The sequence below is a fragment of the Megalops cyprinoides genome, chromosome 12, assembly GCF_013368585.1.
Source record: "Megalops cyprinoides isolate fMegCyp1 chromosome 12, fMegCyp1.pri, whole genome shotgun sequence".
In the NCBI taxonomy this organism is placed as follows: Eukaryota; Metazoa; Chordata; class Actinopteri; order Elopiformes; family Megalopidae; genus Megalops; species Megalops cyprinoides.
The window spans coordinates 25,550,839-25,622,927 of NC_050594.1; the positions used below are offsets into that span (position 1 = coordinate 25,550,839).

General features: G+C 38.6%; 1 protein-coding gene across 1 annotated transcript; it reads left to right on the plus strand.

Moving 5' to 3' along the window:
• The first annotated feature begins 3,613 nt into the window (after window positions 1-3,613).
• Window positions 3,614-40,824, plus strand: lrfn5a (leucine rich repeat and fibronectin type III domain containing 5a). Its single transcript, XM_036542154.1, has 3 exons — window positions 3,614-4,116; window positions 31,962-33,369; window positions 39,429-40,824. The coding sequence occupies exons 2-3, from the start codon at window positions 31,982-31,984 to the stop codon at window positions 40,372-40,374; spliced, it is 2,334 nt and encodes a 777-aa protein (XP_036398047.1). The 5' UTR covers window positions 3,614-4,116; window positions 31,962-31,981; the 3' UTR covers window positions 40,375-40,824.
• Window positions 40,825-72,089: the final 31,265 nt, after the last annotated feature.

The following is a 72,089-nucleotide window of genomic DNA, read 5'->3' on the forward strand; positions in this document are numbered from 1 at the left end:
CTGATCCTTCCTAACAAGGACAAAATGCATGTTTACTATGCAGAGCATTTCGAGTGTTGGAATGTTACATTTAGAGTGGCTTGACCATTGAACTGAGGTTTTTTTTTTTTTTTTTTTTTTTACTGTGACAGACCACAGAATCCTTATTTATAAAACTATGGAGCAAATGTTGATCATCATTGTATATTTTAGAATGATACTTTTCAACTGTGAAATTTGTCTTAATATGATACATAATAAGATGTATTGTATCAGTGCAAGTATTTTATTAAATCTGCAAAAGCTGAACAGACACCCCTACAAAGACTTCTGGGAAACCACTTGCATGTGCATTTAAAAAGGTAATCTGTCTTTTATTTCAAGCAAAAAAATTACAATAATACTCAAAATCAATTTCAGCAGTAGTTCAATGTTCACAACATAATATTTGTCACATAATATCTCATCATCTTTCTGTAGAGGACGAACAGCAAAACAATAATCATGGTAAATAATGAGTCAGATTGATTGTGACCACTGTGAAATCTACATGCATGTATGAGTAGTGCAGTGAAGGAAAAATGAAAGTTCCTCCAATTGGATTGGGGCACCATCAGACTGATGACTGAATAAATCATCAGCAATGATGAATAAATCTTCAATGAGATAGCAGAGGGTACGTGAGGTAAAAAGCAGTTTGGGAAGTAGCCAAAATGACTTTGTAAGAGTATACATCATAACTGCTGTGATGTGTTCACATATTTAGGAGGAAAGTACTATATGTGATCTATATGTAAAAGGTGAAATGTCAGGGGACATACTCAGCAGTATTTTTGGATGTACATATGAAAAACTATACAATATTGTATTATGCAAGTATATGATCGTGAACAAAGCCTTAACATTCACCTTGCTACCTCTTACAAGCATAATTCCAAAGGATATGATTTCTGATCATATTTAATAAAAAAAGATAATAAAAAGAGCTCCAAAGAACAGCATCATGGGTATGGTAACAAAATTTCCTTATCAATGGGACAAGACTATGGAAAGTTTAATGGAAATCCTAATTTGTTGGCTAATTTACATTCAATATAACAGGAAACAAAATATGTAAAGTGACTGTTAATTCACGCTTCCTCTCATTAAAAAATATTACAAATATACAGTATATTCCAAGGATGTGTACGCCCTACAGGGAGTGAAGGGCTGTGTAATCATACATCAGCCTGATTCTGACATGGGTAACATGAGGAGTGCTTATGTTTATATCAGCAGAAAAGTGCCTTGTGATTTGAAAGAGGAGCCTGCTGGGAGCTTGCAGGCTCATTTAAGGAATGCTGTTTATTCCATGAGAACATTATGGCCTGTATCCTTTATCCTTTTAATATGTACAGAGATGCATTTCTAATGAGATACAATGAGTTGTGTATCATAACATTGTATTCTGCAATCCAACAGCTCCCCCATCTTACAAGATTCATCAGTACACAGGAAGCTCTGTAGACTGAACAGTTTAATAATAGCAGTAATGAAACTTACTGGGTTAATGATATATGAATAAGCATATATAGATTAATGCCCAAGACAATCCCACCTTTTTGGTAGTCACATCTGTGCATATTACATCAGTTGAAAGTAATGTAAGCCTAGGCAAACTGAAATCAACCGTGTAAGATTATATGTGTACGCAACAAAGTGTTAGCTAATGATGAGTGCAGTGTAAAAATCGTGATCTTAATAAATAAATAAATATATACATAATCATAAATGAAAACCTCCCCCCTGAACGCGTTCCCTTTGGACCCGCGGCATCTGGGGGGGGCGAGGGATCGCTTCCTAGGCGTGCTTCCTTTGCTTCAGCTGTCCATGGTGCTGAACAGGACGATGTGCCATTAATAGGTTTACATAGCAGAAGCCATTTTAAAACTACGGATGTTTTCGAATTAAATGCTCTTTTAATGTGGACCGAGGTTTTTATTGATAGGGCTTTATAAGTCAGCTCTGGAGATAAAATGGGAAACATCTGAGCTTGTGGGACTTAAATAAATACGAAATATGATGATTACTAACAATTACATGTTGCATTGTATTCTTACAGACATGTCAGTTACGTGTCACAAGATTAGACAGATTGTTAACAGCAGCAGAAATAGATACAATACACTACAGTCTCATTACAACCACATCTGTCATGTATGTACACCACAAAGGATTTTAATTATATGAAATCAAGTAACAAACAATTATTTCCAATACTCGTGCGCAGAAGGCATACTGCTTGCTTCTTTGTGCCTCAGATCGCTCTTGATCGGTACAAGAAATATTTTGGGAGATGATTTCCGATTAATTGCTATCGTTAAACGGATATCATATGACTGGTCCACGGTCTACCTTCAGTGACAAACAGTTTGACAAAAAGCCGCTGAAAGTGTCATTCCAAGTTGTTTTCGTCTTCATTGCCATGCTTTCTTGTCACGTCACTGCATACTCTGTCGCGCTATATAGATTCTCGAATTGCAGCATAAACCACGGTAAGGCATGACCATTTGAAAAACGTGCAAAATGGAAGTAAATTAGTACTGACCCACTGACGGCAAACATTGCGCCACAGCGGCACAAGTATACAGACTTGAGATCAATTCAACCCAGAAATACAAAAGTGAATATTCAGCAACGTAAAACAAAAGCTTCGGAATCACCACGGGAACGGGCCCACACGCACACACACGTGTGTGTGTGTGTGTGTGTGCACGCGCGCGCGTGTGCAGATCTACAGTTTAATTCTATATATCTGTCTTAATTTACGTCCCTTGGTGTTATCCTTTTCAGTTCAGTTATTTTCCATGGAATAGTATTAGTTTTGGTTTCAAAAAGAATGTAAAAGTAGCCTACTCCAGTGACTTGTTATATTTCGCTGTAGTCAAAATACTTTATTGTGTCTTTGGTAACACTGGCAGAAGCTCGCGACAAAATTCCTTTGGATTCCTCTGCATGTGGGATTTGGTGAGAATTCCCTCTGCGTTACCCTTAATAACAGGACAGTCCAATTGAGAGGTGCTCTGTACCTTCTGTTCAGTATAGCGACGCAGGTATCCCGCTTTCCCTGTGAAAGCTTAGCTGACAGCACTTCTTAGTATGTCGCAAGGAGTTGGAAACATAGAATCGAGGAGAGTAAACGTCAGTTTGAACCAATCCGTGATGACTTCCCCCATATTTTCCATCCGAGAAGAGGAAAAAATAGCGTCCATCACAGATCGCGCTTGCTGTAATATATTTTAGTTTGTAAACGTCTCAAACGACGCTGACCAGGGTTGAACTGAAAGAGAGGAAAGGTTGTTCCCACAGGACACGTGTAATGTCTCGGGATATGTAAAAATATCGTGAGTATTTTTGTCTACTTTTAAACGGTTTTCTCACGTGTGGCGTTTACATAATTGGTAATAATCCCAGTACGGAACTGAAAAGGTGAACTAACTGCTGCGGAGGACAAGGGACCAGCCCTTTCGGAGTCTTGGATGGAGGGCAAGCATATGTGGCATTCAGTTACTTTGTGGATTAACTTGGCGTGGAGGCTGGACTGGGGGAAGTGCTGGTAGGTGCAGCGGTGCAAAGGTCTGCCTGCTGAGATCTGATCTGAGTTCCCCATCTCAGCCACTTGATCGCTCTCTCTGCAGAGACGTTTGCTCAGCTAAATAGAGCAAGCTGGTTTAATGCGGAGGAAAGCTTTCACAGTTGCTAGGCTTGCCTGCAAGAGGCGGAAGAATGGCTCGGTCTGCGGCGTTTAAAAGGGAGAATCAAGCACCCATTTTCCGCGAAGGGGTTCTGGAAATCTGCGTTGGAATTTGACTGTGTCCGTGTTGGTTGTCTGGGATTTTTATAAAGGGCATCGGTGGATTCGAAAGGCATTACCGAATACAAACCTATGGTTTTCGTGAGGCACAGAACGGGCGCGAGAGGGGAGATGGGCTGTACGGAGTTGTGCGCTATGAAAACCAGCACACCTTGTATTGAAAAAAATTAGCTAAAATCTGATGGAGCAAAACAAAATCGAAATATGGGAAAATATGAGAAGTGAGAAGACTCAATCCCCCTGACCCTTGGTATTGTGAGCAGGGCTGATGTTCCTTTCGCAAGGTAAACTTTTTATTTTTTATCGAATTGATTTTTCATACTGGATTTTCAGATGGGGCAACGTTAGCCGTTACAGAATCATCTGGAATAGAAATAGATAGTTTACTGATGTCTCGCCTGACCCTTTGCTTCGTAAGGTGGGTGTCTGAAATTGTTTCCGAAAGCAAGGGGTTCAGGGGTTTAACCTGATACTCAGGTACACTGCAAGGTCAAAATGCGTCTTGAATATTGGGGAAAGGGCTTCCATTGCAACTGGAGTTTCGAGTTCTCAGGATGCCATATCTCCATTTTCTACAATCCAAAGCTTTGTGTGTGAAACCATGATTTTTGGAGGGGGAATTAATTCATGTCTAAATGGCGGTGGATTTCAATGTTACGTTGAGGTTGAAGCGTGTCTAAGCGTTTCATAGGCTATTCACCTCATTTGGAAGGGTGGTGGTGGTCTGCGTGCGTGCGTGTGTGTGTGTGTGTGTGTGTGTGTGTGTGTGTGTGTGTGTGTGTGTGTGTGTTGGGGGGGGGTTGAACGCTTAAACATGGTACCCCTCAACTGCCTCTCCCTGTCAAGACTAGGGCTAGCTTTAAACCAGATAAACCATGTTTACACGCAATTAGGCATGCGTGCTGTGGAAGCTCCATGTACTGCTATCTAAATGTAGCACGATGTACACGATGTACATGTATTCGAAAAATGTAGACGATTCATGATGCAAGAACAGTAGTTCTCCAATTTGGCAGTAGTTCAAACGACGATAGAAGATTAGAGAATCTCCATGCCCTCAAAACCACCATTTAAAATACATAAGGGGCTTCCATGTCTTATATGTTACAGGGCAGAGATGTACATTCGTGTTAATAAAAGCGGAGAATATGTTTGTTTTTTGTGATTGCATCTAAAAGGATAATCCCTATACACGGGGAGCTTTTCGTATGCAGGGAACAAAACGTGCGGTAGGCGAAATATAATTATTTGTAAATAATATTACTAGACATCTGTAATGGAAAGCTAATGAGCATGAAATACGAAAATGACCACAAAGTACCCATCGCCCTGAAATCTAATCAGCAGGCATCACACGTTTATTATTATTACGTTAAATTATTAGTATGTTGTCCAGCTATGTAACATAAACGTTTCTGAACTGTTGAGTTCGTTTATTTTCTGTAGCTGCTAGGACACTACAATTCTTTTCTCAAAACTTCCCATGATCTTATGAGTGATATTATTGTCTACACTCAGAATGCAAGAATCGATGCCGTAGTTTAGGCTGAACGCGAATTAAACGTTTTTTAACACTGTTCATCTAATAATCACAAGAAGTATCGCTTTTAAGAAATGAATACATTGTCATGGAAGTAATTGATTCTTGACTATGTATATACAGTATGAAGGGCGCCATGAACAAGTAGGCTACACAATGCGATCTGTTCATACAAGGTCGATTTACTGTTACTATCCAGCGAAAACGCTCGATGTGAATGCAGAACAGCACTTAACAGAGTAAAGTCTATTCAAACCAGCATTATCGTTTCCACTAACATGTCGTTAAGAGTTAATAGACATGAAGATGCATTGTTTTCTATATTTGGGAGAAGAATTCTAAAGACCATTCCCGTGTGGCATATGACATCTTAAATGAACGCCCTTCAGAAATGCCTCAGACATGTGATACCTCAAATTAGGTTAACTAATTTAGCGTTGTTTTAGAGTAACGGTAAAACGCAGTCTCTTTTCACCCGAATACCAGATCTTAAATGACTATTTGAGATTTGGATCCACTGCCCGAGCTAACCAAACTGCAGCGCGGCTTTGACTGGCTGGTGGTGCTATAATTCAATTTATGCTCCATCCTGCAGCTTCAGTGTCGGGGTAGGGCTCTGACTGTCTTTGCAGATGAACGTTGGGAGCCGCAGCCACACCATGGGAGACAACACTATTAGGGCAGAAAGGAGGAGAATGCAGCGAGGGGGCGCACAGATCACTTTGCGCCTTATTTCGATCTGGACTGAAGGGACCCTTCTTGATCTAATGCCACCAATAAATCAAAATCAACACGGGACTCGATGTCCGCGCGTCGCAGGTGCGCATGATTGTTCAGAATTATTCCTACTGGGAAATAATGCAGCAAGATCGTCGCAGCGTACGGACTTGTGTAATCACACCGTTTACCTCTATATTCTTGCTAGTAACAGCCAAGGAATTAAAGAAATCGCTGCGAGTTTCCTACTGCTTTCGTATTCAAAACGGAATCTGACAGTATCGAGCAGTATGGTGAAAAAACGCGTTCAGGATTACCACACCCTGCTCAGAGAAACAAATAGTTTGCTGCGCCCTCTCTCCACTCAGTACCTATTGCAATGCAAAGCGCCTAAGTGTGATATGTGGAATGGCAGAATATATTCCTTTTGTCATTAGGAAGATAAACCTTCATTTACAACTATTTCTTGACCTGGATTGTCCAGTATGTTTGCTATGGGAAAAAGCAATTATTATGTAGAAGTATTATATTTTCATCCCCTTCATATTCTTGATTCGTGCTGGTGGCATTAAGTCATGTATATGGATGTATATTTCACACAACTAAAAAAAAAACTCATTAAAAAGGAAGCAGATACCATAATGCAGTTTCTTCTCTTGAGGCAAAACTCACCTCGAGACTCTCATAATGCCATCTCTCCCATAGTGCTATATGAGTTGCCATGGCACCAAGGATGTGTCTGCAAAGGTGACAGTTGACAGCTTCAGTTGGCAAACACTTATTGAATCTGACGTTTTGCACAAGCACTCAGGGATCAGATAACCCATGCTGAGTGCAATTTAATGTGCTGGTGTTTTTGGTCAGTAAGCATCGACATGTAAAGTTACCATGTACTGTATATCAGTCATTTCAACGTGGCGGTGTAATGGCATATGCACGCACTGTAATGTGATAAAATCAGCAGAGTAACCAACCTTATTGACAGCTTATTATTGACAGCAAGAGGATGTTCAGAGACATGGGTCAGACACAAAGGCTGAGAGATCTTTCTACATTGGGGCTGGTGTTTCAGTGCCATGGACAGCAGTGCTTGATTATAAAAAGAATGGAAGTGGAAGCATGAGCTTTGGCCTGCCCCTCCCAGAGTCCCAATGGAACAAAGTGAATAGAAATGTGCTCAGCAGTAGAACAGAAAATAACCTCCCACTGCTGTTAATGGAATGTCTAAGTGATGTGGCTGTTGATTTATATTTGTTCCCCATGATTCTAGAGCTAGGTTTCGATTCTAAGCGAGCATGGTTGTGCGTAGACCTGCAAAAGGCATGGAAGTGGTTAACAGTAAGAGATAATGATAGTGCCTAATGTGTTTAATCAATGATGAGGAATGACAGAATATTAGAATAGGAAGCACATTAAATACTTGCTGTATTATGTGCACAGTAAACACATTGTTGTATTATTTGAGTAACACTGTGCTCTTGGGCATTTATTAACTTCTTAATAATGTGGCAGAAATATGACTCTTCTCCTGTCCATTTGTTATGCTCTGATTATCACCCAACAGCATTTTCACATATAGGCTAGCCCATGATGATTTTTCAAAATTTTAAACCAGCTGTGCTCCATCGCCATCTATGCCCAGATGTCTACTTACATCATTAGAGTCTGCTTTTCAAAGATGACTTCATTGTTTTTGTCTTAGGTCAGTAATTTCGCCAGACCGACTGATGTAAGAGTTGACAGTATACAGAAGAGATATCAGGTCAGTTCAACTGATCTTTATATCTGATAGGGACATACATTGCACACTTTTGACAGATTATGTGTATTGTACACATACAGCCATAGATTGTCTCTCAAAACATACCTTGCAACATACCTGACACAGCCTTAAAAGCTGAAAAGAAAAACAATAAATGACAGCCTTTTGTTGTATTGAGAACGTATTCTGCCACGTGTCGATTTAGCATATTGTGTCTGTAAAGGTGATGTGTGGCAATGGCTGGACTTCTGGGGTGAGTGGATTAGGATAATATAGCCTCTTACTGTATTTAGCTTGAAATGTAACTCCAGGTGCTTTACATTCAGAACAACAATTGTTGTTTCCAGTGTAAGAGACAGCATTTAAAATATCCATACTCATACTAATTTATGTAAGCACATGACATTATTGTCCCTTGGCGAGATGGAGGTGCTACTGTATTGATGTGGATTAGGACTGGCACATAGTAAGAGCCAGTATGTTGGTGCGCTGTAATAGCATTAAACTCAAGACGCCAACTTTGACATTGCACTAATAAGTGATCTAATAAGGAAGTATGTGGCTGTAAGCCATGTGGCTTGCTGATAAACATCTCTGTGAGAAAACTGTGCAGGTGAGAGGCCAGGGGTTATTATCTGGTGGGTGCCATAGCCCATCAGTGGGTGCTGGACTGTCGACTGTTATGCAGCTGACTCAACACTCTAACCTTGTTTTTGGATCAATGGTTTTAAATACAGTACAAATTCATGAAACTGTATAGAATTTGGATCAGATGATTTAGGCTCAGTAAATTTGGTAAGATGTCCACAACTGTGAAAATAGTTGCAATCTGCTTGTTGCCAAGATGTAGTGAATTTCAAATATTTCATTTCAACCAACAGTAACATTGTGAGGTATTAAGTAATATTACCAAAATTCATGCACCATGCAGCATTTTCAGGGAAAGCATGTAAGGACTGACCATGGAAGAAAACAAACATTGTGTGAATATTCACATGCTTTGATCTTTGTTTGGTTTGTTCTTTGCAGAAAGCAGAAGAAATAGCTGCAAAAGCTAAACCAACTGTTTTTTAGGCAAAAACAAGTGGATATGCTGATCATATCTTGTATTGGACACCCAAGAGATGATACTGTAAATTTTTGTATTCCAAAATGATGGTGAGATAGAGACAATGTTGTCTCTTGTACAATATATTAATTCTATTCAGTTGTTCAGTATTAATTATAGACTAACCAGAGTATTTCCCATTTTATACCACAAACAGCAGGAAAATTTTGTCTTCCTCTCTTTGTGTGTGCTTCCATACTAAAGTTAAGATGTACACAGTGTAATTTAGCTAGTTATGTGTCATGCTATCTAAGTATAAGTCATTTGATATTGACACAGCTCGGTAAATTATTTAACCAGCATCTAAAATCGCTGGGAATTATAACTTGTTGCAAATATGGACATTATTTCTCAAATTAGCTAGATCTAGCTAGCTAACTGGTTTCACACCCTTCTAACTGGTTAACTCAACGGAAGGAATTGGAAATGGCCGAAGACTCACAAATTTAATCTTATTAGCAGGGAACAGCATCAAAAACCGCAGATGCTGGCACAATGGATAATACAAGGTTTTGAGTGTTAGCCATTGTCAGTGTCTAGAGATTATGGATTATGGAGTGTAGCAGGGCTCTGCAAAATCAGATTCACCAGTTTATGTTTTTATGCAGCCTGAGTTTGGCTTGCAATATCGTCTGAAAAGTGCAACTGATTTTTTAATATAAAAATACAAAAAAATAAACCATATTATATAGAGTATAATTACAGTACTTTCAGGTTTGTCTGAAGAGACAATATGATGCTCTTGTGTGGTTTTGTTGAAGGTCCTCTTCAAAAAACAAGGAAATTTTGCTGAATTAAGAAACCCGTGCATCTGTCTGAAACCGGCACATTTCTCTTTCGTACACTTGTCTAGAGACTTCTACTTTGTCTTGAAAATATCAATAACCATCTGTAGATAATCCCGTCCATCAAAGCTTTTCTTTACCAATCTACTTGACAGTACATATTTGTGCTATCCTTAAAGAAATAATCTATCCCCAGTGTTACTTCACCTTCAAAAATGGGAACCGGTTGTGTGTATGTGGCAAGTTGATAGATACATCTGAGCAATTTCAAAGCCCCAAGACCTTTTTCTTTGAAAAGCACATCCTCAGAACATTTTATGTATTTTTGAGTATTTTTTTAAAAAAAAATGAGTTGAAAATACAGTTTAAGGATGCATATATGTATTCTGGGTGGCTTTCAGATGGCAGAATATAATGGTGTTTGAGAAATGGCTCATACCAGATATAAGCCTGTAGTATGACAGTTGTGCTGAATACAAATGCCCCTTTTTCAGTTCAGTTGGAAATATTTTTGTTGTGGACATTTATCAAGACAGTCTCATTCAAATGCAACATTATTGTAAAAAATGTGTGCCTATGGTTTAGTGTCTTGTACAAAAATGAAAAAAACCTGTTAGATATTGAGAAATGTGTCATTTAGCCCAAAATATATTGCAAATACATTTAAAGTATGTTAATGCAAAGCAGAAATGTATTGCAAAATACTGAAATTGCAATAACTTACATATTTTCTTTATGTTGATTGAGATGAAAAACATATTCTTTAAAATGTATTCTTAAATGTTATTTTTTACAGTCTGGGAAATACTATGTACTGTATACAGTAAAAACAGGGAACAAAGAGATGGCAGAGGATTAAAATTTAGGAAAATATCTGGAGAAAGAAAAAGCAACTAAGGTAATATCTGAAGTACCCCTTGCAAGCAAAAGAAAAATATTTTTGGTCTACCATATATCATGGGTAATAAAACTTATGAACCCTGAAGAAAATTAACACCAAATAATTTATCAGTAATTACACAAAAAATTCAAGACTGCGAGAAAGAATCTCTTTCTGTTTGAATCAGGCCCTCCAATACAGTATTACTTATCTGATCTGCACCTGGTTTCCAACTCCAACATATTGTCTGACATACGGCATTACAACATTTAGAGGTACCCAGATCCCACTGGAGGCTGTTTGTCTGTCTCATGGACCCATCATTTCTCCCCAAAACTGAGCTGTTCAGGCAACCAGTGTGCATATCCAGAGGGGAGGAAGAAATGATGCCAATCATCATTTCGCATAATAAGAACTGTTTACCAAAGAGTGGGTTTGCCTATGACCAGAGCCTTCTGTCCCTTCTCATTACAGGAAATACACAGAGGCTTGCAAAAGTATTCAGACCCTTGACCAATTCTCACATTTTACTGAATTACAAGTGATACATTGAAATTTCATTCTTTGGGATATTTTATTTAAAAATATTGAAACTCAAAATTAATTATTTTAAGGTGACATTGGTTTTATGTTATGTGTGTTATGTGAAAAATGAAAAAACTGAAATATGCTGTTGGCATTAGTATTCAGCCTCAGTGCTCTGGAAGCTGTAAGTTTACACAGATGAAAAAATTGCCCTGACGGGGACAGAGTTGCCTTACCATTAGCCTCTATCTACGAATCTGTGTTTTTTTTATTTTTCTTAAATATATTTTACATAAAACCAATGTCACCTTAAAATAATTTTGATTTACACTGCATTTTTTAAGTGGATAATGCAAGGAAAGACATCTGGTTATTTGCTCACTTGGAGGCCTACCAAGAGCATGATGTCAGACTATGTTGACACCTTTCCGAACCACTGCTGAGGTAAATTGATGCTCTACTCCCATATTGCGAACTGCTAGAGGTCTGATTCCAGCTACAAACTCGTAGTGGCACAGGCTGTACACAGTTAAGGCTTAGTGACAGTGATGAGGGAGAAAAGGACAACTCCATTGCTACTCAGGAGAGGCCTTCCTTCTGCCATGCAAACATTAATGAGTATGCAAACGGTTGTTTCAGATCAGTTGCGTCACATCCCAGGCCTATGGATATCGTGTGGCTGGGCTCGTCTGTGCTCTGTGCTGAAATGATACCATCTCAAAGGCTGCAGTGAGGGGCAGCAGGAAACAAGTCAAACAATACATCCTTTTGTGGCTGCTGATTTGTCGGAATTGAGTATCAGTCACGGTACAGATTTGTCTGTCTGCAGCTGCCCAGCCATGCATTTCACAATTTACGAAACCGTTGCAGTAGTATATTTCCACTAGCTCATTAGATGATCATTAAGAAATACAAAGAGCCATGTGGGCAAAATGCAAATGTTTTGGAGTAAATAACCTTAGGACATGATGGAGCCAAGAAGCAATCTAATGGCACACTGCCTACCATCTTAAATTACTCTATGTTGTTTCATGCCATTGGAATTGCTTTGGAATATGACTGATTACACAGGCAGAAGGCCACACAATGTATGCATTGTTTAGAGCTCCAAATGGGCGCTTTCATCATCAGCATTCACTCTATTATCTAGCAAATGATGTTATTCATCCAGTCCTTAATTACCTCCCAGTGAGCAAAATAAAATCCATGCAAAACAAAGCCGGGAGCCAGTGGAGATTTTACATTAAATTATAAATAATACAGGCCACAAACACAAGCCCAGTTCGAGGCTGTCTTCTCCCTCAAGGTGTTTCTATCTCACACCAGGGGGAGGCTTTTCAGTGCTGTTAAGCCTTAATGACCCCCTAATTCTCCCTCTGCACATATTGGATAAGCCAGAAGTGCATTCACCTCCATTTGGTTCTCTGTTGCGTAGTGTTATCTCCATCCCCAATTATTTGCTGTCTGTTTGAACTTCCCAGGAAGGTAACCATTACAGTGCAGAAGTTTTATTGATCAAGCTGTTTTTCTTTTTTTTTTCTTTCTTGCCATATAGCTGCTTATTCAGATGTGGGTTCTGAATTTAATTTATGCATCACTGACTTACTAGCCATGTAGCACATGTGCAGTAAGTGATGACCAGGGATAAAAAGATTTATGACATGTTTAATGTAGAGCATCCACATTCATATCTGCCACGGAGCAGACATGGACTGCACACACAACATGTTTAATAACAGAAAGCCGTTCAACACATCCACTTCTCCTTTGGCTTGAGAGTGACATTTCACAACATAATAGCCTGGCACTTGGTTCTGACTTGGCTCTCTGCAGTTGGACCAGTAATTATAGGACTGGCATGACAGTGCATGAGAAATCATCTTCTGCATTGGAAAGACAGAGCGTTCAGAAATGCACAGCATGAAAAGTCACACTGACAAATTGGGAAGCGGAGTATATGGGGGCAAATAGCAGAATTGTATTTTTCTCAAAAATACACTGCTGTAATTTGTTTCAAGACTAATATGTTAGCCTGCAGTCACGTCAGCTCTGTGATGAACTGAACTTGAACTCTACCCAACTTTTTTTAAAAAATAGATTACGATGTTGCGGGTGCTTTGGTCGACAAGCAAGTCTAACATCTTTACAGGATTTAGTGTTTGTGAGTATTTTTCTTGTGATGTTTTCAGAGGGCATACAAGTGTAGAAAGTTGCAAAGCTGCTCTGTTGATAGAATTTCTCCTGCTCATGACAGCCTATTGCTATTTATACATATCCAGAGAAGACCCTGAAAAAAATTAGCATTGTACATCATAGATTAAATATATACATTTTGATATTATAGTAATTATCATAGTTTTTCAAATACATGGAGCACATCCATTTGTACGGAGTGTTATTTATTAGGCAGTTTATTGGGTAATGAAAATTCTAATGATGAAATGACCTTGTAGAACACATCTACCTTACCCAGGTTCCCTCCATCAGCATCCGGGATCAGCTGCCCCTCAGTTCACCGTTTGCCAGCTGTTAATATAGTACAGCAGTGGATGAGTTCAGTTGAAGTGAACTTTATCACACTCAAAAAATATTTTTTTGAGTTGCCTATGTGGATGCTAACTTGAAAACAATGGAAACATGGAAACTGAAAGAGAACATGTGATTATGCTACTACGCCTCAGCATGTTCTGTGAAGAAACTGGCTGATACATCTCACATAGAAAGATTTTTTTGTTTAAAAATAAAGGAGCTGAGATATCAAACATGCATGTGTTATTATAAATAAGTAGGGCAGGTGCTCCATCTTTATTGATTACTTTCACATTAGGTAGTTATTAGTAGATCATTCTAGTTGTTGGCAATTTCATATAAACAGCATTTGATTATAATAAAAAAAAAAAAACCTCATTGGAAATTAGTACGTCTTTGTGTGAGGAGATAATTGGCTTTGTATTCGGCAATTAACCACTTCAGTAGTCTACAGGAAGGTTTTCTCAACCATGTGAGAATGTGCACAGCTGCCGTTGAGCGGGTGTGCCTGCAACTCGGTTCTCCATTTGCACATCTCGCAGCAGTATTGCTGTTTTAGGTGATGCTAGTTGTACAATGCATTATTGTGTGCTCAGGGACAGGTCATATATAACAATAATATATCACGGCGTAATAAAATTAGCTGTTACACAAGGAATTTTATATACACTTTTCTCCATTCTTTGGAAAGGTTCTTGCAGTGCTGTACGTTAGCAATATACAAAGACCATTCTGGCAGCACTATTTATTTCTGAGAGGCATGTACTTCAGGGTAAAAATGAAAACTTCATGATTCCGCTTTTCACAAGTGAACAGTCAACATGCTTTCTTTCACACTGAATATCATAGCAGAAATTGAGCTGAGACAGACTAGTCTTTAACTGGAGGTTAAATAATTGCATCTGTGTTAAGGTGTATGAACCAAGACTGGTATAAACCTGCCATTAGTAAATAAGGGAGGCTGGAAAATGTAGTCAGTGTATTGGAGCACCCTGTCATGTTATGCATCATCAATCCTTCAGATTCATTGCTCATTCACTCAAGTCCTTCACCAGAGCTGTTTAATCTGTTAATAGAGAACAGAAATAGAAAAATAAAACAATCAAGCACTGAGTCTGCCTGTGGCATGTTTTATTAACGGAGCCATTTGGGAGGTTGATCCAAATGTCTTTATTTTACTATGTAGTTTGTGTGAAAAGAACTCAGGCCACTGCATACTAGGGTATTAATGGAGGTCATACCAAAGAACCAACTGTTCACTGGGGGGGGGTTCACAGTTGGTTGGAGCATTAGTGAAACAAGCATGTGAAACTGTGTCTAAATACAGTGCTAGATTATATTTAGCTTGTCAGATTTCTGTGATTTGTGTTCACTCTTTGGCTTCACCCCAGCTGTGTTCTCTTGCTTAAATTCTAAACTCTGATTCTTCGCTGTCCCAGATTTCAGCTGCTTTTCCATACCCAGTATCCAAGTCAATACTGGAAATAGCCCACTTTTGGATTATAGAACATAGTTCAGTTGTGTTCTGGAGCAAGAAGCGGCTCAAATCGGCGCATCGACGTTTTGAAAGCTACAAATACGGGTCTGTATTCTGAGAAAGATGACGGACACAAAGACAAGCGCACACTTGAGATCAAAGTGAGAGCCCAATCTGAAGATGACTGATCAGAGAAGACTCTTTGGAACTTGACCTCAGCCTCTCAGCAAAACTTTGTTGATGGGGAACTGGATTGGAAAAAAAAGTATTGAGCTGGAGATGTGAGACATAGCCCCTGGCTTCATGCTTGAAATTCAGGCTGGCAAGATGCCGGATCACACACACTTAGCGCATGCACTGCATCGGTGTAGCAAGCACCAACACCATCTTAAGGTTGCTTCCACAGCATCTTAAAGAACTGCAACATTTATGTAGGTCTTGCACAGAATCATTCTCATTGGTACAATGTAAGTTTAAAATAGGTAAACATATATGTATACCTGTGGGTGTGTTTAAAGAAAACACACAGAACGTATAATATCAAATCAATATATGCATGACTGTCATAAAATGTAATACCATCTCAGTGCATGTTTCAGCATAACCAAGTAAGAGCTACACAACAAACAATAGTGGCTATGCCCATGACAAAACAAAACATTGTGAATACAATTCATCAATAATTAAAATTTCTCAAACAATATCATAGGACTGATTTATCTTCTGGAACAGAAGATGGTAAATAGATGTATATTTAGTAAAGGTACTATTTGAAGTTATAGCTCATTAGGAGCTTTGTGTTAATCTCTCAAAGCAAAATCAATAATAGCATCACATGAGACATGCTTTGTTGCAGGTTGGCAGGGCTATAAAAGATAAATAATCACATTAGCACAGCAGAGACACAGTATGTATAAATAAAACATTATTGTCCACTGAGCAAAGGGACATATGAAAAAGGACTTGGATTGGCAGATACGTAGTCCAGATTCATATTTATCTCAGTCCTCATTGTTGATTCTGAAGCCAGGACAGCCTCTAACAGCTCAGGATAAGGTGCTTTTGTTGCTTGGTAACAAGGTGACAATCCCCAATGAAAGTGTTAGGAAACCTAGGATACCAGCATCACCCCTCAGGCCTGCTTTACGTATTGACTTCTGTGGGTATTGACTTTCTCATTTTCTCTTCAAAACACTGAAATCATGGAGAGACATTCAAAAGCACACAATTAAAATGAACCACTTTCTGGCACAAAGTCACAAGGGAAGAGTTAAAAAAGGAAACATCCCCACACAGAACATGTAAAACAGTCCCTCAGTTCAAGTGGCTCTGCTTTTTTGAAATGGGGAGTTTTACATCTGTGAACAATACATGGCTGTTGCTATGTAACTCCCACTTACAATGTGACCCACTGCCAGTGTTTTCTGTTGATAAAATGCATGGATATATTGACTTTTTTTTGAGTCAATACCTTTTCTGAAGTAAGGTATTTTCTTTTATACAGACATGAGAAATTAGGCAATGCAGTTTTTGTTTTTTCTTTGTTTTCTCTCCAAATTGGAGCTGTCCATCCGTCCCATAATTTGGAATTTGAGCGCGGACACCAAGGCACGGCTCATCCATCTGCTGCACTTTTTATTTTCATCCCGCCGCCATGCCTCTGATCTCCCGTAACAGCTGGTGTGTCTGACGGGACGCTGGACTCGTGGGCAGGAAAGCTCTAACAATGAGTACAAACAGCCAGATGGTCTCGGTGGATATGACGTGGGACATTTGGGGTTAATCTGAACTGTTATTCTCCAACCTCTAATCTAATACTCCCGCACTCCTACATGTGACTGTGGACTTTCCAGAGCAAATGTGCATGCCAAAGATGAGAGGATTTGGAGCTCTGCTTTAAAACAAACAAACAATGGGACTTCTTTTATGTAATCAGGAGGCATATCTATTGACCGCTTTGAGGGCTAAACTGGGCCGGCAATGGACTGCTTTCAACATTCTCTGTCAAAGCTGTAATGCTTTAAAGTATGCATTGTAATAGAATATACACGTGACATAATAAACATTTTGTCTGCTAATCAGTATGACATCAATACCAAAGTAATCCAGAGTTAATGGAGACTCTTAATTGCTTTGAGAAGGGCCTTTGGACAGAGCTCTGTGCATTTCCAGCTGCTTATTGGTACTGAAATTATTTATGTTTAATGTCTTCTTTCAATATACTATCTTGGCTTATTCCACAGCATGAATAATTTAGTAAAATGCCATCTTTTTTTTTTTTTTTAAATATTATATCTGGTGATGTATCGACACATTCACATTTATATTCCTGTACACTTTTCTGCCCTCATTAAGTGTGTATTTGGATGGTTTTGTTTGTGTGTGTAAGACTGCAATGTCACACTGGCTACTACATTGGCAGGTATGTCATCCACTAAATTCCAGTTAGCAGGCCATACCCCATACCTATATGGGGCAGCACAGACAATATTTCAGTCATTTGGTTTGGTACAATGTAATATACACTTTTAAATTGTAAATTAAACTACAAGTTGTCACCCAAGGTACACAAGTATAAGGAAACAGAATTTACAATACCGATGTAGAAATGCTTTCCATTTCCAAGACCTTCTTGGAATTTAGAAGAGATGAAACTGTTTCTCAGGAGTATTTGAATTTACAAAGAAGGAATTCTAGCTTCTGTAAAGTGGCAGGTGGTCACTGCAAATTCCATATCACTACAAAAAGCTATTCTAATTGGTTCAAACCTTTTTTCCTCAAATATTAACAGATTTTGCTGACAAACCAATAAAGACACAGGAATGAGTCCCAACCTTGAGGTCTCACATTCTGTTGGTTTCAGGTATAGTTTTGCTTTACAGGTCAAAATTGGACAGAGGAAATATTATTGCCATGATTCACATGGATCAGATGAAGTCACCCCTTTCCATAAAATACTAAATTTGGTGATTTTGGTTAAATGGAGTAAAGCCATTTGATATTACTGCATTTTAGAAGCCATTTATTTTGTTACTTGATTTTATTTTCAGAGTTAGCTCTGTATTTATCTTGCAACATAAAGCCATTCTGACCCCTTTTAGCAAGCATGCTAATAAGACTGAATAGTCTGTGTGAAGAAGCTGGCCGTAACATGTCCCATAAAAGGCTGGTTTTTGTTTAAACACAGGAATGGAAATATTCAAAAATTATTTATTATAAATAATGCAGGTTAAAGATAGAAAATAAGCAAGCATGAAGGGGTAAAGAGATTGATTAAAAAAAACAAGGAGAAAACCCCTCCCCATTTCTGTCTTTGCTTTTTTGTTTTTCTCTCCTCCTCCCCCTCACAACCCACCTCTCTTTTAACACTTAGTGGGTCTGGCTTCTCAGTTAGACAGCTACCCAGTTAGTGAACCAGATACAAGCACAGACATTCTCATGCTTTTACTTGTTTGAGGTGAACTGGTTGACAAAAAGTCATATCCATACACTTTCAATTAAAAAAAAAAAAAACAGGAAGGAAAAGAGCTCATAGTAAAGACTGCATGTTCAGTCTCAAGGAAGTTAGCTTATTTAAGGTTGACAGTGCATTTTGTTTTCACCAGTTAAATTAATTATGAACCATGGAACCATATAAACCATTTTTTATGTCAACTCAAAATAACTCCAGCAGGCTGTCACGTTCAATTAAAAAATCGGCCAGGGCAGTACTAATCCAACCATACATGACATATAGTGACAAAATAAACGACATCAGCACAACACTGCATGCCATTCCCCTACACTGTATTTGAAAAGTCCTGCGTTAAAGTGCCTTGTGCTAAATTGTGATAGATTTATACTGCTTTTCCATTCCTGTAAGGACAACAGTGTGGTATAGTGGGAAGGATCAGGGCCTTTAACATAAAGGCTCTGTTCCCTGAGGCACTGCTGGGAAAGGTAGTTAACCTGACTTGTTTCAGTAAATATATGGCTGTGTAAATCTATACCATGTAAATTTTGTAAGACATATAATTTGCTGTGGAGAAGAACACCTTCTAAGCTAATGTAACTGATATGTCATATGTCACAATTACACATATACCGCCACAAGAAAAAATATGACCCTGTAGAATAGATAAATATGATTGCTCGTACATTGCTTCATACTTGTACTGTCACATTATAACTTTGACAAGTACACTGACATTGCATGCAATAAAGACTTCACTGCTGAATAATAGCAATTTATAGACAGCAATTTATAGATATAAAGATTTGAGGTGCTACAAAAACATAAAAAACTCTGCTGGTCTCTTAGGCTACAGATGTCGATGATTCATAAAAATGGTCCTAATATGACTATATATTATTCTTCCCATATTGCTTATCATTAATTGTATTGACAGCGTTACAATGTGAAATTGAATTAGACTGATATCAGTAGTTTTAATTTTGCAGATTTATATTTGAAAGTGTCTACACTGACTTACACAATGTAAATACTTAGTATGTGTAACTTTTCTGTACGCTGCTTTATGCTGATGAGCAACATACACTGTATAAGGTCAACTCATGACTTCTGCCTTTAGGAAATGTGACACACCTCTAATATAAAACTTATATTGGGGGGGGGGGGTTGAGCATTCAGAACCACCATATTGATCCTGAGAGAGGCCTACTCACGTCATTCTGTTCAAGAATGTTAGCAAGCGTACAAAGTTTATTAATGAGAAATGGTCTCTTCAATTGTTGTCAATTGTTGTTTCAGCTTCAATGGCACAGTGTAAAAGAAACTATGTTGAATCAAATTAATTTGCCAACAATGAAACACGTAATTTTTACATAGTGTTAGCATATGAAAAAGTGAGGCTCTTCAACCCCCACTTGGACATCATAAACAAAAAAAAACTGAGATGGGGTGAAGGAGGCACACTGGAGGAATAACTGACAGGAAGAGAAAAGCTGGAAAATTAAAATGCTTGTAACCTTCTGTTATTTTGAGAGACCTGAACAGGTACTTCTTTCCAAATGAAAATACCATAAATGCTAACAGAGTGGAAAAAAAAAGTTTGTTGCCTGTCAGTACAGTTATTGTTTTACATGTCTCTGTCTAATAATTAAGAGGATATTTTTAGCACAGCTTTATTAATACTTAAAAATATCAGGAGGGTCATGTCATCGCAAATGTTAACTGTGACAATTTCAGACTGTAATAAGTTCTCTAGGGCTTATTAAATTTAAATGAGACAATGGTGTCACATACTTGTGTTGTATGTGTGGTGTCATACATTCCAGAATATGTAGTGAATCATCCATTAAGGTGTCTGCAAAATGTTCATTTTGCTAAACCCCTTTTTCTGCTTCTTCAAATATCAATGCAAATAGGGAAAAAAACACCTTTTCCAATACCACCGTTTTCAAATCAATTTGAAATCATTTTTAGGTTGCAGCACAATTTCTGTGAACTGTATCTCTGATACTTCGCCTTTTCTCTGGTGCTTTTTTTAATGACATACTATACAGTTCTGTAGGGCTCCAGAGGCTGTGTAAACTTCATGCATGAGGTCTCCCCTTCAGATCAGTGAGTAAATGCCTGCCCTTGCAGCCATCTTAGACTATAGCATTCTTCTTAAGCCTATTGATCTTCATACTGTGCCTTCAAGCCGCTCGGGTCAGTGTCAGATTCAAGTTTGATGATGTCCTCGGTTTGGTATTTGCTGGGTCGTGCTTCTTAAATTCTGTAGTTTCTGCCTCGATAAAGATGCCTTAAAGCAGATTTTAGATGACAAGGCAGTAATTTTTTTTCTTTGAAACAAGTGGATACATAGGTTTCAACTTGACAATTTATTTTTGTCTATGAAAAACAATTCAAGCATTTAAGCATGAGTCTTGACATGAAAATGTTTTTGAATGCATGTTGCCCGTTATCTTAATCAGGTGTGTTGACTGGTACTGTACATGTTAACTAAACTACTAAGCTTCAGAAGGTGTCTTGTTTGGTTTGAGGGATGGAAAATATAGCAAGTTAAAAAGCGGCAAGTATTTCTATATATGTTATTTAATCATCTAGCTAACTAGCTACATTTCTGTGTCTGATTGTTGCACCTTATTACAAGTGCAGTAAAACTGGGACTGCATCACCTAATGGACATGCGGCTAATGTATTATTTTTAAAGAGCCTGTTTAATCCTTTTTGTGTGTATCTTTAATCATATGTCAAGTTTCTGTGATAAATAGGATAAATCACTTTGAGTTGCATTGTTGTATCAAATAAACCGCTGTGGGGTTAAGGTTTAGAGGTTTAAGGTTTTTTTCATACGACAGCAGGAGTTTATTCCTCAGATTTGTTTTAGGTTGGTGATCCTGCCAATTATGAAATTACATGTGAATGAATTACTGTTTAATCACAAAAAGGTTGATTATGTTAAATAATGGAATGCATGCTTACAGTGCCAGCTGAAGTGCACTGAGACTAAGACATGCTCCAAGTGGCATTTACTGTGTAACCTGAGCAAGCATCTATATATTGCATTTCATGACGTTTTTGCCATTTCTGTCATGTCTATGGTTCCATTCTAACAGAACATGTTCATTTATGACCGGGACTTCATTCGGTACGGGGCTCAGTGAATTGCGACAGAAGAATGTAGTTGGACCTGTCAGCATTGTATGGTGGGTGAAACCTGGGAGTGGGTCCAGGAGAAGCTGTCAGAAACCCATTACAGGCCCATCAATGGGTCTGGATCTGTGGGTGCTGCACTGTACTAACTACCTGGCTTGGGCTGCTTGCAGCCGGGGTTTTGTCCCCAATTCAGAGTCCCCACCTGTTTTCATTCCATGTACACAATGCTTTCCAGTTTTTACAATGTGCATATGTTCAGAATAATGAATTTGTTTATCAGATTGTGTGAGGCTTTCCAATGACTATTTTTACATCTCACTTTATTCTTCACAGCAAAACACCCTTTACTGATACAGACCCTTTGGTGAAATATCAAACTATATGTACACAAGGGGGAAAACAACAACAAATGTTATCTCTGTTTGTTAAAATACAACAAGGAAACAATCCTGGTGTTAGTCCAAAAAAGAATGAAGAAATTTGATTTGAGCTTAAAAGAATTTAATGGGAAGACCAAGAAAAATACAATACAAACCCACAAGTTGCCATTATTGGAGAGTAGGGATGTAATGATACCAAAAATTCACGGTACGATAATACCACGATAAAAAGCCCATGATGCGATATTTATCACGATATTTTAAAAAAAAACTAAGAAAAATGATGACTTTATTAAATAATAAATCAGCATTTTTATTTGTATAAAATTAGTTTTGCCTTTTAACTTAAAGTGCTTCTGCTTTCCTTCTTTAATAAAATAAAATAAAAGTAGCCAGCCATGACCTAAGCATGTGCAAAAAACTGGCATGAATTGTCTTTGGCAATGAATGATTGAACTATGCATGTACAATTGCAAAACAAAAACAATCCAATTTTCGACAAGGAGAGATAGTAGAACGCAGCTATACTAGCGAAATAACCATGTAATATCCTGGTAGATTTTGTCACAGTCTCATGACGGCATCGAAACATTTTTTTTATTGCGATATCTCGAAATTAGACATATCGCTACATCCCTATTGGCGAGGGTTTGCATGGAAGATCTTTTGACTTTTTATTAACAGTTCCTTCCAAATAAACAAAATACCAAACAATCTTGACACTCAGTTGCTTGAGGTAATATGGCAGAAATAAGTCAAACATGTACACATATTTTGGCAGCGTATTGACGCGGTATTGTCACAGAACTCTTTGTAGGAAATCTTCAAAATATTCAACTCAAATAAAAGTGCAATTTCCAAACCATTCATGTCATGAGAAGCCTGTCACCACACTGCTGTTGAAATATTCTAATGGACCTCAGATTATACTTTGCTTCTTTAGAGGGTTCCTTTCCCAGGGCTGTTCAAAGCAGTGGCCATTGCAGGGTTGCAGCAGCTGTTCTCAGATACCCCCTTATTAAAGTCTGCCAGTGCCTCATTCGCTGCCTTCAATTTCACTTGAGCATCCTCCAAATAATGAATGGATTTGCTGACATGCTGCGCCTCACTTTTGGCTAGACCACATTCTTCAGCTCTTGGTGTTCTGTTGATTCCTTACACTTGGGCCCAAAAGCTGTGGGGTGCACAGCGTGCACCGCAGTGGGGTGCATACTCCCCTAGAAAGATGAAAGCCTTGCCGAGGAAGCCCCACCTGCTTGAGGGGTCTCAGTGGATGCAGTACTGGCCTCCACTGGTAGGGACTGTGTTAATAACATGCATATGTAACACATGCCTTCGCCTTACACAGTATGTTGGGTAGGGTGAAAGGAGCAGCATATTGGTTCAGTGGAGTTTACCACAGCAAACACTGATGGGATTTCACTGCCGGTGGCAGTATCTTCTCTGCCTGTCGCTCACATAACTTACCATTAGACCACACAGCTAATCAGAGTAACTCCAGAGCCGACTGCCCTTTTGCCCCTGCAACCACCATTTCACCTACCCACCAAAACTCAAAATAAAGTAGGCCAGCATTTTCTGCCATTTCAATTATGCTCAATCTGTTGCAACTGCAGTGGAGTATAACAAACTGACTGTTTGTGCTGATAGTATTGTTCTGTGAGCGTACACAATGGGGAAACCTGCTTTACTTCTGAACAGACAGAAAAAGGAAAAAATCCTATTGTTGTGGATGTTTGGTGCATCACAGTATTACGTGACCCTGTTAATCAGCAGGGAGCAGGGGGGTAAAGCCCAGATAAGAACTGCACAGTGCTATGAGCCTCATTCAGCCAATTAATATTCACCCAGTGATATGCAGCAGTGAATTAATTTTCTCATCCAGTCAAATTGCAGGGGTGTTCACATTCACTGCATGATCTGCTTTACTCATCTTTAACAGTAACAGTCCTCTCAAGGCCACAGACTCATGAAGAATTCCATATGGGCAATGTCTGATTGCAGAGAGTGAGGCATTTCTGGCTCAGAGCAGCTTTACAGAACGCACCATTGTCTCCATCTTGTGAGATTCTCCCTGGGAGCTGGGCTGAGCTGCTTCCCGAGGCTGGGCATTGAGAAAGAGACAAATACGCTTCCCGCAGCACAGAGAGGATCTGTCAGTTCTCCCAGGGAAACGCTTTGCAGAGATAGCCTGTGAGAAAGCCTTTTTACCACAGTCAAAACTCACCTATGTTCTCATTCAGTCCTTAAAAGCCCTTACTCTAAGGAATGTTGCCTGGCCCAGGGTGAGGTGATTCTGGTTGGCATTAGTGCTGTCTTAGTCACAGGGAATGAAGGGGAGGGATGACCTGTCCTTTACCTTAGCCAGAAACTCTTCACTCAGGACACAAGGTACTTGACAATTTGAAAAGAATGCCGAGCAATAGGATGGGCCCTGGACAATCTTTCTGCTTGGCAGGGATTTTGACCTGGACACTGACCACAGAGCACTTACAGTACCTGGATTAAGAGGATGAAGGATCACTCCTGTGTGACAAGATGGCACCTGGCCTTGCAGCCCTATCTGTTTAACATCCGCCACTAGTCTGGAGAGCTTAATGTGACTGCAGACTGCTTTTCATGATTGCCAAACATGGACAGTCTTCAAAAGAGGAAGTATAATGTGACAGAGCACTTGTGACCTATGCACCTGACACATACTTCACACAACAGCACTTGAAGTACACTTCAGAGTATACCATCACTGATACTGAAACGGTTTGTACTGTGTTTTCACATTTGCTTCCATGGGTGCACAAATGTGGTTTAAAATATTAGCTAATTTCAGGTAATGGACTCTACATGTCCATTCAAGTCTGTTTTAAGAATGTATGTAAAATAACTTTCTACATGTCTAAAGCATCTTGCTGTTGATACATACTGGCCTGTTTTAAGGTTTGCAGTGTGTACAACGTGGCTAGCTGAATACTGCCTGAGGGCTAGTTGGCACCTGGTACAGTCTCCATGGTTGTGAATGACCATTTAACTCGCTATGACTGCCTCTGGAGAATGTCAATAATGTATTATGTTGACGTGCCTAGTTCATTGAGAAGCTGTCTATTAGCGCTGTGTGTAACTGTCCCTTGATAAACTTTTGTAGGGTCTGGGGGGTGGGCCATTAGGTAGAATTAGCTTTTACCTGTGGATTAAGGAGGCCTGTACATTGAGGCACAGAAGAGGATGATCAGCTCAGCAATTTTTAGCTTTCTGGGGTGTAAGTAGTTGGTTTGATTTTTTTTGTTAGTTTTTTGTCCCATATATCCAGGGCTAGCATACATATTTCACTTTAAATATCAAGCACCACCTGGGACTTCTCTGTATATAAATATCCTTGCACTTGGCATAACACTGTGTGTTTGCCTTTCCTTTACCCCCTTTCTGAGATGTTTTGTTGTGCCTTGTGGCTATCATTACCCTAACCTAAAGATGGCCATAGCATTTCAGCTCATGTTCCACATTAGATGGTGGTTTATGTGAAAAAATGCTGCTGCCATTATTTAGTGCAGAAAAAAAGCAATTTCACCCTGATTGTTAACCAAGTTAGGCTCTAATCTTAGTTCTTCGACAATGAGTTAAGACAACACAGAGCTTGAGTAAAAACAGCCATTCCATGTATGTGCTCTTAAGACATCTAAATGTTAGTTTCAAGCAACCAAGATCAAACACCCCTCAAATAATGAGATAAATTCTAATGTTATCATTCTGAGGCAGAATGAATCTGCGTCTTCCTGTCCATCTATCTACATATACACAAATAGGCTAAATATATTCCACAAATGTCAGTGTATCCTATTTTCTGGAGTCAAGCTAGGATATTGAAATTAAGAGAGTGAGAAAAACAAATGCACAAGTGGAAGAAATAACAAAGTCATGCTGGTCGGTCAGGAAGGGGTAGATTGACTCTACCTCAGAATAATACCATTTTTACCAATTTACTTGATCATTTTGCATTATTAGTTTTTCCTAATTACCCATTATCTGGTAGAGAAAGTGTAGTGTAGAGGAAAAAAAATCACAATTTTCTTTTTTTTTAGCCATTTTAATCCCTCAGACTATTAACATTTTGAATGAATTGTTCCTGTTAAATATATTATTACCTTTAAATATTTTACTAATCATGACATTTACTAACCATGCTGTCTTCTTCCAATGAGTGTGGATGAAGTGTATATGTGCTCTCTGTTTGAAAACCATCAACTCACTTCATATCCTACTAGCTCAAAGAACTCGCTCTCACACTGGCCTGATCCTTTTATACTGTTGCAACTCACTTACTTGTGAAATGTAAATTCTAGCTGTACTGATCCTAGAATTTTTCTCTTTATCTGCAGACTTGCAGGGAGCACATTGTGCCTGGCCCAATATCCACTGCAGAGAGACTAAAGAAATCAATAGAGGATAGGCTGTAGTTCAATCCCAAAGCTCCTTGTTGCCTTAATCCTTTTAACACCTTCTTTCGATCAGGAAAAATAAACACCAGCTTGACAACGTTTCCATGCAGTTTATGTCTGTAAAGGCAACGTGCAGGCCATTGACTCGTCTCACAGGCAATATACCCTGGTTCGTATCAGTAGGTACAGGAATATGATGCAGAGTGTGAAGATCTGTACAATATTTAAAGGAAAAATAATTTCTGCTTTGATTGTCACTCTTCATGTACAGTACAGAGCCTTGGGGTCTGGCTCAAATAAATGTTTAAAATATTTTATATATTTTAAAATATATTTGAAATATTGTTACAAGTGTTTTGTGTTCTAGAAAGTGTTTTTTTTTAATGCATTAATGTATTTGAATGCATTAATGTATTTCAAATATATTTAGGGCTGTATTTAAAAATACACTGAAATACTTGTACACTGAAATATTTTAAACTGTTTGATGTAGCCTACAATATTTTCTGTTACAAGGCATTGTGATTAAATGTAATTGAAAGTACATTCTAATCCAAATATGTTTAGGCAATCAGACAAGGATGTACTGTATGCTTACAGAAAAGAACTTTTGGTCTATATTATATAAAAGGTAATTCAAAGCAATGCAAGACATGTAACATTTCAAAAGCATAGTGCTGCGTGAAAGCAACGTGAAATATTCACCACTTGTTTTGAACATGAAATTAAAACTACATTTAAAAAAAGACAGTACCCCTGAACTGTTAGAGGATATTTGCTGCCAAAAGTGCATGCAAGCTCAAAGGAGCTTTTGTCAATACTTTTCCAATACTTAAAGGAAATGTGTAAAAACAGCCAAGCCAATGTTTCAATGACTGTTTGGGTTTGTTTGTCTGTGGTTACACGGCGTGTGCTGTTAGCTTGCCCTGCATTGGTCCAATGACGTCACCATGGACCTGAATTCCCATCGAAATAATGAATTCAATTAAGCAATTGAGAAATGAGATGAAAAACCAGCAGACCCACACAACCCTTGAGAACTGGCATTATCATTAGTTTGTAATAGTGTTTTGAGTGAGATGGAAATATCTCCATTAAATGCAATAAAATATTCACATGTGCATTGTGCGTAAAAATGTATCAGTGTAAATTATGCAAGAGTGTTCATGTTTTGGTGGATAAATAATTTAGCCTCAGCATCTTCCTCGTGTCTGTGCTGTAATGCTCTGGTGTTAACTGCTGATACAGGACTGCGGTGTCACTCATCCATCTTTCATCAAGGAACTGTAAAGAAAGCTGGCTGTTCTAATCATGCCACTTTTGACATTATCCAAACACCAGTACCTTTAAAGGAAGGACATAAGAGCCAGGTTCAGTGATCTACACAATCTAATTCAAAAGGTCTTGATGAAGGTAGCGTGATTTGTGTAACATGTAATACATGCATTCATGCAGCAAAAATTGTTGTGTGCTCATTTTTATAAATATTTTGAACATTTTTCACTGTGTGAATGACGTTTACATTCAAAAGGGACAGTCATGAAGCTGTCCATAAATACACAGGAGGAAGCAATTTCACTTCTTGTGGCACCACATTCAGGGTCAAAACTTCACATGAGTACATTACATTACATTGCATTCATTTAGCAGAAGCTGTTATCCAGAGCAACTTCCAGCACAAAAGAACAGAATTGTATCCATTCAAGTTGAATGAGCAACAGTGTCAGACCAGGCTAACAACACTCCCAGACCAGTGAGTGTGAGCATAACACTATTCAAACCCTACCACAAGTTGACTTGTGCTAGCCTGACTACCCAGTCTAAGATAACTTCAAATAGTGTTGCTAACACTAATCAGATGAATCTACCCCGACCTAGTAGAACAACGAATAGTCCTTCCACAACTGATGAAATGGTCTTCTGCAAGACAACCTAAATTCTTTCGATAAATTATTAAGTTTAATTTAACAAGGTGCATTCACTGAAGAATAATGTTAAGACCTTAGCATTAGAAATATTTGTTTCCTGATTCACCTCTAGAAACAGCTACAGTATACCATATATTAAACATTACTTGTACAATTATAGAGTGACTTGCTAACACCCACAGAGCTCTAATTAGTGTAACTGTATTTGTAAATACTTATGAGTTTGATCAGTATCTGGTAATATACCAGTAACTTCAGATTTTTACAAAAATTTTTCTGGCAAACACCAAGTAAATGGTATAAAACAGTGTTTCCCAAACCTCTCCTGGAGGACCACTTGTCCTGTATGTTTTAGATCTCTCCCTGCTCCAACACAGTTGATTTAAATGATTAGTTTGTTATTAAGCAGCTTCAGGAGTTCATAACGAACTGATCATTTGAATCAGCTGTGTTGGAGCAGGGAGAGATCTAAAACATGCAGGACAAGTGGTCCTCCAGGAGAGGTTTGGGAAAAGCTGATATAAAATAAAGTGTGGCCCACGATACTATTTTGTTCAATTAAATTTTTCAGTCACACCATGGAGACAAAGAATCATGGAAACAGATCACAATCTAAGCTTGTCTCAGGCAATAATGGTGCTCAATTGCTTCTTCACAAAGGATAATTTTGTGCTGGCTAAATGAACATTCAGTGCATTCTGTGAACTCCTGGAAAATGTTATGACATTCATATTGTTCGATGTCCTACCAGTTAATTAGAGATTCAGTACTCTAACTTTCCACTTCCATTGCTCTAAAAGGCAGTGACCCCAATGGTGCTGATGTAAACTGTAATTTAAATGGCTATGTAACTGTATAATTAGCATACATCTAAAAGGGAAGCCTGGTCAAAATTTAGCTAGGTCAGTGATTTAATATCTTTGCCGATATATGTGGGTATGTATAAGACATACCTGTGCATCTTAAAAAAAGTATATAATGCAGATCTAAAGCTGTTTCACAGCCCTGCTGACAACATCAAATCACTGCCATCTTTTTATGCTGAATTGCACTTCCAAGGTAGTGCTGTCCTGAACACGGCAGCTTTTCCCCATTGTACTAGGGAAAATTTTAGTTAATCCTTTTGTAACTCAATGCACATGCTTACTGCTGTATTCTAGTGAATAGTAGCTGAATGTTTACTTTAAAGCCTGTTGTCTGTTAACAGTTATATCAAACTCAATATTCTTATAACATTGTAATCAATTATTATAATTTATGCGTTAAAGCATAAAGCAACCCCTTCAAATGTTTCTCGTATGGGAGACGCGCCAGCTAAGCTGGCAGATCACTCAGCATGAACAGACGTTCCCTAAACCTCTATGTTGAACAGGGAGTCAGTTACCACATTCTAAATGAATGCCAAAAATTATATATATACATATATATATATATGTGTGTGTGTGTGTGTGTGTGTGTAGATGTCCATTTTCTCTGACCTCTGGACCAGTTTTTGCTGAAAAAGAAAGAGGTTCATTGTATACAATTTATATTGTATCTTGCTTTGTTAGGCTATTTAGTGGCATCTTTTTAGTGTCAAAAGAAACATACTTATTCTACAGATTGTTGTAGCATGTATCCTATTTATACATAGCTTCCACAAATTCTTCTTCAAAACAATCCACTGATTTAAAATAAGAGAATAATTCTGAGGACATAACATTTGACATACATAAATCTAAAATAAATGGCATCTATCAAAACAAACTGGAAACTCCAAAACTTACCCAGAGCAAACATTGTAATACATTATAATATTATAATATATATTATAATACATTTAAAACCTAGCACTTCCACAATGTCAAATACCAAAATTATGAAAGTGGCACACAATACATGGCACACAGTACATGAATCGTCAAGCGTTGATCTTATTTTCAAGATTATTACCTGCAATGTTTTCATTTGTTGCCTCCACAAATTATGTAGAACTGACTTTGTGAGCACAATATGAGCAATTATTCCTCCAAAAATTGTTAAGAATTATGGGTTTTTAATACTTTATTTACATAACAAAACAGTGCAATATTTTTGTGGACGTGGTAAGTTTTTACATATGAATATCATGCAGAATTGGGGGAAAGAGCACGTTGGTATGGTTAGTAAAGACTTTTTGTCCATTTGTTCCAACACACAGAGAAAAATGAATTATGTAGTTTAAATTATTGGATAATAGTTATGATAATAATATTGGATAAGTATATCAACTCAATATAAGCAATGTGTTGTCTTCAAAACTACACATTCCAGGTAGGATACTTATGCTGACTCTTTAAAACAACTGAGTTTATGAATCAGATCAAATTAGACTACATTTATTTTTTACTGTACATACTGTGCATATACAATGCAATGTGTACTCCATTAAAATATCATATTTCCTACCATTAGAATTCACTTCATATAAACAGCAGTATAGCCAGGAAAAAAATCGATAGGAACGAATCAGTGTCTGATAATGAAAATGATATTTCTACCTGCACGTCAAACGGCTGCTGTATTGGTTTCATTATCCCTGCCCATGACCTTCATGGGTTCTTAGGAGACATTTCAGACTCATTTGAAATCAGACCTCCAATCTTCTGGCATCTTGGAAAGCCTTTGCATTCCAAAATTTCCTTTTTTAAAATCAGGGTTGTTTACAAATCGTCGAGTGGTGAGAATGTCATCTTCCGATTGCATGCTTGAACTATGAAGAAATAACTTAGCTCTTCATCAAGAGTGATTGCAAGTGTGACCACTGTTTAAATGGAATGATGATAAAGACAGGCATGTTGTCCTGTATATGAGTTCCAGCATCCAACATAGTATGTCATAAATCCAAAGCTGGAACAATATAATTATAATTACCAGCAGGTGGTCAGTAGGAGTAATACTAAGTCAAAAGTGTAACTAGGAAACTTGATTCAGAGTCATAACCCCTCAGTTTGATTCCAGACGTACCTCTGTTGATGTGCACATCCCATGACTGATGTGCTTGCTGTGTAATCAGTTAAAGCATAATTGATTTTTCAGAATTTTTATTATTGGCTTTTGTGGCCACACTTTATTGTACATTTTTATTGTATAATCACAGAAAATTGGTACATTTTTATTGTATAATCACAGAAGACTGGTACATTTTTATTGTATAATCAATTCATGTTTTTAAATCTATTGCAGTCTGTTCACATATGATGTAACTATAGGATCTATGTAACAGTGACTGTAATGGCTATGTAATGCCTCAAAGTTTTATTAGAGGTACACATGACTCAATAATTATTACAAAGTCCTGTGCAACACATGTTGTAGTGTAATACACTTTGTGTAGTGTTGTTACCTGTCGTATAGATTGTTATGGAATTGAATGCCACTTTTTTGCAAATTTTATAATTTAAACTGAAGCATAATTATGTTTTTTTTCTCTATGTCTCTTGCAGGTGTTTGAACCTGACTTACAATGGAAAAATTGCTTGTCTGTTTGTTGGTTATTGGAATGGCAGTTAAGGCCCAGATCTGTCCAAAGCGTTGCGTATGTCAAATATTGTCTCCCAATCTTGCAACTCTCTGTGCCAAAAAAGGGCTGCTCTTTGTCCCCCCAAACATTGACCGGCACACCGTCGAGCTGCGGCTGGCTGATAACTTCGTCACAAGCGTAAAACGGAAAGACTTTGCCAACATGACCAGACTGGTGGACCTTACCTTGTCCAGGAATACAATAAGCTACATCACACCCCATGCTTTTGCAGACCTCGAGAACTTGCGTGCCTTGCACCTCAACAGTAACCGGTTGACACGGATATCAAACGACACCTTCAGTGGCATGTCCAAGCTGCATCACCTGATTCTGAACAACAACCAGCTCATGCATATCCACCAGGGTGCTTTCAACGACCTTTTGGCTTTAGAGGAGCTGGATTTATCTTACAACAACCTGGAGACCATCCCCTGGGAGGCTATTCAGAGGATGGTCAGCTTGCACACCCTCAGCCTGGATCATAACATGATCGACTACATCCCCGAGGGCACCTTCTCCCACTTGCAGAAACTCAACCGCCTGGACGTTACATCTAACAAACTCCAAAAGCTCCCTCCGGACCCCCTATTCCAGCGTGCTCAGGTTCTGGCCACCTCTGGGATCCTGAACCCGTCCTCTTTCGCTTTGAGCTTCGGCGGGAACCCGCTGCACTGCAACTGCGAGCTGCTATGGCTGAGGCGGCTGAGCCGCGAGGACGACCTGGAGACCTGCGCCACGCCCGCCCACCTCTCCGGGCGCTACTTCTGGTCCATCCCCGAGGAGGAGTTCCTGTGCGAACCGCCCCTCATCACCCGCTACTCCCACGAGATGCGGGTGCTGGAGGGCCAGCGGGTCACCCTGAGGTGCAAGGCCAGGGGGGACCCCGAGCCCGCCATCCACTGGATCTCCCCAGACGGCAAGCTGGTGTCCAACTCGTCCCGGACTCTGGTCTACAGCAACGGCACCCTGGACATCCTGATCAGCACGGTGAAGGACACAGGCTCGTTCACCTGCATCTCGTCGAACCCGGCCGGCGAGGCGCACCAAACGGTGGAGCTGGTCATCATCAAGCTGCCCCACATAACTAACAGCACCAACAACATCCAAGAGCCGGACCCTGGCTCCTCTGACATATCCACCTCTACGAAGTCTGGAGCAAATGGGAGCAACCACACAGCGGATACAAAGACCAGCCCAGACAAGAGAGTGGTGATCGCAGAGGCAACATCTTCCACTGCCCTCATTAAGTTCAACTTCCAGAGGAATATTCCCGGCATCCGCATGTTCCAGATTCAATACAATGGCACTTATGATGACTCTCTTGTTTACAGGTAAGCCTGTTTCCTCCCCATGATTGAGTCTGCTGTCACACCTCACTGATGAGTTCATAACATGTGGTTAGAACAACTACCTTAATAGTCACAAATATATTTTAAAAATTCCTGGAGGTAGGGGTTGTGTGCATTTATGTATATGTATGGGTGTGTTATTATAAATGAACTAATTATTACAAAGGAATTATGAATGAATGCAATGGAATTATCATTGTAAGGGAATGGAATGGAATCGAATCACAAACAAATATTTTAATTACACGTCTGATCAATGTTGTATAACAAATACAAGGCCTCTGTGTAAATACAGAGGTCAGGCATGCCTATGGCTTGGAAAGATATACACCAGACATACAAGAGACCTGAAGTATTTCTTGTTTTGGATGTTTAAAGTTCTGCTCCATTTCCCTTTGAAATCACCTGTCTGTAACAGATTATATTGAAATATGTCAGTTAAATGGTTATGGTACTACAGAGAAAGGTAATGGAGCCATTTCTCTCTAGAGTGCATTTGAGGTTTCTAAATAAAGTACAGTCTGTTACATCAGCAGTTGCACACATTCAGTAGCAAAAATTTGCTGCAAAACTATAGCAAAAAGTGACACCATGTCACACTATTTATTAACAAAACCAACAACAACAATAATAATAATAATAATAATAATAATAATGATGATGATAATCATCATCATCAGACACAAAAATGATTTTTTTAAATAACAGTTCTCTTAATAGAGCAGTTAAATTTGCCATCCAGCATGCAGTGTCTTTGCTTTGTAATCACTCCTGATAGAGGTATTCAGTAGGCTGGGAAAACCTGACAAATATCTTATGCTCCACATATTTGTAATTGTAATTAAAATAAAAGTATGAATTTTCATTATAACAAGGGGAGCCCTGCCAACCATGCTTCACTTTACTGTGCCTGCCTGGTATTGTCGGCAATTACATGAAATCTTTAGGGTATAAATTTATAGGGTATAACAGAATTACCTATGCAAACAAGCCTATAATAAATCTACAAGAAGTGTGCTTAGTCAGATACTTGAAGTAGTCTTATAATTCAAGATAGTTGTATTTTTTTTCATTCGGTGACTGCAAAGCTCAAACTTTCATGAGAAATGAATGAATCTGGGCCACAGCCACTATTAATATTATTAATTTGTCTTTGATGACAGACAGAGAAATTTTCCATAAATCAAAAAATGGCATGCAAAAGTCTCAACAAATGCAGCATCTCTCACTGAGGCAATTTGAAAAAAAAAAGAAATACAAGGTAGAAAAAAATAATAAAATGAATCACAGATTTAAATATTCACAATGGGTAGTCAGGTTGGCTGAGAATTATTCCTTCAGCAGAGGGGAGAGTGTGCTGGCCTGTATAGTGCCCCGCCCCCCCCCCCCCCAGTACCTCCGCACTAAAGTCCTGAACACACAGCGGGAGCCCATGGCTGAAATTATGAGTGCAGACACAGTGAGTGCCTTAGTAATGGCCAGAGACACCCACGCAGCAATTACACACAGTGCATAATCACCACCACAGCACAGCAAACCTTTTCATCCCCGGTGATGCCATGTTTACTAATGTTTAACATTTATGTACAGAGCTTGCATAATGCCATACAAATGTAAGGCTTGGAAGAGACTTTTCAGTATTTTTGATGCCTTTGATTGCACATGCTCGAATTGCTAATTAATCCAATGCGTTTTATTGTTTCAGGTGAATGCTAATACAAGGTATTAGTTCTTATAAAACACAGTGAAAATACCAATATGTTTTGCTTTACAGCCCTACATTTGATATGGTTGTACTGCACCATGGCACACTGCTTGGATACAGCTGCTTGGATGTTAGTGGGCATACATAAAACAAAAATGTTAATGGTTTTGTTTCAACTCTGTACTTAAAAAAAAATATTCAAAGCAAAGCTGGTAATGTGACATACCACTTAATATTGTATCATCTTATGTTCTCCTCATAATTCTTAAATATTTTCACAAAACTCAATAACCATTAATCCATAAACTGAAGTCCTGAAGCTCCAAAACCAAATGAGGGCCATACTGAAAACAATATAATTTATTATAAGCCGTCTGGTGTGCAGCAATCATTTGCCTAAGAACAAAGCAAAGGCCACATGAAAAGTTCCTTGGTATTAAGTATTGTATAAGAAAACTGTAACTGTACAACAGACTAAGGGTAATTATAGCTGTACACAAACACAGAGGTTATTTATGACTGAGAAATGCACGTGATTACAGTGAAATGAAATGAAATTTTCAAATGAAATTTTAAGTTTTTTGTGTGTTAGTTGAACACTCTATTTGGTAGAATCTTCCTGTTTGGAATGGTTAGCAAAATGCTATTTTAAGAATTCATGCACAAGACTAAAAAATGAAATAAAAAGTAAAATAAAAGTGCCCCAAGCATACTGGTTTCTCATGGCACTAAATGTTAATTAATTCTTATGTGATATTGACAAAAAATATTACTGTAAAATCTGGCAAAGTATGTCAATACAAATTGATCTTTCAACCAATGCCAGTACTGCCATAGGTTAAAAATGTAAACCATTCAAAGGTTTTTTGATCAGTTTGCCTGACTCATATGGAAGTTCCAGCCATTAATGGGTTCTTGAGGCTTCACTTTCCAATCACTAGGTCATATATCGCAAAAAAAAAAACAGAAAACTAACTACTTGTATGCCTGTGTGAAATGTTTCTGAATGGAAATTGGTTTGCTTCAGTTTATCAATTCATTTTATAATGATCCTTGCATTGTGAAGGTTAAATGTAATAAGTTATTGGCAGAAACATTACCTGTTTCTTGAATGAAATGTACAGCATACTAGTGCGCAGTGGTATGGTTGGTGCTGCAAGCTATTTGGCAAGATAGATCCTTTGCTGGTAACATTGCTGACTCTGGGTGCTAGCAGATACAAATTGCTGAAGTCAATCTAGGTGTAGATGACACAGAGGGGCTAGTCAGTTGCCACCTTTTCAACAGTAGTGTAATATAGAAGAGGGACATAGGTTAAACATTTTGGCCACCAGAGCTCCTCTGAAATCAAGAGGGAAGCATTTAAGTTTTTATTCACTTCAATCCCCGCAGTTAAATGCTAGATAGTACAAATGGCAAATTTGCTAAGGAACTTCACAAGTATTTTTACACCGCTTTTAAATGTGGTGCCATTCACTGAATAAAAAGGGAAGCACATGGCAAAAAGGGAATTTGATGTTCCAGAAATGTGTGAGCAGAGATGGCGACAAAAAATTACCATCATCAGTTGAGCGTGATACAGAAAATCATTCCCTGCACAGATTCTAAACTTAAATCTGGAATAAATATTCTATGTTTTGCAGTGATTCAAAACACAGAACATTTTATGATTATTGGTCAGGAATGCATTGTTTTAATCCACCGTTGTTTTATGATTGAATGAGACTACATTCCATCAAAAAATGTATATCCGCCATCATTTGTCACTGTGACCTGAATTCACGGTTTTTCCTCTTTACCCTTGACATTTGAAACCAGGGTTGACCTCACTGATTAACTACTTTAATTTATGGTTTTGTTCTCATGAGGGACTGAGACTGCAGCAATGGAAACTGCTTCTCTTGTGAATTCAGATGTTAAACGGCATATATTTGTGTTCATCAGTTTGATACGATTTAGGATGCAATACATGGAGGTGCATTTAAAAAGGAGAGAAAAAAAGATTTCCTGGTCAATAGACAGAATTAAAAGAAAAACAGAATAAACCCCACTCTCTCCCGAATTCAAGGAGTTCTTTTCTGTGTAACAGCGCTTCTGTTCACTCTGTCAGAAGTATTTTGCAGAGAAGACACAGAAGTGGCAAATTTTACTTGAACAAGCCACACATATTTTCATATGGAAAAATGGAATGGTCATTGCTAAAGAGGGTCAGGGTAATAAATCTGTGAGGGTTCTGCATACATCTCCAACCAGGAATGATAATATGTAGTCATTTAAATTTTTGCACTGAACAACTGACACAGTGTCTCCTCTATACAGTCTACCTACTTCTGTCCTAGACCAGCAAAATAGGGCAAATGATTGATTGCAGCATTTGACCCCTGGAAGACCAGGGTACCACACCCAGAAAGATCACATGCTGAAGGATATCCTCACAAATACATGGGCTTGGACTGAAAGGGATGCCCTGGATAATGTATCTAATGTGTGCAGTTAAACTTGTGATGGATTGCAAATGCATTCTTGCTACATGGGTCATTACGTCCAAGATGTTCCTGCAAGAAGGGTGCACTTTCCTTGTGCCGGGACAGTAACTCATTATAAAATGTATGCTCTATGCTGAAAACTTGTAAATGATTTGGTTAATTTCTCAGATTTGATGGGTGTCAGGCAGAGCACTGATGCGATACATAACCCTTTTGTTATGCTGGTAGGTAATAGGTTGTATGGCCTGCCTGGTTTCAAAGTACTTCCCTCACCGTCCACTCAGCACAACAAGAGATATTATCTCACTGAGATACAAAGCCATCATGCCTAAGATAATCTTACTCGTGCTCTGTCTGTAGGGGGTGGCAACACCTTCTATAGTGAATACTCAAGTGTGCACTAGCATTTCTGAACTCTGCCACTCTAATTTTGAGCTTGATTAAATAATCATGAAAATTATTACAAGGGGGGTGGGGGGGATTCAGATATTTTTTTATTTATTTATTTAAACTGCAAATCCTTCAGGAAATGAAGAAATGAAGTGACTGTTGTCATCAAAGTTGAAAACCTGAAAACCTGCCATTTTAACTGAATGGCAGTTATAGGTAGTAATAATGATCGTTACTTACTAATTTGCGAACCTGAAGGTTTCTCACTATACTGACCTAGCTTGCCCTCTCTCTAACCATTTAACTTTGCACACGCTGTTTTGTGGTTGATCATATTGTAGGTGATCATACCAAATATTTCTGAAATCTGCAAAATATGTCTGTACAGTACTGATATAGGTTAAATGATTTACCTAGGAATGCCTCTTGCATTGCAAGCAGACTCTGGAAGCAGATTCTGTGTCTCCCACTCCTCCACAGAATATTGTGTGGAGTGTGTAGCCGCACCTGACATATGGGAAGTTTTCCATTTCTTCTACATCATTTTTATAAATAGTATTGTTTTCCTTTGATTGCAATGCCTACTGTGTGTTACCTCATCTACAACAGATGTCTCAGGTGATTGCCACTTGGAACTGTCCTCATCTGTCTGATTGAGATATTCTTCAAGTTGTCTTTTCATCATGTCCCACCTCAGATTAATGTGTCTTGGAATTGGTTTTCGCAGAACCTTAACTGTTATAACTGAATCACATGTTCATTCTCTTTGAACTGCAGCTGTGGTTAAATTTAGTGTCTCTGTTGGGGCAATAAATACCTCAAAGTCCCTCTTCCAATTAGGCATTCTTTCCTATTTAAAAATGGATGGCTGTTTTCATCATGTCACAAAAATAGCTAGTTTTTTTTCCCCCAGAAGTATCATTTATTTTCACATTGTAACAAGATGTTCTCCCCTCCAGTGTTTGCTCTTGAATCCATCAAATATTTGTGGCTAAAATCTGTGAATGTGAATCGTAAAACCATCAACAGAAGAGATGGTGCCAGTGTGACATGTACAGGAATAGTACATGGTTGTGGTTGTGGTGGCAGTATCTAAGAACACATTATGAATTTGTGTTTATGGAATTTGTGAAATACCTCAAACTTGGTTGTGTATGCAAAAGTACCTAATCCAAAAGGAGTCATTTATGCCAAGTAGTTAAGACTTGTTTTGTGGAATAGAAATGAAATGATAACAAGAAATAAAATTTGAAACAACTGATTTTGTACATTCATGGAAAACTATTTTCTGACTCATGACTAATTTTGTGACAGCAGACAGGCTTGGTGAATATTGCGGACACCTGAATGTTTTCTCTTTTTATATTAAAATGGAAGAGATCCAAATGAACTATGATAAAGTCGAATGTACTGGTGTTTTCAGTGTCTTGACTGTGAGTACTCTGTCCTTCTGTTCACAGAATGATCCCGCCTACAAGCAAAAACTTCCTGGTGAATAACCTGGCGGCAGGAACACTTTATGACCTGTGCGTTTTAGCCATCTACGATGACGGAATCACCTCGCTCACGGCGACCAGGGTGGTGGGCTGTGTCCAGTTCACCACTGAGTCAGAGTACCTTCGCTGCCACTTTATGCAGTCCCAGTTCCTAGGGGGCACCATGATCATCATCATCGGGGGGATCATAGTGGCCTCCGTCCTGGTCTTCATCATCATCCTGATGATCCGCTACAAAGTGTGCAACAATGGTGACCCCGGCAAGGGCACGATGGTCACCAACGTCCACTCCCAGACCAACGGGGCACAGTCGCAAGGGTGCTCTGTCACACCATCCGTGTCCAAGCAGGCAATGGGGCATGAGGGCGACACTTGTCACAAGGCGGCGGCGGCGGCCCCCGACACGGTGACGCACTCTTCCGAAACCTCCCTCCCGGACTGCTCCACTGCTACCTCCATGGTGAGCCAGAGCTGGACCCCCGGCTCCTCCGGTTCTCTGAAGCCAAAGCGCAAGGCCGCGCCAAAGCCCTTCGTGGAGTCCAAAATCGAGGCTGTGCCCAGTGCGGAGACGCAGAACACGAACCGGAATAACTCCACGGCCCTGCAGCAGCCCGCACCGCCGCCCCCGGCCCGCATCAAGGAGACGCCAATCTTCAGAAGAGCACACCCCAGGTCCACCCCTAAATACCTGACCCTGCCTATAGAGGGAGTTAAGGCCAAACGCAGGTACTCTCTAAATGAAGACTTGTCCAAGTATCACTGCTACATTGGCTCCCAAAGGCTGGGCAGCCTGTGGTCCAAGAGGAGTCTCTCCATGAATGGGATGTTGCTCCAGCTGGAAGGCTCTGATATAGATGGTGGGAAAGTAAAATTTTCAAGTTCTGAGTGGATACTGGAAAGCACTGTGTGACTGTGGTCTTTGCAACATTTTATTTTCTTTTCTCCCAAATCCTTTTAGCTTTTTTGGTTTAAGATGGCCAAAAGTGGGTGGATGCTTGCCTTGTAGGAATTTGGAATGCCATCTCTGTGTCCCCTGAAGATGGGCCTTTCCAGCAGGGCTTTGAGTCAACAGCATTGTTGCCTGTGCAACAGTGATCACCTTCATACAAATAATAAAGAAACAAAGCAACAATAAACTCCCACCTATACTTAATTATAATGTATCATGGCAAGAATAAAGTATTGGTGCCTTCCTTTGCATATAAATTGGCCTCTTATAATGACCAGTTGGAAGCACCAACAGAAACCATACTCCCTGACCGGGATGTGGGGTGGGGAGGAATGGAAAAGATTTCACAAAAAAGCCTTTTTACAATGGAAATAACATTTCCTGCATATTATAGAGACAAAAAAATAAAAAAGACTTGTTACTGGACCTCTTATTAAATTGATATTTTTTAAAAGAAAAAAAAAACAAGCTTTCTTTTCAGTGACACTGATATTGCCTTTGTTTTAAGGCACAAAAGATCCCTGTACAAAAAGACAACATCCTCTGTGTTGTTATGTTGTGTAAAATAAAAAAATGAAGTAAGTATACCCAAATGTTGTCATGGTGATAACTGCATTCACAAACTCAAATAAACTGAAGTCTCAAACTCAAGTAACTCTGAGGATGAAAGGTAATCCCGGATCGCATTTCAAGTACCTTTGTCTATATGTTAGTATTAAGAGTGAACACTATGGCAGTTGAAATTTAAAGTTACATGTTCATTATGAATAATCACTCGTGAGATTCCACATACCTATGTGCAGATCTATATGGGGGCAGTATTATCTGTCAAAAAGGACAAAGAAGTAATCAAGGTTAATATGACCAAATATGGAGACTAATTTATAAAGTAGACATTTAAAGGGACACATTTGCTAAACAGTCTGTGTGGGGTTTTTAGATGTAAATGCATCACTATCTGTTTGCAATATAAAATTATTGAAAAAGATGTAATGGCTCAAAGTCATAACCAAGAACTGATTTTCTGAGATGATTCTAAACTGTCACTCCATGCTTAATGCTGACATACAAATTCATTTATGGGATGAAACCTGCTAACACTGCATGGAGATTATTTAAATTCTGTCAGATAACTATTCTGTTAGATGTAATTAAGGGCTTCATCTATCACAAAATTTACTTTTTATGTAAAGGTTTTATCACTTGTAAGGATGTTGTGTTAGGTGGCTGATGATGCTGTGACGTATTTAATGCAAGGAAGAAGTGATCTTGACCATTACAGCTGTCATTGCAGCAAGCAGGAGACATCACAGATAAAGAAGAATACGAGCACAGAGGGTCCTTTTCCGAGTTGTGAGGATCAAGTAATTCATAAATAGGGGCTTAGTAGCCATACTATTATCAAATTACTTGGTGAAATTTAAAATGGCATTGAACCAAATACTCAAAGGTACAGCAGTCTGCCATCAATGGTGAAGCTTCATGCCACATGACACTTTCTTCCGCCCAGGTCTTATCAATGCACAGTGGCCTCAGTGGCTGGTGGTCTGCATTTTGCAGTGCTCTGACCAGAGTGGTGCACATGCACAGTGCCGGATTTAGGTATGGGAGACATGGACAGCCGCCCAGGGTGGCATCTTTCTGGGGGTGGCACGGGGCGCCCGCACAAAAAAATTCGGCATGGTGACATTTGCACTATTGCTTTTCTATCACTCATTTGCACATCACGTCAATGATATAATGTCACCGTGTGGGTCAATTAACCTTGTCAGAGTGGGCGTCCTGATTCTAGTTTGTGAGCTAGGCAGGCTACTGCCTGGGAAGGTCTCCCACTCAGAAGTACGAGATGGGGAGCGGGGCGGGGGTAGGTTGACCTCGGGTCTCCCCACTGGAAGCCCGAGGTAGGGGGTGTGGGGGAATCTATCAAATAGCGCACCTCTAACTTTGCACAGTACTAATGCAATTAGTAAACTCAGTCACACTACGAAATGCTACCAAATAAACCACAATTCATTCATAATACTGTGAACATTTAGTTTGCATGTAGTTGCATTTTTTTCTGGTTTGTGCGAAATCGTTAAGAAAAATATAAAACCAGTCTGCACACCACCAAGGTGAATTGGTTTAGTCTTGATGCTTGGTTGACAGTGTTGGGGGATGGGTAATGTATTAATGCTTGAGTGCCAAATTAACATGAATGGATAACAAAAGGTCAGGTGCCCAGTTTAGGAAAAAGAGGACAGAAGAATAGGAGAAACGCGCAAAAGATAGAGGTATGCAGCTATGTCATCTCTTTATGAGAATAATATTATGCATGTAATGAAATAGGCTAGTATAACTCTTATGTTTGATAGCCTATGTTGCTATGTTGCTAGTGTGGCAGAGCTGAAGTGAGTAGCTCGTGTGAGCTACTCGTGTCCTGACTAAAGCATGTGGGGTAGCGGATAGCAAGTAGCCGAGCAGTTGCATCGGTTATGTCACTCCCTGAGACCTGGTTAACTACGGTTGTTGCCGACAGGCTGGGGGCACTGAAGGGGAGGTTCGACCACGGTGCTATACAAGCTAGAACCGCCATTGCACATACATATCCCCACTAGGAGAGAGAAGGTCCAATGTGTGTGAGAACAGATCTGTACAACTGCTGATTTTCAAAACATTCTAGATACTGTAGAGTGCACACATATTTCACTGGTTCCTCCTTCTCCCCAATAACCATCTATACAGAAACAGAAAGCATACAACATACTGTCTATCACCATACAGACTGGGTTGAGAGAAGAGCCACCAGGAGACAGAGGTGACAGAAAGTTCCATACATTTCTGTGCGTCCTCCAGTCATTGGTTAAGGGGTATTAATGACATTTACCCCTTCTTTTGTCTTGTTCTTTCTATGACGATTGACCTCATAGCGGTCTGAAGGTTTTACTTTGGCGCCACTCAATATTTATGTATTCTGATGGTTGCAAATTTTGAAAGTGGGTGTGTTTCTTTGACTACATAATTGCCTCTGATGTTAGCAATTGATTCTTAAAAATGTCTACAAATGAAATCAAGTTGCATAATGTTTTTTTCAGGCCACGCCTTTCCCTTACTTCATCTGCCCTTAAGTGTTTTTTGCCATGTACTGATGATTGTTATTTAAGACTAGTTATGAGCTCACAATATTTGGCGTATGGATCATTACATTACATCATTTTCTATGTTGTTAAGAAATAATTTAGTTGTAAAGCAGAATGGGTGCACGTTATGTATGCCTGTTCTGCCCACAGCCAATAAATAATGCTTAATGTGATAAATGTTGCAATACAGGAAAATGGAAGCTATAATTACATACATTCCGTGCTCGAAAAGTTATGGTACTTATCAAATAAAATGCAGTCTTAACAGAGGCCATGGAATTTAACAATAAAAACCTAATTAAAAGCTAACTAAGCTATTTGAACTGAGTTGTGGAAGGTCAAAAAATCAATGCAAGAAATGCAACAAAGTGGAGGTACGTGATGCCAAAATCCTGACCCAGGCCTCAGTATAATGCACTCTGTGTTAGGTGTGGCATCTAATAGATTATTATTTCTAATTGAGCACAACATGATGAAATGAAAGTCTGCCCAAAGAAATTAACACATTTGACAATGACTTGCCTGTACAGTCTGTGGTTCCATTTTAATATTTCAATTTGTGGTGAAGAAAAACTCATCATGACAGTTTTGATATGTGAAGTTACATCCATTATTATTATTATTATTTATTATTTATTATTATTATTATTATTATTTCTCAGTGCTTTAAACATCTTTTCCTGTACCTCCCTATTTCCTTCCCATTGCTTCCTTTATTCCTTTTGCTTTATCTATTATTAACATATCATCCAGACACTAGTGATGAGAGTAGCCCATTTAAAAAGGCTTTGATGACCTTCCTTTGGCATACTTCAGGCACCAATACGCTGTATTGTAAGTAGCTTTGCAGATATCACTCCCCTTCCCCCATATGGCCCTCTGAGGCAGGGCTGATCTCATGTGATGCTTCACCACACTGGGGAAGGCCGCAGCCCTGGTGACGCAGAGAGGCCGCTGTCAAAGTAAAGTTGATGGCAATGATCTTTTAATGAGCCAGATTCTAATTATTCTCTCCTCCCTTTCCGTATGACTTGTTAATGAGTGTATGTCAATGTGACAGTGTTGAAAGGCACCACTCCTCCTGAGGCCATTCATTTCACACAAATATTGTACTGACTCATTTCCTGCTAGCTACACATTAAAGCACTGAGAGGGTGCTATGTGGTACTGCATCATGTTCATTTCTGAGGAAAAAAAAAACAATTGAAACTCATTTCCTTTGCCTATCAATGCTTTGTCACAGTGCTCTTCATTGCAAAGAAGTACAAAGCGTGTACATGTAGATGGGAGTTCAAGACTGATTTTATTTTTGTTTTCTCATTTGTTTTGTTTAATCTATTGCTTATGTTGTCCCCTATTCTCTGTGTTACATCAGAAGATTTAAAAAATGGCTTGTCTTTATGGTCTCGACAAAAATATATATCTTATCATTTCACATTATCACAGACAGGGTCTTTCTGTCTGCATGGCCATCTTTAAAAACACAAATCATCCTTCTGTCATGAAATACTTACATATTATATGAGGTAAGAGTTGGGAGGTTCTGTTATGCACATGCAAAGTCTGACTGGGAACTTAATTGACCCATATGGGAGATGTGCTTTTGGGGTGATGTTTCCCCAAAATGAGGGTGTGTCTTACCAAGATATGCACATTGTGACCCATAACTAAAGACAGCTTTCTCTCTGTAACCCTTGTGCAAACAAAAAGTTGGAACAAAATTTCTCCACAGGGGCGAACTTATATAACATCAACATCATTTGCAGTTAGATGAGTTGCTTGCAGTTAGAATACACTTAGAAATTGAACTTTGTTGTCTACAGTACATAAGGTGTAGAAATCAGCTTCAAATAATACAGCTGGACTGGTTTTCATTGTAGGGAATGAAATAATTCTGAACCCCCTTCCCCATATGTATTTTTATGTTTTGTTTCTGTAATATTCTTTACATATTGCACCCTGTACAATCATAATGGTATATGATTGAATTAATATAAAATACTGCATTGATTGATTGTGAGTCATTTGATCACATGAACAGATTTCAAAGGGAAATTTGTTATTATAATTTATTGTTGTTCTATTAATAAGATCATTAATTTGACCATTAGTTTACATCGGTCCTAAAATGGTGAGATGACTTTATATCCTCATCCTATGCATGTAACTGTGCATCTCCCATTTTAAGAGATACATACCTATGTAACTTCTGAACACCAAAATGTTAAATCCACGCACTGAGGTGCAGAGAAAAAGTGCTCAACATTTTCAGATCAGAATCAGTTCCATGTAAAGCATCTGGAGTTAATCTAAATATTTTATTTCAATGGATCTTGAGGGAATATAGTCAAGAGGACTTAAATTAGGTTAAACTGAGCTGGTATACGCTTGGTCCAGACCATTGAGGAGCGATACTGATTTTACTGTTCTCAAGAGGGACCTTGCAATTAGCTGGAATTTGTAATAGATGATGGATCAAAGTTTTGGTGAGATCATTAAGGTTGAGAAACATACATAAAGCCCGTACATTAATAACCTCATACAGTATACAGAAATATATCCATATATTTTAGAATTTTTTAATGAGAAATGCGGACTTGCTGACTTCACAAGGCTTTGGCATGGCTTCACTCTGTAAAGTGAAGATACTGCAAGAGCTTGATTAACCCGCTGTCTGGGGGCCCAGTATGCATTGACATAATTCCTGATGTATCACTCAGCTTTGGGGGTTGAAGTGTGGACTTTTCTCACCTTTCCCACCACAGCACCTGATTAATTATATCCATACTACGCAGGACAGGGAGTCAGTGTGACAGAGGCATAGCTCCTCTGTATGTGTCACCTGCACACTTTGATCCGACAGAGCCACATAGGCTGATTTAATTAAGCTTCGATAAAATATGAACAGGGTTCTAAATCAACATGAAGCCAGCTGACACAAACAGCAAGTTTTATTTTTGTTTTGTTTTGTTTTCTACCAGACTTTACATGGCAAGTCTTCAATTTCAGCTCAATTGTTCTTGGAAACGGGATGGTTTTGACACTGGGTTGATTTATTGTACTGGCTATGAATGATGTTTCGTGTTACAGCAATTTTTAGAAAATATAATGCTGCGTCAAGTCGTCCAGTCGCGTCTGCCATCTTGTATAAAACTACAAGGACGCTATAGCTGTCATGCATCACAATGTATCTAAATGCTGCTACTCAGCTACTCTCCATTTCAGAATCATCAATATGCACATCCCTCAGGTGCCCTCGCAGGAGATAGGATAAAGATAGGATAACGCAGGAAATAGGATAACCGTGATTGAAAATATCCACAGAAATCATTTTAATCAATAAATATCTATGACTATGTGTCACATGCTGTCTCTCCCTGTTTTGCAAGTATAGAACAGATGTGCTCATTCCAAAAGGTAAATTAAAAGTCATTACCTCAAGTTATGTTTACGACTTAAAATCTAATGACCCCTCAACAGTTTTTTTTTAGTCATTGGAATACTTCACTGGTTGAAAAAATGGGATAGCAGTTATGAAGTGTAATGCGTTTGTGGTGCACAGCAGCAGAGTAACATTGCAATGTTCAATGGATCAGTGGCACACGTCTGGCCACCTGGTGCCAGAATCAACAGATGGGAGTGTTGAGCTGATTTAATTCCTGTAAACCCCTTCACTCCAGTAGTCAAGAAGGAACTCTTTTGGATTATCAACCATCTGTATTGTCTCACTTTGTATGCACGTACAAATACATACATTCTCTACACAGATACACCAAAGGAAATGTATTATTATTATTATTAGTAGTAGTAGTAGTAGTAGTAGTAGTAATACTAGTACTAGTAGTAGTAATAGTACTAACAGCATATACACATGCACAACATTTACGCTCTTTGAACTTTGGTAAAAAGTTTTAAATGTTTTATCACCATCAAATTTCAGGGTGCATAATGGTCTTCATGCCCAAAAAGGACTTGTTAAAGCTCCCAAAAACAGCAAGACCAGGTTTTCCTACAAGAGAGCCAAGGAAAATGGTTGTGCATTACTAGACCTGGATAGTCGGAGTACTGAATCCTCAAGAATTGAAGGTGATTAAACAGTTCCCCTCCACAAACCTGGGTACAAAGTACTCCCTGGTGAAAAATATGGTAGTGAATCTTGAGTGAAACTATAAAAAAACATAGATTATCAATCTCTGTGTGTCACATTTTCTAATTTCCACTCTCTGTATGAAAAAACAATAATGAATCAAGCAAATAATCATTGTTGGTCAATGATTGAAACACTGATAGCCAAACACAATATAAATACAATACCTCTTATTCTATCATGATGTAAAATTATTCAAACTTTTTTAAAGGGTTAATGAACAGCTTGGTTGTGGTGAAGTGCTATTTTGCTAAGTAACCATTTTAAAGCAGAAAAAATGTTATTTTTGTCAGTTTCCTCTGTGAGTACCTTCCAAAGTCCTTAGGCCCCTGTTATAATGCATGGGTTTTACTGCACACTACAAGACATCCTATCATATATTTAATACAAATAAATAAAGAATAAAGTGGCAGTAGGATTAAATATGTATAGGATTTCTGAGCTGGTACCCTGTGGCTCTGACACATTGATTTTTAGCTATGAACCTGTATTTTCTCAAAATATCTGCGAGCAAGTTTCATTTATTTGTTCATTTGATTCAAACAAACTGGCAGTGTTATTCCTGCCTTATGCATAGTAACCTGAGGGATGCCAAGGGAAACCAGATAAGGATGTCTGATAACTGATATATTGACTGATAAATGACTTACTCTCAAATGATATAACATTCAAGACATTACTTTATTTGCCTAGGAGGGATCCGTTTTTAGGTTGACTTAGGTGGGAAGGCTCACATTTTACGTTCATGTCATTTGACATTATCCCACCTAGCTATTTCACGGAATCAGTTCAGATGACTAAACATTCCTTGCTCAAGGGCATATGTGCCCCACCTTGGATTCAAACTTGTAAACCAAGCCCCTATTCACTATCATGATAAAATCATTTTGAAAGTTTTAAACTTAATTCCTAAGTTGTCATAGAACAAATATGCATGTATGCAATAACTATTACATCATTTTATTTTATTGCACTCATTTCATCAAAAGTTAAAAACAACAGAGACAGATCTGCATAATGTGTTGCAAATTGTTCCAAGACTTCCATGCAAAACATCAATTTTAAAAATGCATGCATAAAAACAACATCATTTATCTTATATTGAAAAGTTACAATAGTTTGTGCAAGGTATTTTTTTTTTGTTCTGTTTTTTTTGATAATCATAAACTGCATGAAGCAAATATTCAACATGATTCTCTCAGTTAACTTGATCCAAAGATAATTCACTCAAAAACAGAAAATTATGCACGTTTTGACAAAAAAGGACAAGGGATACAAAAAATGCTTTAAAACAATAATGCAATGATTCACAGTTGTTCGAAAGTTGAAAACATTGAAAATATACAATAGATATCTAAACAGAATGGAGTGCATAGAGGAGGGAGAACATTTGACAGATGTGGATGTAGTCCCTTAACAAACAGAATGGTGGAAGCTCTATGTACAGTTGATGCCTATTGCCATTAACTTATACAGTATATCTGAAATATAATGCAACATTTGCTTATGTACACTTGGGTGTACTGACATCTCATGATTCTGTCACTTATGCATAGTTATTCCTTTGCAAGCAATAAACACCAATCACATTCGGTGATTCCAGCTAGGCAGCCAGCCAAGGGTTGGTGTTCACTTCTCACTTACTCCTCCGCTCTGCTTCAGTTTCAGTGTATACTGGTCAAACCTTCTGATTCAAAATAATGCCAAAGTTCCAAAGTTCCAAAGGAATATTCCACTGAAGCATTTTCAGACAATCCCTACGCAATTGACAAAACCTAGCCAATCCAGTCCCATACATGAATATAAACTAACCCCACTCATCACCTCCCATCTGTGTCAGCTGTTCTCAGCATCCCCTTTTTCTTTTCCTTGATTATGATGTCCATATGGGGGGGGGGGGGGGGGGGGGGTCAACAGCCTCAGCCCACAACCAGGTAAGATCCCTATGTCGGACTCCAAGCCAAATAAAAGTACCGTTATGATCACATCACACACAAACTACAGGCTTTGATTGTATGGATTTTTTTAATCTACTGAGACTTTGTGATCATTGTTTTTCAGACAAGATTATCAGACACCATTGCAGTTTGACAACGAAGATTCAACTTCTCAAGCCTCTACACATGCATCAGATATTTGGCACATATGTGAGTTTTGGGTCTGTACGCCTCACTAATGTATACTTCCAATATGGAGCAATTAACAGCCATTGTCATGTCTAGCATTTTACCAATGGGATGGAAATTTGGATCATTGTGATGGAAGTCGCTCTGGATAAGAGCGTCTGCTAAATGCATGTAATGTAATGTAATGTAATGGATCAATTTGAATTATTTGATTATTTTGGTAACATGCACTGGCCACTCTCAAAAACACTAGTTCATATGCTTAGTATAGCTGTATTTTAGCTGTGGGGATACTGCTGGGTTGGAATTGAAATTAGCCGACATCAAGGGGTTGGAAATTAGGGTATAAAATTTACTTTAGCTCAATTCAGATTGAATTCAGATAAACTCCCCACACTCTTGTTCACACTTTCCATCCATAGTCTTTACCAACCATCAGTATTTCTTAATTTTGCCATTACTATAATACTAGACAAAATCATAAACAGATTGGTAAACATCATAGGGAATTATGATATGCAATTGCATGACAGGGCGCTGCATGTGCTATGGTAATGGAACACTATCAGAGCGGGAGAGAGGAATGACGCTCCGCTCCTACTTCTCCTCTCTCCAGGCATGCTCTGCTCACACTCTGCTCCTCTCATATACCCCACCCCAGTGCAGATAATGTCATAGACTTTGAGTTATAACTCCTCACTCAGAATCTCTCATGATCCCATTCAGTCCAGCAAAGCTACGCTTCTCAAGGTGGGGGTCGTAAGACTGCAGGAAACTGCATTTAGATAGATGAACCAGAGATTAAAATTAAACATGTGTCTTAGGAGTCTATTGAAAAAATCTCTAGACTACTGCATTTGTCAGCCATGCAACAAAAATATCAACTTAATTGCCTTTGTTTCAGAGTCCTGTATCAGTCACAGTTGTGCTCTATTGTGGTGGTAACTGTTATCATAACTCAATATTGCATACATGGGTGGCAGTGTAACATAGTGGTAAGGCAGAAGACTTGTAACTGAGAGGTTGCCAGTTTGATTTCCCAATGAGGAACTGCTGTTGTACCCTTGGGCAAGGTATTTAACCCAGAATTGCTAATGGTGGCTACCTGGAAAGACAGCTAATTAGGCAAGTAATTTCTATATAGCAACTGAAAGCTATTTTTAAAGTTATTTTAAAGATTTCTTCATCAACATCTCCATAACTCAGCGTAAAGGTTTAAATGTCAGGATTTGTGGGGAGAGGACCCAGGCACAGACAGTATGCAGTATGAAAAGGCAATTCTTTAATGATAAGTCCAAAAATCTCAACCAAAATCGAAGTCTGATACTCAGTCTGAGCCAGAAACCAAAAATCCAATGGAAAACAGACAATATCCAAAAACAGCAGGCAAAGGAGAAATCTGGGGCAAGCAGAAACAGAGCAGGGAAAACAAACGGCAGGAACCAAACAGCTAAGACACTGAGACGATCAGGCAAAGAACAAAGGAAACAGCAGGGTGTACGTAGGCAGGGAGATGCTGAGAGGACGAGACACAGGTGTGCGGAACAGGCTTCAGGTGATGGGCGTGGCCGAGGAACAACACGGCGGGGAGGCAGGCGGAACAAGGAAACACAAGGACCTGTAAACAAAAACAGACACACCCACACAGACAGACAGGGAAAAACACAGAACAGGAGGGCCTCAAGCGGAGGTCCGGACAGTAATAAAACCAGACAGAAACAAACAAACAAAAAGCTCATATTCATTCTTATGGTCCATAGTGAGGTACACTAATAGCATCAATTCATCCTTCAGTATCTGTGCAGTCCATAAATAAGCAAGCTCTCAATCCTCCCAGACGTAATCCAAGTGCTTGACATGTTGTTGATCTAATGCTGGCATTTGCTGGAAGCTGACCTTGATGGGTCTGAAGATATATTAAAAATGCAAACATAATAATCCAGCCTTACACAAACAACACAGCAGCCCCGTCCTTTGGCATCAGTTCAATGAGTTTACACAGTAAAAAAACACCATCTACCCTAATACCAAGCTTTGCTTCCTTACCCCTTTTTATATGAATCTGGCTGCAGTAAAACCTCTGGAGTGAAGTGTAAAATCCTCAAACAATGCAAATATCCACCCATTAGCTATATTTGACAGTGAATGTTGGTGCTTTAAAATGATTAGTTGTCTATTTGCTCTTTGGCTTTTTTCTTTGGCTCTTTGGTCTTTTCGCAGCCAACAAGATTCCTCATATTTTTCCAATCCATCTGAGCTCTCCTATCTACAGGGAAGTTGTTTACAAAATTGATAATGCCAAGAAATATGTTATGTAAGCCTTTAATTGAATAATTACAGAGAGCTTTGTCACCTGTTATCAAACCTTAAACAAACAGCCCTAATGCTGTGCAGCATTACATGTTTTATTGATTTTTAATTTATCCCCAATTACCCGCATTTTTGAAACATGCAGCTAACAAATAATCCTCAGAAGATGTAGGCTATGTACACACAAATGTTGTGGCTCGACATCCATGATAACTAACCCCAACCAATGCTGTGTATGCTTGTCCACATTCAAAGGCTAGCATTGAGTGAGATTGCCAGCCGTTTTATGCAGACATGAATCTCACATCCAATCCTGCCAACAGTGTCACATGAGACATATTACATAACTGGAGAGAGAGGTGTCCCAATACCATGTGATACTGGTGGCATGGTTAGCTGTGACATTCATTCATCATTGAATGCAGTTATGCCATGTATCCTGCACACTGTACTGTATTATGAATGCTTAAAGCAGATGATACACAGGTCTTATGTACAGTCAGGTCCAGAATTATTGATAAAAATGAAGAAACCAGGCTGCATATAATACACAACACAGATAATAATATATGTGCTATGATCAAACATATATGAACACTACATACTTTTATTTCAATACATTTATTCTCATGTTTTGTTTTTATTATTTCGTTATTAAGTTTGCATTTTTTCTGAAAACCATAGGTGTCAAAATTATTGGCACCCCTAACAATTATTGTAAATAAAATCAAACAAAACAAAGTTCAAATGGAAATAAAATTTTGCTTAATTAAGTTAATCTCAGTCTAAAGAAACTATATTTTGTTGTTTCATCACTTCCTATTTTACTAGGGTATAAAAATGTGATAACATGCATACAAAATCCCTTTGTGATCCATCACCATGTGAAAAGCCAAAGAAACTGTCAATTCAGAGACAGATGGTAATTGACATTCACAAGTCTGGTAATGAGTACAGAAAATACATAAACAGTTAAACATACCACTTAACCACTTGTAAGGACTGTAATAGAATATTTAAAACATATGGAATGGTTGCAAACTTGCAAGGAACAGGGAGCAAGTGCATGTTGTCCCCACAAACAGGGAGGTGAGGGAAGCAATAAATAACCCAACGATCATGGTTCAAGAATTGCAGAGCTTGGTTGCATCTTGACATCACCATGTCTCTAAAACAGCCATAAGATGCCACCTCCATACCAACAAACTCTATGGAGGCTTAGCACAAAGAAAACCCTCACTGAGCAGGAGAAACGAAATCTGGAGTTTGCCAAATGTCATTAGAATTATGACTAGAAGAGAGTCCTATAGTCAGATGAGACAAAAACTGAACACACGCTTTCCCTCTTTGGGGGCAAAAGAGGAATGCATGTAAGGAGAAGCACCTCATACCTACTGTCAATATGGGGGTGATTGATGTTTTGGGGATGTTTTGCTGTCAGTGGTCCAGGGGCAGTAGTTACGATCAATGGTATGATGAAGTACCAGGAAATTTTTGGCTGACAATCTGGTTGTCTCTGCTAGGAGGCTGAGACTTGGTTGTAGGTGGATTTTCCAACAGGATAATGTCCCCAAACATACATCAAAATCCATACAGAAATAGTTAAGTGAAAACAAAATCCATGTTCTGCAATGTACACCTCAGTCTCCGCACTTAAATCATATCAAAAACCTGTGGTCAGAACTGAAGAGGGCAGTCCACAAGCGCAAACCCAAAGGTATCAATGGCCTTGAAAGGTCCTGCATACAGGAATGGTCAAAATCCCTCCAAATGTGTTCTCTGACCTTATAACCAATTATATGAAAATATTAAAGGCTTCCATATTTGCCATTTTACAGCTTTTTAGTAGGCTTTATGAAGATGCACTTAATATCCAAATTGATCCATTTTGACATTTCAAATAAATAATTTAATTGTTTTTATGTTTTTATCTTTCAGAAGTGAAAATATGGTCATATCAAGAATCTATTTTTAAAGTTACAAAGCATGCTAGCATTCTGACTGTAAAAGGACATCAAATTGTGTAGCATCAGAAACCCCTTGAAACCCCCATGAGAATATTGCCCCTCAAACCCAATGGGGCTTTGGCCTCTGCCAGACTACTGGGCCTTTATCTTTATATAAAGCACAAAAACTGTCCTAGCTTTCCAATTGTTGTCAAGAGACTAACTTATATGAAAGAGAGGATTTAGCTTACAAAATTATGATGCTTGGAAAATGTCTGAATGGTAAGAATGGCATAAAATAATGTGGTATGTACAGCATATTTACTCATTGCATATTTCCATTTAGTATGTCTTGTAAGTGCATTGAAATAGATGTGAACCATTTGCAACTTAGAATACCTTGTGATTTTTTTCCCCCACAGGGAAACATTTGCTTGTGAAAAGGGCTAACTGCTACCTTACCATTGCAGTAGCTGGTCCAGGAATCGTCTTTTATGTCTTATATTTCGATTTATTCACCTGGTTTGTAGATAAGCATCTTAAGTTGGAGAACATGAAAGCCATGCTTGATGCAATACATTTCCTTGGAATGATAACATAATTTGTACCTTTTATCATATTTTATACATTATATGTGCTCTGTGTACAGTGTGCAGTGTGTAACATATGGAATGGTTGCAAACTTGCAAGGAACAGGGAGCAAGTGCATGTTGTCCCCACAAACAGTGGTGAGGGAGGCAATAAATAACCCAACGATCAAGGTTCAAGAATTGCAGAGCTTGGTTGCATCTTGGCATCACCATGTCTCTAAAACAGCCATAAGATGCCACCTCCATACCAACAAACTCTTTGGAGGCTTAGCACAAAGAAAACTCTCACTGAGCAGGAGAAACGAAATCTGGAGTTTGCCAAATGTCATTAGAATTATGACTACAAGAGAGTCCTATAGTCAGATGAGACCAAAACTGAACACACCCTTTCCCTCTTTGGGGGCAAAAGAGGAATGCATGTAAGGAGAAGCACCTCATACCTACTGTCAATATGGGGGTGATTGATGTTTTGGGGATGTTTTGCTGCCAGTGGTCCAGGGGCAGTAGTTACGATCAATGGTATGATGAAGTACCAGGAAATTTTTGGCTGACAATCTGGTTGTCTCTGCTAGGAGGCTGAGACTTGGTTATAGGTGGATTTTCCAACATCCATTTCGACATTTCAAATAAATAATTTAATTGTTTTTATGTTTTTTATCTTTCAGAAGTGAAAATATGGTCATATGGTCAATAACATAATTTGTACCTTTTATCATATTTTATACATTATATGTGCTCTGTGTACAGTGTAGGATACACTGTGTATGAGATATGTTGATATGAAAAACAGCATAACAAACAAAAATTTCAATACTTTTAATAGAGTACATCCTCTGCATTCCAGGACTCCAGTATTCTACTTTGTGGCTCCTGGAGTTCACCTCAGGAGGGATATTGGAATTAGCAAGGTCTGGAAGGCTGCCAATAATGCCTGGCCCATGTTTGCAACCCTGCTGTGGCCACCTGGCACTACAGTCGCACCTGACATACATACACATTTACACATCCTGTTGCTGTTGTCATTGTTTAATATGTTGTCTCAGTACAGACATTAAACGTGTAACATTTCCATCTTTCATGATATGAAACTAATGTGACAGAGAAAGGTTTCTGACTGTTTTATGTAGATATATCTGCTTTCTGAATCTGGAAACATGAGTAATTTGATATTCCTGTCATCAAAGACTCCATATACTATGTCATGGGTCCATTAACTGTAATTCCAAGACTATCAGGGATGGGTACATTAGTTGAAGTCTTGAGCATCAATTAAAAATAATTGAATGGTTACATCCTTTTAAATAAATAACACAATGTCTTCTAACCAAAGATATAAGCCAAAATTATGTACTTTATGAGTGCAAACTTCTGATGACACATTTATATATGCCATTGATTGCTGTTGTGTCTTTGAGATCACTCATCCCGACTACAGAGATGAAACAAATTCAGCTTTCTCATTAACCATGGCACTGTCAATGATGAAAGCATCATGGAAAAACAATTGTCATAGGGCATCTGATATGTTTTGGATAATTTTTTCCAGTCAAATTCATTTTTTCCCAAACAGGGGTTGGGGTGCGTGAGGAATTAAGAATCAGACTGTTCATTTAAAAGCTATCGCTTTACCCAGCAAAATCATTCCGGAAATACTAATGATTGGTTGTCTTCAGTCATTGAAAGGAGGCAAGATTCAGAGATCAGATTCCAAATTTTAACTTCAAAAGATGGGACTGACACAAAAATTGTTTTTTCTGATTCATTCCAGATTTCACTGCTAGTGCAATGTGTCTGGATGTTACTGGTTTCTTGCCAGTGTAACCAGAGTCATCTAAAATTACATATTGATTTCATTACCTGCTAATATGCATTGTGGAACAGTTCATTGACTTCACTGAAAGGTTTAGTCATCCACGGTCAAATAATCTTAACTGTTCACAAGATAACATGGCTTATTGGCTGTAATTCATACTACTCCATAACAAGCAAACCATTTAGGAATCTAAATTAACCCATTTGGTACAGTATAATCCAGTGTGTAATAAATGCATAATTCAAAATTGTAGCTACATGGTAATAGAGAGAACTGTGGGCCTCAGTGAAAAGATGACTTTGGTATTGATTGAAAACAAATAAGCAAGGCTGATGTTTTAAATACAGAATGAACATACAAGACACCATAAATATTTGAGATGATTTGAACATTGCTCAGGAGTAAAAATAAAAATCACTCCTAGATTTTTATTACCCATGTTTACTTGTAAGTTGCTTTTCTGCAGATTCTGAATGGAGCTCCAGACCTTTAAAGTATCATGGTGCTGTGCACTATTAAAAAATACTTACCTTTCTATAATCATCTATAATGTAAAAAAAAAAAAACAAATAATAATTGTGTAAGCATGCTAAAATCATTTTTGGTCACACTTTAAATGAAGTGTTGCTTATAAAGGCTTTATGAAGCATATGTAAAGCCTTTATAAATACAACATAATGCCTTCATAAACCATACACAAGCAAACGTCATACTTCATAAAGGGAGACATAACACTTTCTTATCCAACACGTTATACCAAATGTGACATAACCAAGAATGTCATCTGGCTAAAGGCTAAATGTTATATTTAGCCAGGAGATATAACATAAGATTGTCATGCTTGCACTAGTACCAAGTGGTCAGTTCTTAAATATGCAAATTACATTTTTTAGGTTTTCAACTGATCTAGCGTTTACTTACCCAGTCGAATTAATTTACATCACATTCTCAGTTACTTGTAATATAATAATAATAATATAAGCTATTTATCAGAGCTGCCAAGCCATACAAGTTCACTGAATCCACTCCATTGAATCTTCTTCTGTTTTTGCTTTTCTTTGCTCCTCTGCTAAATGGATCCATATTCCAAATTGTTTGACATCAGCAGCCTCCTGTCCTAACCTGCTGTCAGGTAATCAGATGCACAGACATACAACACCACAATCTTAAACAAACAGTAGCTTTTCAAAAAAAAAAATTATAGTTTAGTATTTTACATTTTTATTGAAACAATATATAGTATGTTAAATTTAAAATCCAAAATTCATGCTAACACTTGGGCTCACTGGCAAACACTCAAGAGATGTGATGAAAATCATATTTTGTAATGATTACATAAGATGCGACCCACAAAAAGCAAGACTCACAAATTCCTTGCAGTTATAAAACCTGCCCGCTCCTGAATGCCACCAATAATGTTCGTGGTGGTGTTGGCATTCTGACCTCCCCTGCTGAGAGCGTTTCAAGTGGCATACACAGTTACTCAAACAATGTGTTCACAGTGATTGAATAAAACCACCCACAATCTTTAAACTGTATGACTGACAAAAGATGAAACACATGCATGAAACGAGCACTCCAGTCAAAATGATGCATTACAGTACAAAGCCAGTGAGATCCACAGGGTGCTGGGGGCCACCCTGAGGGGCAACATGTGAGCTTTCTTAATTCATTGATGAACAAACACATATAATTCATATCTACACCAGTGGATGAAAGCACAAGCTAATGAAAAAAAAACATCCATTTTCTCAATCAACAGCAAATAAGTACACAGAGAGATGGGAAAGGCATTTAATAAATTGGTCTCAAAAGCACATTAATTTTGTACCCTGTTAAATCAAGATATAATTTTTTTTTCCCTCAGTTGCCATGGACATTTGCTTATTTAACTTAGAATATTTTATGCAAATACAACTTGATTCTAATTTTAATATGTTATTTACACACTAGCCACATAAAATTGCTTCACAGAAGCAAAAAAAAACAGCAAAGACAGCAACTAAAGATAAATAACTAGCAACCCATACTGTACAGTCTGAGTACAAGACATGAGAACCAGATGATCGGGTCCAGGCAGAAAAAGTTAAGGCAATCCCTGTCCAAGCCTGCACAATATTAGGGCATGCAACAATAAAGACCTTTGAGTCAGGTCTAATCAGATTTGATCCCTTGGCACCCTGCAGAATTTCCTGTTGCCATACTTCAGAAACTTAAAAATCAGTGTGAGGGAGTGGTGGACTTCATTTTTTAAAAGGTAGGTATGATGATCCCTCTTCATTTCAATGTCATGGGCAGCAAGGGATTGTTCCCACAGAGGAGAAAATGGTTTTAGCAAAGCTAATAGTGTTTTAGCTTTGCATCTGTAACCATTCAGATCCTGTCCATCAAGGTGCACTGTGCAACAGGGTGGCGGTGTAGCATAGTGGTAAAGGAGCAGGACTTATAACCGGAGGGTTGCTGCTTCCCTGCTGGGGCACTGCTGTTGTAGCCTTGGGCAAGGTACTTGGTACCTTGCCCATGGCTAATATCCAGCAGTAAATATCCAGCTGCATAAATTGGTAACATGCAAAAAAATTGTAACCTATATAAATCAGTCTGGATACGAGGGTCTGATAAATGACAATAATGTAATGTTTGAAAGGATATTCAGCTTAGGTTGGGCCCTGTTGTTCCAAGATGCCTTTTTGGCCTTACTCATCTTCTCCATTTGAAGGTAAACAGCTTTCATCTGAGGGATATGAAAGGCATTAGCTTCCCATGCCCACAGTGAAATAACACAGATCATTTTGTTTTGGGTTTTTTTGCATCTATGGGACCTGGAACTGTGAAGATAGCGGGAGTTATGCCAACTCCAACATGTACTGGGACATTTCGGCCAAAAACCCCTGCCAAGAAGCTCAAACTTGGCTGAAAATGGACAACCCAGCATGACCACAGGATTCAAAGCATTTGCCCAAATCTATAAAGAAATGGTTAAAGGAGCACAAAATAAATACTCACTATTGATCATCTCAATCTCTAGACCTCAATCCAATCAAACACGTATTGCTCAAACTCAGGAAAGCAGTTCACAAGTGAAACCAAAGAAGCCAGAGTAATTCTGCCAGGAGGAATGCACAGAAATCCCCCACAGGAGAGCAGAACCTTATAAATCTCTACAGGAAGCATCTTGTAATCCATGCCAAAGAAGGATTTAAACAATGCTACCTGCAGTGGTGTGAATAAACATAACCCTCATATTTTCTAGAATAAAATGCATTATTATGGGACAATATTTCTTTAGTCTATGCAATGATATTAAGACTCAGGTTTTTTCAAAATTTTTTACTTTATTTAAAATTTTATTATTTATTTTATAAAGGTGTAAAATATGAATGTGCACATTATTTTTATTTTAGTGCATGCATTTTGTATCTATCTATAAAGAAATATAGACAATACTCTGAAAAGTACATTTTAGATTTTCTAAATTGCAAAAAAATGTTGCAATGAGTACCATTGTCTATTAAATCCTATGAATCATGACACAGATAAAAAACCAATAACTTACAGAATGTCATTGTCCCATTCACAGGAGATTATTAATTCAGCCACAGATTCATTATTTCTTTATGCATTCTATATTTGTTAGGACCTTACCTTTGTAAGTCTTTTAATTATTTAAGCTTCACCCCTTTTTTATCCTCATTTCATCTGACATACGCATATCAGCAGCAGTGTGCTGACAGATGACATTCTATACCATGCTAAATAGAATTTATGCCAATCAAACTCAAAGGGCAATTTAAAATAAACATGAACTCTAGGGAGCTGCACAGAGAATATTCAACAATCTGTGCATGTATTAGTATTAATGCATGGCCCCCTTAAAATATAAATGGGATCCAGGGCAACGCAGACAGTATTAATTACAGTGCTCCATGCTTAACCTTTTCCATGGTGAAAATCACTTTCAACACCCAAGTAATGACTAACAGAAAATCCCAAATAGGCATTCAGACTGATTATTGTGACCATCCTTCAAATGCAGTGGTTTGTAAAACTGGCCCTGGTGAATTCTCTCCCTAGATACCTTCACAGAGAAAGCACTCCAGATAAAAAAAAATAATAATAATAATAATTTGGTCCATAAGGCCATTGTAGGAGAATCAAAACGATGTAATGCTTGTTAAAGTGTGGAAAAAACTGATCACTTGTATGAAATGGCAATTTGACAGTGGTCTTTCAGACCATGTTGTATTTATCAGTTCAATCTCCATTCCCTGATGAAACATTTTTTTGGAATTGGAAATGATTTATTTTTTTCTTTCACAATAACTGGAGATGTGAATTTTTGGTGCATATTTTGCCATTTTTAAGTGTGAAAATTGAAAATGGAAATGCTGGTACGCACTGGAAAACATGAACTTTCCCATTTTAAAGTCAGATGATGGACTCTACCATCAGCACAGGGAAAGCAATGCACAACATGAATGGACAAACCTTATTTTTTGCCTAGCTCGTTAGCTAATGGAATTAGTTAGCCTTTTAAGTTCTAGCTAGTGTTATGTCATGGCATACATGTAAGGAGATAAGTAGGTGACACAGCTTTTTACTCAGTTTGCAGGTATCTAGCTAATTAATTAGCATTTATGTATACAGTTGACTCTGATCACTTCTTAGGTAGATGATGGTAGCCTGTACATGGAGGATATTGTACTTGTACTTTCCATGAGAATGGAAAATCCCTATTTCTCGGATGTGATGCTGGGGGTCATCTGTGGACATAACAGTAAAATTGGCAAGCATGTGCCTCTACACCCTTGGTGTCATTGCTTTTCAACATGCCATTCAAACTCTCCACAGTTGTGCCCCAGGCAAGCACATCAAGCAGCACCCCTACCAAGGGAAGTGAAGATGGCAAGGTGTTCAAATAACTTTGACAATAATGGCAAAATTAATACATACAGAAAGGCTAGCTGGGGTTTTCATTCAAGTCATGTAAACTGATTACGGTTATCCATCATGCCCTTGGCATTTGAGTCTATTTTTACTTCACAGAGGTGAATTACATGCCTCTGTCCACTTAAATAACCATAAATTAAAAAGGATAACTTGTTTCCGTCTGCCCCTTTTAAGCCTCTGGCTATGACACCATCACAGATTGAAATGAGGTATTGGATGTTGCCAGTATGATGAAGGAATATTTCATCTCCACAGAAGACTTTACAATTTGTGGTAAGAAAAGGTCTTGACATCCCTGACAGTGCAGAAACCAGGGGTAAACATTTTTCTACATTGTAACCGAGCAACTTGAATATCCCTAGTCTATGTCATTTTTATGTACCTCTTATGATCAGATGTTAGGCTTTCACAAATATTTTCATGTACAGGTATGGAATTCTGAAAGGTCCCTAGCCAAAAGCTGCATGCCCTGAAGACCGTTGACCTTGTAAAGCTTCAGAGGCAGCATTCCAATGCAACTTACAAAAGAAGGTACAGGTTTAAATTATTATGTAATACATTTCATTCAGTCTCAAACTCAGGTAGTATGCAACTAACTTAAAACACTCCCTCCAGACAAGCAGTTAAATCTCTGAAATGCCAGTTGTGTAATCTGAAAGCATGGAAGTTTTCAAAGGACGAGGGTTATTGTTTTCACAGAATTTATTTTTATATTTTAGAAGTTAAATTTAGAGTTACATGATTGACAATCTGGGAGAAATAGAGGAAAATATTACATTTAAAGTCATATCTTTTGAGAGCAGCCTGAGAGAAGACATTGGGAAAGAAATGAAGAAGTGGCAGTGTTGCTCAGTCAGCTCATATCATCTTTCAGTCAAACTGGCAACAAATTAGAGGCATGATGCAGACTATATGACAAGGTCAGTGATGTTTATTTTGAGTCATTTGTCCATACCCCCCCTCCAATGGCTTCTGTGTTGTAAAATTTGCATGGAGATTGCAGCAGTTGGCGGTGCTGGCTTCATGCTGGCAGATGGTTGACTGAGGGACCTGCATCAGGACCTGTGTGGCTGAAAATGATTGCTGCCTGCTATGCAAGAGAGAGGATTTTGTTACCAAACTGGTGCAGGGCAAGGGTTTTGAAGGATTTATGAGAAAACTTGAATAATTTGTTACTGCTTGCTTAAGTCCAGTTCTAATCCAAATGTAAGATCTGAGTTAGTGAACAGCTCAAGCTTACTGATTGAGTGTGGCATACAGCAAAGTATTCTTTCAACAGATCTGAACCGGCTGGGTGAGATTCACTGTGGCTTAGATGACAATAACGTAGTGTGTCGGCCATAGTGCCATCATCATTCTGATCAGTTTAGAACTGTAAAGGAGACATGCTACTTCACATTTTTGGGTGCAGCATTAGACATGACCTATTTTGTCAGCAATGCATACACACCGTTAGTTAACTCATTTAGACTATGCAGACATATAGTGAATCTTCACCTGTTTGGTTTTTGCTTTGGTGAAGCAATACTTGTGTAAATGTATGTAACAGATGAGAATAACTGCTTTTTTATTTTCATAATGCTTACATTGACATATCACAAAGTTTGGGTAGATTGCTATGAATGGCAGTCTGGTGGAGAGCTAGACTGCCATCGAGTCCGTCAATCCCAGATTCCACAGGGAATGTAAGCCTCCATTGGCAACATACACTGTTGCCAAGATCTCAGCTTAGGAAAAGAGATTAGGAGAAACCCTTGCAGTTTGGATGTGGCTAACAAACAAATTACCTGGGATGCCTCCCTGTGGTATAGTGTGGGCATTCCAAGCTACAATCATCTGTTGCAGACCTATGGTGCAGTATTTCCTTATTTCTTTATTTCTTTCCTCCAAGGCAGAAACAATATTTTGTGCATTGACCATCCATGTCAAGTAGTCCTTCATTTTTCATATTTCAAAGAGCATGATATACTGTACAGTTCACTTCAACCCATTTTCTCTCTCCAGTGTGATTCTGTTTTGTCTGAGATTGAATGTAACGGGGCCTGTTTGTACAAAATGCTTGGAGATTATGCTGTTGATATACATGCAGATAAAAGTCTTTGCCACACTCAACCTTCAGCTGATCAAAAAAGCCATGTGTTCAACATAGGTCTCTAAACACATCCTCATAAATGATCAGGTTATTCTTTATGGGCATCACAGAAAATCCTTGGATTTTGCTGCTGAATATATCATGCACCATGACCTGTTTTGCACTAAAGTCAATAAGCTTCTCATTCTGGTCCATGTGAGGCTTATGTCCAGCATATTCTGTGTAGTAAGGATTAGTTAGTCTGTCTGTACATTCCCCTCTTATTCAGGTATAACCCACACAGGTTCTATCTCGGCCAACTCATTCCTCAGGCTTCTTTCCCCTCTTTTTAGTTTGTAGCCTGCAGCCCTTAGCATACCTGTCATTGTCTTTCTTCCATAAACTGTGTGTAATTGTTTGGCACTATTCACTGTGTAGCACTGTAACATGTGATAATGAATTTGGTACCAAAATATAGGAGTCCACTGAAATGTGGGTTGTAGGCGAAGTATGGCAGGGTAAAAACACAACCATTAGAGTCATTCCCAGCTCTAAAAGTTGCTATATACACTATATGGCCAAAAGTACTGTATGTGGACACCTGATCATCACACCTATATGAGCTTATTGGACATGCCATTCCAAAACCATGGTCATTAATATGGAGTTCCCCCCCCCCTCCCCGCCTCCAATCTCTGCAGCTATAACAGCCTCCACTCTTCTGGAAAGGCTTTCCTCCAGATTTTGGAGTGTGTCTGTGGGAATTTGTGCCCATTCAACCAAAAGAGCATTTGTGAGGTCAGGCACTGATGTTGGATGAGAAAGTTCTAATTCATCCCGAAGGTGTTCAATGGGGTTGAGGTCAGGGCTCTGTGCAGGCCACTGGAGTTCCTCCACACCAAACTCATCAAGCCATGTCTTTATGGATGTTGCTTTGTGCACAGGGGTACAGTGATGCTGGAACAGGAAAGGGCCTTCCCCAAACTGTTGCCACAAAGTTGGAAGCATACAATTGTGTAAAATGTCTTTGTATGATGTAACATTAATGTTACCCTTCACTGGAACTAAGGGGCCTAGCCCAAACCCTGAAAAACAGCCCCAGCCTATTATCCCTCCTCCACCAAACTTTACAGTAGGCACTGTGCATTCTGGTAGGTTGCATTCTCCTGGCATCAGCCAAACCCAGATTCGTCCATCAGCCTGCCAGATAGTGAAGCGTGATTCATCACTTCAGAGAACGCGTTTCCACTGCTCCAAAGTCCAGTGGCGGTGTGCTTTGCACCACTCCATCCGTCGCTTGGCATTGCGCATAATGATGTTGGGCTTGTGTGCAGCTGCTCAGCCATGGAAACCCATTTCGTGAAGCTCCCGATGCACAGTTCTTGTGCTGATGTTGCAGCCAGAGACAGACTGGAACTCTGTAGTGAGTGATTCAACAGAGGATAGGTGGTTTTTTTATGTGCTACACGCTTCAGCACTCGGCGGCCCCACTCTGTAAGTTTGCGTGGTCTACCGCTTCGTGGCTGAGCTGTTGTTGACAATAATAGTACTTACAGTTGACCGGGGCAGATCTGGCAGGGCAGAAATTTCGTGAACTGACTTGTGGCAAAGATGGCATCCTATCACAGTGCCACGTTTAGTCACTGAGCTCTCCAGTATGACACATTCTACTTCCAAGGTTTGTCTATAGAGATTGCATGGCTATGTGCTTGATTTTATGCACATGAAACACCTGAACTCAATAATTAGGAGGGGTGTGCACATACTTATATATAGTATATATAGACTGTTTGCAGATTAAAAAAAGGTGATATTCACAATAATTAAGTCTCCAATGTGTTGTTTTTCTCTTACTACAGCTGAATTTCATTTACCAACAATTGCACATTTGACTTAAGTTCCAATTAAAAAGCTGAATATAATCTAACAGCCATGTCATAACTACATTTTCTGAAAAAATAAATTAAAGCAGGCACTTTTCACAATAACCTGCTTGACACTTTCAAATACAAATTGTGTTGATTTTGTTCTACTCATCACATGAAATTATTTTGCAAAACAAAACACAAAAGAGGCACAGATGATCTGTCATCTGTCCTCTCTCTCCGTCCCCCCTTTCTCCGCTGCTGTTCTGCATCATCCTTTGCTATGGATAATCAGACCGACAAGCTGTACCACAGTGCTTGCAGAGTAGACTACAGTGCGTGACACAAAACTGAGAAATATACCACATGCAAAAAGAAGCTTTGATATTAACTATAATAAACCCTCCTGTGAAAAAACTCTGCTCTATGGTACTGGGATCATAGAGCTAAAAAAGCTTACTTCTCATGTATGTTGAAGAACCCAATAACCCTGTTGGTTTGTTTCAGTTTGGAGTACTGATCTTGCACTCAATTGAAGGTGAATCTCACTCAACAGTGAAGGGATTGGTCTCTCTTTGTCCAGTTATCAGGAGCTTCTGCAAATACCACGCTGCCCTGTGAATGAAACAAAATGGAGCTCACAGGCCATTTCAGACACCACCACAATCACCTTCTGATCATACTGTTGTGTAGCGATGGACACTGAGCTCAGAAATGACTTAAGTGACTCTTGAGGGGTAAGAGTAAATGTTCAATGTTTACTAACAACAAGCAAGCTTTCTTTCATTAAAGTCAACTTTGACATAGCTTAAGCATTGGCAGGCAGGGAGAGTGAGAGGGAAGGAATGAGGAACCATGTCCTTCAGTTCCTGAATTACATCACATCTGGTGACCAATAAGCTTTTTCATATGAAAATGTTTTTGGAAGTGCACACACTCAACCATAGTGCAATTTTTTCTTCATTCTCATTCCAATGTAAAGCAGATATCACTGATTGCAATGTCTGTGGAAGATCCATACATTCCTATGAACAGACTGACGAGGCATGCCCGCTTAAACCTGTAGAAGGAGAAACAGTATTTCTATTCTGAGCGACCCCAGGAACCTTTCGACTTGCCACATTAACATCATGATTAAAATGAATCCTTGCATGTGCTTGGGGTGCAGTACAAGAAAGCAGGGGAATCAGCATCTGTTGGCATTCCCCCTGTGCCTCACATAATATCAGTATACTGGAGCAGAGTGCAAGTGACCTGTCTGCACCTGCATAGATGCCATGTACCTTTCAGAACAGACAGCACAGTGGCAATGCCCTTTGTGAACATGTAGGAGGGCAGGTGCTCTCATCTTCATCTCCTTAGAAAAGGCACACCGCTAGGCAGTGATGTCATAGTTCACCCCAGTCCTGCTCTAACCATTTCCTCCCATCAGGCTCCTTCTGTCGCTTCTCCAAAAGATTTATTTTCATGGTGGCCCCCGGGGGGCCACGCATGCTGGGGTTCCTTTGTTAGGTCAGGCCTCAGAGGGCCAAATACCATACTGTACAAGAGATGGGATGGCTTTTGAGAGCCCTCTTGATTGTTGCACTTATGATTGATGAGGATTATATGAGTCCATGCCTGAGGTTTCCCTTTACATACAAACGCCACTGATATCTAGTTAATATGACCTTGACCTCACAGGACCTCTCAAACGTCACACAAATTATGCCAACAGACTGCTTTCTTTACAACCTGCTTCAGATGATAGAATGAATTAAGGTTGTCAATTAAGTGATAATACAGTTTAATCGACCACAAGAAATTAGAATGCCTCTAAAAAAATTTATAAGCCATTTGATTTTGCAACATTGCTACATTTTTGGAACGATCACCAATCACCTGCACTTGATGATGGTGAAATTAAAGTTCACAGGTACATGGACTGTCACTATGATGCATGACTGGTTACAGTCCAGACTGGTTCCTTTTAAACCAGTGGTTTATACACCAATTTGAATGAACATAATTACAAAAAAATAGGTACTGTATTTGCTCTCTGTTAACATTAAGCAATGCTTTATCAATGTATTTTTAAGTCATTAACTCACATTACATTGATAACTGTCAGTTCTTGTATCCATATTGAAAAGTGTTACCACACTGTTTAAATTAAAACACCCTTTGTGAAATCAATTATGCACTGTAAGATATTGATATATTCCACCTTTAAATCAAACTGATAGATCACAAAGTATCAATGCACATATTAATGAGTGCAGTACTGCTGACAGCAGGAGTGAAAATACAGTTCTCTCCATCCCTCAAAGTGGATTTATGGTGGACAATATTATTAATGATTAAACTTTAGCTTAAGGAAAACCAGCCTGTAGACACAACTATGGATTTCAGTTTACAGCATCAATATCTCAAAATTAAAAATACACATATCAAGGTGGAAAGATTGTGTCTCACACAGAGAACCAAGGAAATGCTGCATCTGTTATGATCAGTCATAATCACAAACTATTGACAACTTTCATGTAATCAACTAGCACTCCTTCATTAGGTAAAACCAAAAAGGAAGAAGAATCTGGGATTAAGGAGGGAAATAAATGTCTATAACTATTATAGCTTCCTACTCTCTATAACATCATATCCCAATTTATTACTATCTAGCCCTGTCTTTTAATCCCTCTGTTTTACTCCTGACAAATGCATTCAGCTATCCGTCCCCAGATATTTGCATTAGAAAATTGCCGACTCCACTGCTCAGCTCATCCATTGGTGCGCCTGTCACTGTTACCTTATTAAAAGGGAGATAGTTTAAACACTTTGGCACATTATTAAGATCATATTTTCCCTGTTTTTTATAGAATCATTCAGCACTGTCCTTATTGTAGCAATAGACATTTATACCAGACTTTACCAAATGTATGCACTTTGTTTCACAGGCTCACTAGTTGGACTCAATTTTTGAAGATAGTCATGCGATATTAATTTTGCCAAAGCAGCAGTATTATGTTTTATCTATTCATATATCTCCCATGATGGGTCATATTACCAGCAGATGGAGGCTTGTTCTCTTCTACAATCTAGTAACACACCAAGCAGACACTCAATACAAAAGCAGGAAGAGCAAAAATAAATCAATGGCATCTATCATAACCCCTACAAATGACTGTAGCATTTCAGCAAGTCAATAAAGTCATTCATCTGCTGTAATGCTGCAATGCAGGGGTAAGGCTGACCAAACACAAAGGCATGGTTTCTTAAAGTGCCACAAAATTGCTCCAAATAGCTTAAAGCATGCATGTTCATCTCTTGTCAGATGCACACACTTCAAGCTCCAAATTAAATCTTCAGGAAACAAAGTTAGTCTGACCCCCTATGTGAAAATGAAGCAGGATTTGTGACAGTTCTTTCCTTTGCAATATAATCATCATGATTACTTTTGTGTCAGCTGTTCAGATTGTTATTCACCTCATCTCCCAGCAGCCCTTTGGATAAAATAATAGCACAGCATTACTGAGGCCAATCATATAGAGATAATGCATGAAAAATAGCAAAGCAGGTTTCTACTCGCCTAAAAGACAATCTGAAACAAAATCATTCTGAACTTAAAAAAAAAAAAAAACTGGAGTGTTACAGAGATGAAAAAGAAACAATTCTGTCAATACCTCTCTGACCAGCCCCAAAGAAGAAAATGGCTCAAAGGAGAAAAAGCTTCTTTTTCATGTTCGCCTGATCCACTAACAGAATGGATAGGATATCAGAGAGGAGATTAATCGAATGAGTATCACAGGCCTCCATATCTGATCAAGACAGATGTGATCTATCTCTGCAGGAAAGCAATTGGACAGTGTGCACCATCCATGACAATGGTGGAACAGCAGAATTCCCTGGACTGCAGTTTTTTTGCCTGCCATGTCAGTGTGCACCTCTTTCACCTTGAATTGTGTAGCCTGCTGATACTGAGGGCTGTTAAGGATAATCTTTGTGTGTGCATGTGTGTGTGCATGCGCAAGTGAAAGGACTGCTTTTTTTTTTTTTTTTTTTTTTTTGGATGATAATGGCAAAGGTGGTAAGCCATCACTTATAGAGATGTGTGTAGTAACCCTTTGCCTTTGGCGGTAGGTAGTGAGTGAATAGTTGCTGGGGGTGAGGGTTCAGGAGGCATAATTGCATTTATGGTAATTACATTAGGCTTACTTTTGGGTCAATGTAGCCTCTTACAGATGTAAACAGTAATTGATTGAATAACATGAATATCATTAATATCATTGATCATTAACTGTGATAATAGGATATAGATTTACTAAATAATTAATCTAATGGTGTGATTGGAGGATTTTAATCCCTGCTCCTTGCCTTTCATAAAAGGTCTGCTGTGGCTCCAGTTCTTCCCTCATGGGTTTGCACATGAGTTACAATACCTGCTGCAGTTCCAGTGATCACACCTGTGTTTGATAGGACCAGAATTCCAGGAAAGCTATTCCTTTATCTCATGCTCTTGTTAAAAATGGCATACATACATTTAAATCACTCAACATTCATTATGCCAGAATAAATTACTAGATGGTATCCGCACCACATGATTCATGTAAATTACAGACATATGTATCAGGTTTCAAGTCTGACCTTGGAAATACTGGTACAACCACAGTGTCAATGACAAAACATCACCATTGATAACCAGGCACTGAATCCATTCTCTGCTATACCCGGGTAATTCAGGGCTGATTACATCATATATCAGGTCACAATGATTCTCTAAACTGAGGGTGCTTTGCAGAGATAGAGCATCCAGCATAAATCAAACACCTCATACTATGTGTACAAATCAAAAGCACATACATTACAGGCTGTAATGTGTGTGCTAGAATATGGTGGATATGAATCATCCAGACAGCAATGTTTTCTCTTTTTTCCCCTTAACTTTTTCCCCTTACTATCATGTAAAATTATAAATAAATAAATAAATAAATTTTGAAATAAAACAATACCATGGGGACATACCTACATCCAAAGTTAAAACCCTTAATCAGAGATTTGTTCCTTGAAAAGAAATGCGTAACATTGATTCCTAATCCATTCTGCTTTAATTGCATTCACTATAAAAACAAAACAATTTAAACATTTATTCCCAAGACCACTTTTTAAAATAAAGTATAACAACTTATGCCATGTCCCATTTCCTAGTCATACCTTCTGAATTGCCTCTATGGCCTGGCACTGGTGGGAAAAAAGAGATGATTACTATGGGTACAAACTAGTCTGCATAAGAATGTGACACAAAGAAAGGATCCCAACTCCCCAATACACTAGCATGTAGTCTTAGAGGAGGACTACACCATGTCAATGTTGAAGTGTTTGGTATTCACTCCTTGTCATGACATTCAAAATTGTTCTTACATGTGACTCAAGATTCTTAAATGTAACCCAGAAAAAGGCAGTTGAGTAAACTGCCCATTGATGCAACCATTGCATCACATTGCATTGCCCTATTCACACTGGGACATGGAGAATAAACTGCCATTGAAGTAGTAGGATCAAGACTTTCTCACCACACCCCATAAGTCCTTTGGGGTGGTGCTTGATTCCGGCGAAAGGGAGACATTGTGAAATGCATTTTAGGGCTTGCATGATACTGCCATGGAGTTCATGTTGTTGCTTTATACAAAATAATGGCTTTTCAATACAAATTTCCATCATGTTATACATTCAGAATAAATTTCCAATCACTGCCAAGATACTGATAATTGATATATTGTTATCTGTGACAGCAAGGACTACAGGTACTGCATTATTAACTGTTTCACACTCAGGTATTGTCACATTACTGATGCCTGATTTTGTTTGTGAGTGTATGTGGTTGTATTGATGTGTATTACTTGGGGTTTGACCTGTCAGTCTCCTCTTTACAAAAGATCACTGACCTAAGATGCAAACATGATTGTCAACACATGGCTGGCAATTACATTACATTACATTATCTAGCTGTTTGAACATGTGCATTATCTGGCGATTCTGTGATTGCTTTATTGATCACTGTCCCTGATTAATTCTGATTAGTCTATGGCTTCTGGAACCCGATTGGTGCCTGGTGTGATTTGTGGCTATGTACCTGTGTTGCTACTATTTGCAGTTCTTTACTAAGGTTTAGAGCCAACGCACATTTCAGTGTTCAGTGTATGTGCTTGTTTCTGAGAAAAAATGAAAATATTCAGGTACACCATGCAGTCAAGTTATGGGTTAGCAGGGAATGCTGCCATACCTGTACAGCACTGAATTTCTGATTTCTAACATTAATGACCACAGTGACCCACAAGTTTTTGCAACAACTTCTGTACCATCTAAGCCCATTTATGAAATAATTTGGAAACAATCTTGTATAGCCTTTTTAAATTGTTTCAATACTTCATTTAACCCTTACTGTGAACGGTTTTATCAGTTAAGCCTGGCTGAAATGTCAGTTTGTTAAGTTGCTGCAATTCTTGAATTTAGAGTAAAATGTTAATGTAAAAGCATTGTTTTATCCTAAGGTCTTTTTCTTCTCACTCTGTGCAATAGATACTAATACAGGTAGGTATTCAGAATGAACACAATGTGGCCTTCAGAGGAATTATCCCCCTTGCTGGTATCACTCAGTCAGCACCTCTGCTTCTTCTTCCGCTAAAAAGCTAAATTTAGCCTGACACTGCTGCACTTTCCACACAAGATTAATGGCTTGTAATGGCTGGAGACCTGAAGGTATAGACAG

What these genes read in the sequence shown, in the direction of transcription:
- lrfn5a (XM_036542154.1), top strand. Translation starts at nt 31,982, where the DNA reads ATGGAAAAATTGCTTGTCTGTTTGTTGGTTATTGGAATGGCAGTTAAG. An exon ending in GATGACTCTCTTGTTTACAG is followed by an intron (nt 33,370 to 39,428) that starts GTAAGCCTGTTT and finishes TTCTGTTCACAG; the next exon opens with AATGATCCCGCCTACAAGCA.